General features: G+C 31.9%; 4 protein-coding genes and 1 long non-coding RNA gene across 7 annotated transcripts; 1 reads left to right on the top strand and 4 right to left on the bottom strand.

Moving 5' to 3' along the window:
* Positions 1–7,744: 7,744 nt before the first annotated feature.
* On the top strand, positions 7,745–8,557 carry LOC109175417 (probable carbohydrate esterase At4g34215). Its single transcript, XM_019324679.1, has one exon. The coding sequence runs from the start codon at positions 7,745–7,747 to the stop codon at positions 8,555–8,557; it is 813 nt and encodes a 270-aa protein (XP_019180224.1).
* A 3,059-nt stretch (positions 8,558–11,616) lies between these two features.
* LOC109176250 (2-oxoglutarate dehydrogenase, mitochondrial-like) lies at positions 11,617–15,734 on the bottom strand. The gene is made up of 7 exons (XM_019325710.1): positions 15,626–15,734; positions 13,752–15,370; positions 13,440–13,666; positions 12,765–13,344; positions 12,348–12,692; positions 12,140–12,263; positions 11,617–11,981 (listed from the first exon to the last, which is right to left on the bottom strand). The coding sequence occupies exons 2-7, from the start codon at positions 15,297–15,299 to the stop codon at positions 11,731–11,733; spliced, it is 3,075 nt and encodes a 1,024-aa protein (XP_019181255.1). The 5' UTR covers positions 15,300–15,370; positions 15,626–15,734; the 3' UTR covers positions 11,617–11,730.
* A 4,833-nt stretch (positions 15,735–20,567) lies between these two features.
* LOC109176253 lies at positions 20,568–21,011 on the bottom strand. Its single transcript, XR_002053358.1, has 2 exons — positions 20,911–21,011; positions 20,568–20,790 (listed from the first exon to the last, which is right to left on the bottom strand). It is a non-coding gene; the product is annotated as an uncharacterized LOC109176253 (long non-coding RNA).
* A 16,065-nt stretch (positions 21,012–37,076) lies between these two features.
* Positions 37,077–39,922, bottom strand: LOC109176252 (chlorophyllase-2, chloroplastic). Of its 2 annotated transcripts, XR_002053357.1 has the most exons (3): positions 39,569–39,922; positions 37,242–38,004; positions 37,077–37,207 (listed from the first exon to the last, which is right to left on the bottom strand). XR_002053357.1 is itself a non-coding variant. In XM_019325711.1 (2 exons), the coding sequence occupies exons 1-2, from the start codon at positions 39,833–39,835 to the stop codon at positions 37,321–37,323; spliced, it is 951 nt and encodes a 316-aa protein (XP_019181256.1). In that variant the 5' UTR covers positions 39,836–39,922; the 3' UTR covers positions 37,077–37,320. The 2 variants fall into 2 exon arrangements, 1 of the variants encoding a protein (XP_019181256.1); XM_019325711.1 differs by having other exon boundaries at positions 37,077–38,004.
* A 2,389-nt stretch (positions 39,923–42,311) lies between these two features.
* LOC109176290 (VAN3-binding protein-like) lies at positions 42,312–46,288 on the bottom strand. 2 transcript variants are annotated; one of them, XM_019325759.1, is made up of 7 exons: positions 45,771–46,288; positions 45,155–45,250; positions 43,922–44,348; positions 43,621–43,839; positions 43,409–43,458; positions 43,128–43,185; positions 42,312–42,927 (listed from the first exon to the last, which is right to left on the bottom strand). In XM_019325759.1, the coding sequence occupies exons 1-7, from the start codon at positions 46,083–46,085 to the stop codon at positions 42,692–42,694; spliced, it is 1,401 nt and encodes a 466-aa protein (XP_019181304.1). In that variant the 5' UTR covers positions 46,086–46,288; the 3' UTR covers positions 42,312–42,691. The 2 variants fall into 2 exon arrangements, with proteins under 2 accessions (XP_019181304.1, XP_019181303.1); XM_019325758.1 differs by having other exon boundaries at positions 45,155–45,253; positions 45,771–46,284.
* Positions 46,289–72,089: the final 25,801 nt, after the last annotated feature.

The raw sequence follows: 72,089 nt of genomic DNA, 5'->3' as shown, positions 1-72,089 counted from the left end.
AACTTTCAAATTGATCATCTGTGGTCCTTCAACTTTCAAATTTAACCATTCGCGGTTCAAGTTAACCACACATGGTCTTTCAAGTTTCGAAATTTAACCAGCTATGGTCCTCTTGAAAGGACCATGGTTGGTTAAAATTTAATAGTTTATATATATATATATATATATATATATATATATATATATATAAAATTAAGTTCCAGTGCGGGTGAATGTTTTCCGTGTGGTTGTGCGGCGAGTAATGTGCGTGAGTTTTGTACTTAAGGTGCGTGAGACTTGTGCTTAAGGTGCATGAGGCTTGTATTTAAGGTGTGTGGGTGTGTACTTAATGTCAGTAGTTGTTGAAACTTAAGGTGCATGAGTTTTGTACTTAAGTTGTGTGAGTCTTGTGCTTAAAGTGCGTGAGTCTTGTGCTTAAGGTGCGTGGGTTTGTGTTCTGAAGATATTTTGTTTGTGTGCTTAATGTGCGTGTGTTGTGTACTTGTCAGTTTAATGCTTAATATGAATCCAACCGCACGGGAAGTCCCTCCCTCACCTGATCCGTAAATCCACTCAAAGAACAAATTTTCATTAGAGATTAAGCAATTAAGTGAATCCGATATCCGAAGTTGCGTATACAAGGAAGAAATACGAATAATTATACATTAGGTAGATGAAATGATTATTTTACCCTTTCATTTAAAGTCTACTTTACCGTAATCTAACGAAAGGATCTCAATTGGAAAGAAATTAAAAGTCAAGGGACGTAAAATGTCTAAATTAAAAGTCAAGGACTAATTTTGGAAAATCAATATAGTCGGATGACCATTGCTAGAATTATCTCTTTTTTTTAATCCATGTAGTATGATCTGGCAATTCAACTGATGATGAAATGTAATTCGATTTTCCTTAGGAGAGTACTTGCACAGATAATTATTCTTCGGAAAGCATTGTTTTTAAATTTTCATTTCATTTGTATACCTTTTAAGGTGGCCTATAATTACCGCTTGCGACCAACGAGGAGGGGCATTGTGTATATGAATTATGATGTTATTCTTACACCTATGTAGTAATGCCTATTCGTACTGTGTGGTTTACTATGCCAACTCTTTTTTAAGTAATTGATATTTTGTTATTGTTGTTTTATGCTTGGCTAGTGACTAGCCTGTAAAGACAAAACGTTAATATTTTGGAAAAGAAAGAAAAAAGTACAATCATGGCTGGCGCACTAGTTCCAAAAAATTTTGGTTGGAGCAACTATTTTATTGAAACACAATTCTTGCAAGGATATTGCAATATGGGGTAAATCTTTTTACTCTCGTGACAATAATTTTTTGGCTACAAAATAGCCCCTCATAAATTGTCATTTTATGTTACAAATTCTAACATAATGTTGAGATTAGGTTCGATAACATTGTGTACTGTCTTCTAGAGGTGGACGTTGATTTGGTTCGAGTGATATCTGAATTTTATTTCGAGTATTCAAAAAATGTTGAATGATTTTTTACACTCGATATCCGAATCAATTTTAATTCGAATTTGTTCGGTTCAAATAAATTTATTTCGCGTTAATTTAAATATACTTAAAATTTTATTTTCATCAATTTTAAGTTTTAAAATAATTTATTATTGTACTCTCATATTATATATCTTGATTATAATCATTTTATAGCATATAAATATATTATCTAAATTTGTAATATAGATGCCAATTAATTCGGCCACCTAAATCTTATCCATTCTCATCATGTTTAAACTTTATTTCTTTTACGCATTTTACTATTCTAAGCTCCAACATTATAAAAAGTGGGGAATTAAAAAAAAAGGATAGAATTGTGAACCTTTTTATTTAGGAGAATTAAATGCACTATGTTGATGGGTGGTTAAAGATGCTTGCAAAATATCTATACTCAGATCCTCATCGCCGGCCAAGATCATGTGGTCTAATGGCACGCGGGTTGGACTTTCATATGGGAAGTTGAGTTCGAGTCTTAGTGAAGGTGTTATTGGCTCTTTGTGCCCATCCCATCTCCATCCTCATTGGAGATGAAATTAAAAATCTTTCTCCATCCTATTCGCATTCCTGTAAAATTTTTGGGGACGAGAAATTTCTAGCGTTATTGGCTCTTTGTGCCCATCCCGACCCTATCCTCATTGGAGATGAAATTAAAAATCTTTCTCCATCCTATTTGTATTCCCGTAAAATTTTTGGAGACGAGAAATTTCTAGCGTTATTGGCTCTTTGTGCCCATCCCGTCCCTATCCTCATTGGAGATGAAATTAAAAATCTTTCTCTATCCTATCCGCATTCCCGTAAAATTTTTGGAGACGAGAAATTTCTTTCTCCAGTTAACCTTTAGTCAAATGATTATTTTTTAAAAAAAATAATTAATCATCAAATTAGTATAATTTATAATATTTAAATAATAGTTTTTAAATATTAAATTTTTAATAATAATAATAATAAAATACTATTTCGTAATTAGTATACTCCGTAATTATTATTATTATTACTAGTTTAATAATAATATTGGTAATTGAAATAATAATATAGCTCTTTATGAACAATTAATAATATTTTTTGTTTTTAAAAGAATTGAATAAGGATCAAATACCAGGACTATGTGGTCTAATGGTACCCGGGTTGGACTTCCATTTGGAAGATTATGAGTTCAAGCCTCAGTGGAGGCGTTATTGGTTCTTTGTGTTTCAGTAGGTTGAGAAAGTATATGAACAGATACTACAATGTAATAGAACCAGTAACTTTCAAAAAAAAAAAAAAAAACAAAAAAGGATCAAATTAAACATTCATTTGCTTTTTTACGATCAAATAATTTATGGACAATTAATAATATTTTTTGTTTTTAAAAGAATTGAATACGGATCAAATTAACCATTCAACTATCGAACTACGCAACAAACTGCAATTGAATTATCGAACTAAAAACACTACAATTAAGACTCTAAATAATGCAAAATAACGCAATTCAACCTAAAGAGACCTAATTTAACCAACTATCTAAAGGAAGGCTAACAATCACAATTCAACTTCCAAAAGCTTTACCAAATGTGCATTTATGATGATAAGACAAAGATTACCTTTTTCGGAATCAAATTAAAGAAGACGTACACAAATGTTTGCCATTATTTTGGAATTCAATGCAAAAGTTCGATTGGTGGTTGCTTGTGTATTTAATTTATGGGTAACACTAGTGTGAGTGTGTGAGACGGATCATATATTTAATTAATGGGTAAGAGTTTTGGCCTCTTTAATTAAAGATTCGACTCGTCTCACAAATTGAGAACGTGAGACGGCCTCACACAATTTTTTGCTATTTTTGTTGTCTATAAAAAAAAATAAAATTTCCTCGCACTCGTCTCCCCATACTTTGGTCTAAGATGATAGCGAATGGTAAGTTTCGGTGATCAGCTAGCGGCTCATTAGGTGGGAGGATTAATACCTGATACTATTTTATATTATTTTGTGGTAATGGGCATGTGAGAAAAAGAAAAAAAAATGTAAAAAGAAAAAAAGAAAAAGAGGTGATGTGAGCAGTGGTTTTAAACTCATTATTTGCATCATGTTTATTAAGAATGAATAATACTACATTTACTCTAATTTTCTACTCCCTCGTGAGGTGTCATCTTTTGATTGATTTAAATAACAAAGTAGATTATTATATTATTTTTATTCATCCACTTTTCTTTACCAAACAAATTTTTTACTATGCCATGGGTTTACTCCATGAGAATATATATATATATATATATATATATATATATATATATATATATATATAATTGATTGATTGAGTAGTAATAATTAATTAGGAAACCAGCATGCACATACACTCAATCATTATTGTGTGGATCATGATTGATACAAACTGTGTAAACCATATTTTGTATACTATAAAATAATGTATTTTTAGTATATTAAAAATATACTTTATAGAAAGTAAATTATTTGAATACTAAAAATACATTATTTTATATAATATACATTCAGTACACAAATAATATATTTTGATATTAAAAATGGACTTTTTTTTTATGATTCATACAACACAATATAAACTATGGTCACACAATAATTTGTCCATATCCATCTATAAATACTTGCAAGCAGCAATCCCTCCCCTTCACACAATTTTCTCCACGTATTAACTTTGTTCTTCTCCTATCAACTTTTCTCTCCAACCCAAACTTTGTTGTTTCAACTTTTAATTTCTCCCAGACCAAACATGAATTCTGCACTCATTCTTCTCCTCTTCTTCTTTTTGTAATGATTGTAATACTTGAATTGATGAGCAAACTGGCGCCATGCACATACTCCTATAAATACATGCACAAAATCCCTCCCCTTCACACACAATTCCCATGGAGTATAACTCAGGCTACAGTAAAAATTTTGTTGGGTAAAGAAAAGTGGATGAATAAAAATAGTGATCTACTTTGTTATTTAAATCAATCAAAAAATAACACCTAAGGAGGGAGTAGAAAATTAGAGTCCATGCACTATTAATCATTCTTAATAAACATGATGCAAATAATGAGTTTAAAATCGCTACTCACTTCACCTATTTTTTTTTTTCTCCCACTTGCCTACTATAAGAAAATAATATAAAGGGTATCAGGCACTAGTCCTCCCATCTAATGCACTGCTAGGCCAACAAAACTTACCATTCACTATCATCTTAGACCAGAGTATGGGAACCAGGAGAGAAGAAATTTTACCTTTTGTAGGCAACAAATTGATAGCCTAAAATCTAACTATCTAGTTTAGTGTAAAAAATGTAATTAAAATGACTAATTCAAGTATCTTTACCACCTTCAATAATTCATCCTTTTACATCCGGAAACCAACTATTATCAATACCCAACCTAACTTTTTGAAAAAAAAAAAATATCAAACATTATATATATTTTTTTATTTATAAAAAATCGTATTCTCATTATATTTTAGGTAAAGGAATAATATCTATGGATGGGAATTAAGATCGTCCCATTCAATCATGTTGGTGTAGGTATGCATGTGACAATGAGAATGAGAAAAAAAGAATGTGAAGAAAGAAATAATTAATAGGAATAAGGTTCAAATTGACCACTGAACGTAACCTGAAAATGCAATTAGGTCACTGAACGAAAAAAAAAGTGCAATTAGGCCATTGAACACTCAAAAAATGTGCAATTAGGCCACTGATGAACTCTCCAAAAGTATACAATTTTACTGGATAGCAAGTTACCATCAATTTTAGCAGGTTACCTGCTTACGTGGCAGCTTAGTTGACATTTTTAATAAATTTTAAATAATTTTTAATAATTAATTTTAATAATAAATTTTATAAAAAATTGAAAAAATTAAATAAAAAATAAAATAAAGTCGTTTTTATTTTTTAAAAAAATTTTTAATAAAAAGTTATTATTAAAATTTATTAAAAATTAATTAAAATTTATTAAAAATGCCAACTCAGCTGCCACGTAAACAGATAACCTGCTAAAATTGAGGGTAACCTGCTATCAGGTGAAATTGCACATTTTTGAAGTGTTCAGTGGCCTAATTACACTTTTTTTTTCGTTCAGTGGCCTAATTATATTTTCAGGTTACGTTCAGTGGCCAATTTGAACCTTATTCCTAATTAATATTAAATGCAATTGTTTTAACTTACCAAATTCAACTGCCATCTCGTTTTCTTTTATCGAATTTTTAGATATGAGCTTGTTCTCACTTCAACCCTTAAATAATGTTTTTACTTTTTAAAATTATGATATTTTTACTTTTTTAAAATTATGATGTCAAGTTGTAGAGCACTCTACAAATTTTATTTAATTAATACATATACACAAAGAAAATCACTTTCAAATAGAACGTGAAATGTATACAGAACCTAGGGTCCCTCTCATTAATGCGATTAGAATGGGAGGATATTAAAATCGCAATGGTACACAGATGTTTTTTTTTTTTTTTTTTTTTTTTTTTTGTCAAAACGATCTTGTTAATACGATATAAAATCAATGATGAAAATAAAGCGTTGGAGTTTATCAATGGTTATATAGGTCACTTTTGTTCTAATTGTAGTTTTATTTGAGTTTGATGGACTAATTACAATTTCATTCGTGTGTCATTCGATGACATATTTTACCCTTATTCTTAAAATATAAATGTATACTCGATCTATTAATTTAACCTTTTAGTTCATATATACTTTCACTTCATATCTAATAGTAAGTCATTTTCAAACAAAATTAAATCTTTAAAGATATTTAAAAAAAAAAAAACAAGTTAGCTAGTAAAGTCAGTTATTATTATTATTATTATTATTTATTATTATTATTATTATTACTATTATTATTATTATTATTATTATTATTAATGGATCAACACAAGAGTCAAATAAACCCATAAACTAATTTTACCCTGAAAAGTCAATTAGATCTCTAAACCTTTTAAAAGTGCAATTACTTCCTTTAACATGTTAAATTGAGGCAATGAAGCCCAAAAATCGATAAATGACATATTATTACAAGTCATTTCAGTTCAGGCATATATCTGGCGAAAATCCGATGCCCGATCGCTATATACTAGAGAAGACAACCAATTGGTCGCCTTCTCCGACACAATAATAGACGCATTTAGATAACAAATAGACACATTTATACTAGGAAATGAGTGGTTATGTCTACAAAAGTGGTCATGCCATCATAATACTATCTAGGATAAACCATGAATGTTTAAAAAAAAAAAAAAAAAAGAGACTAAAAGTATAATAACACTTATAAATCTATGACTAAAAATAAAATTAACTTTAAGAATATTTAATAGTGAATTAGAACGGAAAATTAAAATCCATCTTGCTTAAATAAAATAATATAAGAGTTAATAAATTCAACTATTTTTTGATAGATGACCAAAATTGGTCATGTCACAATAATACTAGGACCAATATATATATATATATATATATATATATATATATATATATATATATATATATATATATATATATAAGAATATGCAAAAGGTCAGAGAGTGTAAAATTACTTGTTATTAATTAAAGTAGGGAAAAGAGTGAAATAAGCTCTCAAATTTTTGCTAAAAAGTCAATTAGCCCTTCAACTTTTTAAAGATTTAATTACATTCATGAATAATTATTTGATGCAATAAAGTCTAAATACAAATAATAACATGCTACTCTATGGTCTAATTATTGGTCATGTCACAATAATACAAAACTCGCACGACTTAGCTCAATGGTTTAGTTAGCAGTATTTGGAGAAGAGGCCAAAGTTTAAACCTCGATAGTTATATTCGTGTTTACATTTGGATGCACAGCATAACGATTGGTTGGGAATACATGCTATCACAAATCATTAAAAATTGGGTCACTTTCCAGCCTACTTTTAGGCAAAAAAAAAAGTGACCATCGGATAACGGAGAAAGCAACCTTTAATTATGCCGGCTCTCTCCTCACCTACAATCTCTATAAATTTCAGTTTCCCCCAATCTCTCTCCTCACCTACAACACGACGACCAGCGCACGAACCACAAAGCTCCGCCTGAGCTTCTCAGCTTTTGCTGTCTTCTTCTCCACACATCAACCGCCACAAAGTACATAGCCTATCCACTTAGCTTACCACTGTTTGGTTTTTTGTGTTGTTTTGCTTTACATCGGAAAAGCAAAGTTTGATTGGTTTTGCATTTTTATCTTTTTGGTTTTAAAAATCTCTCAAAGCCTAAACAATTACCTAGTCCAAGCCAAACAGTATGAATTCTGCACTCAATCTTCTCCTCTTCCTCTTTTTGGCATTCACTGGAGCAATAGTGAATGCCGGTAATACAGTCCAAAAATCTATTTTCATTTTGGCCGGTCAGAGCAATATGGCCGGCCGGGGAGGAGTTAAGAGCGCCCGTACCCCAACAAACAAAACCGTCCAAGTATGGGACGGGATTATTCCACCCGAATGCCAACCCAATCCCTCCATCTTTCGGCTAAACGCCAAGTTGGGTTGGGAATTGGCAACTGAACCCCTACACGCAGACATAGATACAACCAAGACATGCGGTGTAGGGCCCGGCATGTGCTTTGCTAGGGAGGTGTTGAACCGGGTATCCTCCTCTAGCCCGCTGGGTGTAATAGGCTTGGTCCCTTGTGCGATAGGGGGGACAAGTATCACCCAGTGGAGCCGCGGCACAACATTATACAACAAGACCTTAGAGCGTGCGGCGGCGGCTCTAAGGGACGGGGGAAAAATCCGGGCTCTCCTGTGGTATCAAGGAGAGACTGAAGCTCAAATAGGTGTAGGCTCGTTCGCTCTAGAGGTCCCGAGGTTTTTCACCTCGATTCGCCAGGATCTCCATATGCCCCAGCTTCCAATAATCCAAGTTGCCTTGCCACCCACTCTTAACCTCACATTTACACAGGTGGTAAGAAACATCCAACTGGAGCTCAAACTTCCCTTTTTGAGTACAGTGGATGCGAAAGGCTTAGAGCTCAAACGTGGTGATCCTCTTCATCTTTCATCTTCGGCTCAAGTCCATCTTGGCAAAAAGATGGCTAGGGCTTTCCTCTTCAGTTAGGTTTTTTTTTTTTTTTTTTTTTTTTTTTTTTTTTTAAAATTTTAATCTAGGGTAGCATTGTAATTAATGATGTTTATAATTAATGAAATGAAGCTATTATATATGTGTGTTTGCTTCTGCTTCAATTATTGTTCCGGAATAGCTAGCTAGGAAAGTTTAATTTGCAGCTTATTACCGATATACAGTACATGTTCTTTCAATTCACCTTTATCTGATTTTTAATAATTTAAACCAAATTAATTTGTACAAGTTGATGATAAATATAGACGCGAATTAACACTTATGTTTACAAATTTATACAAAGTAAAATTATATTATAATTAAGAAACTAAAATTTTAATTAGATATTATATCATCATATAATCATAATAGTAAATGCAATTTATTATAAACTAAAGTTTTCAGTACATTCTATTCGAAATTTTTAGACGAGTTAAACCATTAACCAACTTCCTAGCTAGGCATATGAGGTGACAAGAGGCATTAATGGATTTGGTTCATGCAAAAAACATTATAGTAGGGACAAATAAGTTTGAGATTCAATATAATTCTCATATGATCAAAATTTAATTTTTACGTCAAACCATGAAACTACATAAATATTTTTTTTTTTCCTTTTATGTCATTATTATTGTTTATTGTTCCTGTTAATCTCAACAAATATTATTCATGCATTTTAATTAAATTTATCATACTCTCACGTAGTAAGAGTTTTTGAAACTTTTTTTTTTTTCTTTTAGATGTCAAGGGAACCCGCAATTACTATCTGAGAGGAAACTTATTTTGGGCCTTTTGACATTGCTATCATAATAAGGACTAGTGAATTCCTCCCTTTTTTTTTTTTTTTTTTTTTTTTTTTTTTTTTTTTTACTGTATTTCCTTTCTGAGGCATTGGCACAAATTCTGACAGTGAAGGTTTGGTTGTTGTTTTATGGCTCGTGGCTCGTGGCTAACCTGCAAGGCTGACGGTGACAAAACGTTAATATAATGGAGCTGGGGTAGACATATAAGAAAGGGAAAAGGGAATTTTAGTTTAGTCTACTAGGTTGGACCTAGACTAGGAAATGAAATAATTGTCTTCATCAAATTTCAATCCCATCTATCTATGAAGAATATTGTTTAATTTGTTGTGTTTGATGGCCTTCGTAGAATTACTTGGCATGAATTCTTAATTGTGATTTGGATTGTGTTTGATGGCCTTCGTAGAATTACTTGACATGAATTCTTAATTGTGATTTGAATTGTTTTCCTAAACGAGATTCAAATTTGATATAAAGTCAATTAAATTTTAATTTTTTTTTTTTAGTTTAAATTTGACTCCAATCCTTTGATCTTAAACTCGAACTATTTACTTGATCTAGTTCTAATTTTTTTTATTGATACACAAAATTATAATATAAGCATTTCATAATCAAATCTACTAAATTATACTCTACTAATAAGAGTCAATAAAATTAGGTCAATGTGTATCAAAATATTTGATGAAATGAATGGTTTAAATTATTTTGATTTCAGTATTTTTATTATTCTTCAACTCAATCTTTTATTCTTTCAAAAGCAACTTGCAAGCATTCAATTACGTGTAATTAGATAATCTAAATATCTAAATTACCAAACACGCAAGCAACTTGCAAGCATTCAATTACGTGTAATTAGATAATCTAAATATCTAAATTACCAAACACGTTTATGTACCCAGTTAATACTATTAAGAGCATCATCCACTATAGTGGATAATTTGAAGTTATTTCAGAATACATTCTTTCCAAACAAGGAGCAAAGCTAATGTGGGGAGAGAATAATTAAAAAAAATTTGTCCTGCAAGAGACCAGGAGAATGGGAAAATCAAGAAAAAAAGGAGAAAAAAAAAAAAGACATACGACTTGGCGCACAGCAAGTCCATCGCCGGTTCAGGGTTATATTTTAGGTTATATGAATCAATTTATAATAATGCCCTCAATATATATATATATATATATATATATATATATATATATATATATATATATTGAGGGCATTATTGTAAATTGATCCATATAACCTAAAATATAACCCTGAACCAAACAAGGTAATATTATATTACACAATCCAAACCAAACACACAAGGTAATCTTACATTCTCAAAATCTTACATAGGGAGGTAATCCTATTTCTTGGGGTAATCCAAGATTCCGTGAACCAAATGTCCCCTAAAGGTAAATCCATTCATATCCGAGATGGCAATGAGTCAAATAATATTCGGTACCAGATTCTTTAAAGTCTGATAGGACATACTCAAATGGTTGATAATTGAGTCGGACTGAAACAAGTTGTCATGAGTTATTTTCGAGTTCTAAAATCATATTTGTATTTCTAGGTAGTTTTATATATACTTTGATTTAGATTTTAAAACATGATTAAACGTAACAACAAGTGCCCCACTCGTACTCGAGAACAAATAACCTTGTTACCTTGAGTTGTAATTGTTAATCTAATTTATGTTACATGCCCAAAATTTAGACACATAATAAGTTAAATTACTGAATGAATAATAATTTCCTTAAATTCCGTTATGAAACTCCACCCTCCAAGATTGACTTATAAATTAAAGCTCAAACAAGGATGATTAGATCAAAATTATCATTGTACTTATATATGAACAAGTTAGCACTTAACGTGAAAATCAAACAGAAAAATACCCAAAACTAAAAAAAAACATACAAACATATTTGTATATATGTATAGGGAAAGGCTAAATCATAGAGCCCAAATACTCGTATGTCGATCAAAATCATCGCCCTACTTATAAGAACAAGAAAACGCATGGCAAGAGAAATATACAAATATACATATTCTTACATAAATATTAAGGAAACAATCTCAAAATGTTTTTGCGTAGATTTCATAAGTTTCTTTAGAGGAAATCGAAACGCAAAAACGCTCACCTTTAAAAGCTTATGAGCAGTAAAGTTACAAAACTAAAACTACAAAACTTTATTTGTCAACTTGCATGCATCAATCATTAGCAGTACGAACACAACAACAAAACCTAATTATTATCCAAAAAAAAAAACAACAAAAACAAAAAAAATCAGCATGACAAAATTTTGCAGATGCAAGCAAGCATCACTAGTGACTACAGAGATGAATGATTGAAGGCTTGATTCTGAAAAAAATATTTGATCCAACTTATATTACTGGAGAGTTGAGAATGGATAGTTGATTGGATCTGTCTGCAATGCTTTGTGGACGAGGTCCGTCTGCTCTTTGACATGAACCTGGTGGAAGCCGGTGGCGGTGGCGGCCGAGGGAGCACGGCCGACGTACTTGATGTCATCCATGCTGCCTCGCCCCTGTGCTTTCATGGATGTACACAGCCGCGGGGCGATGAAATGGTATGCCCCCATGTTCATAGCCTCTTCCTGGCACCAAACGACCTCAGCATCTGAAATCGGAGATTTCAAGATTGTGATTTCGAACCCATGACCTTTGGTCTAACTCTTTGATACCAAATTGAAGCATGTGTTCTATTTCAACTAAAAGTCTAAGCTTATAATTGGATTGCACGGTTGCAAGCTGATATAAATGGAGAGAGGAACATACTTGGATATCGCTTTAATTCACGTTGAATGAGGTCATATGGGAAAGGGGAGAGCTGTTCCACCCTGCAAATCGCAACATCTTTCCCTTCAACTTTCTCTCTTTCCTCCTCCAGGTCATAATAAACCTGTAAGCACCCAATTCAAGAACAAGAAAATAACTAAGATGCAAAAGGGAAATAGAACCAAACATGCATAGTTGATTGACACACCTTTCCTGAGCAAAGAATTAGGCGTCTAATACCCTGCTCGAGCTCTGAATGATCATTCTTATCTTTGATGAGTCTCTTAAATCTGGTACCCTGTTTATCAAAGCCTGGGTGGCCTTCAACATCATCAAACTCGGACAGATTTGACTTGCAGTCCTTGTGACGAAGCAAGTTCTTTGGAGACATCACAATAAGTGGTTTACGGAAATCCCTATGGATCTGTCGTCGCAGTACATGGAAATAATTGGCAGGAGTTGTTACATTCACCACCTGCCAATTGCACTCCTGAATCTGTTTCCGTAAGGTTGGTTCCATCTCGGGGATAACATACGGATTATCATCACTCATCTGCCATTAGTACATTTTTATTCATAAAGATTGATGATTTCAGGATATATAAACATATTAATATATATATACCTGGAGAAAGCGTTCGAGACGGGCACTTGAATGCTCGGGGCCTTGGCCATCATAGCCGTGAGGTAAAAGCACAACTAATCCTGTCTGCCGCAACCACTTGGCCTCCCCACTGCTCAAGAATTGGTCGAAGATAACTTCAGCTCCATTTGCGAAGTCTCCGAATTGGGCTTCCCAAAGCACCAAAGAATTTGGATTTTCCATGGAATAACCCAATTCAAATCCCAGTACACCAAATTCAGACAGAGAGCTGTTGCTTACTGTGAACATCTCCTCGTTTTGGTTCATCAGAACGTGATCGAGAGGGCAGTATTTTTCACCCGTCTCCTGGTCGTGAAGAACAGAATGCCTGTGACTAAATGTGCCTCGCTCAACATCCTGACCGCTCAACCTCACATGATTTCCTTCCACAAGTAATGTTGCAAACGCTAGTGCTTCCCCTAGTGCCCAATCAACCCCCTCCCCCGTTTCAATCATCTTTTGGCGCTCAGCAAATATCCTTTTCACCGCCCTGTGAGGCTTAAAGTTTTCTGGAAAGCTGGTGATTGCTTTTCCAACATCCTTCAAGATCTCTGGTTTCACACTGCAAACAAGCATGCATCTAAAATGAGCCTCGAATCTTGAATTATTAAAAACTGGTTGATCAACAACTATTTGACAAGCACAAGCTAATCTTACCCGGTATTCCTTACACGCGAAAGCTGTTCGGGGGACTTGAAACCGAACCAAAAAGCTGAAAGCCAGTCTCGTTTTTTAGTAGCATGGTCTTTGCTAGCTATAAATTCCTCGTTGAGAATTGAATTGATCTTATTATGTATCTTGTCAATGTCTTCTTTTGTCACATCCCCACAATCAAGAAGCTTCTTTTGATAGATCTCTTGTGCCGAAGGATGACTCCTGATAACCTATAAGAAAGCTAAGATTAGGACACACAAAACCAAACCAACCGGGAGTTCTATATCTTCATAGTTATTAAGGAACTAACCATACCGTGTACATTTTGGGCTGGGTAAAAGATGGTTCATCAATTTCATTATGTCCAAATCGACGATAGCACACGATATCAACCACAACATCCGAGTGGAACCCCTGGCGCCACTCGGCAGCGAGTTCACAAACACGAGTTACAGCCTCAACATCATCACCATTGACATGAAAAATGGGGGCATTCAAAGCTTTGGCTACATCAGTACAGTACTGAGAGGATCTCCCCGACCTCGGATCAGTAGTGAACGCCACTTGATTATTCACTACAATGTGTATCGTCCCCCCGGATGTGTAATTCGGAAGAGCACTAAGATGCAATGTCTCATAAACAACACCTTGCCCTGCAAAGCTCCCGTCGCCGTGAATTAAAATGCCCATGTTCTTTGTCCTGTCGGTGTCGTTAGTATAGTATTGTTTTGCTCGAGTTTTTCCAATCACGACGGGATCCACAGCTTCCAAGTGGCTAGGGTTTGCAACTAAGGACAAATGAATCCTCTTCCCGCCCCGCGTTGGGCGGTCGTAGGATGTTCCTAAGTGATACTTGACGTCACCCGTTCCGACATAGCCAGATTCATCAACAGGCTTTGTCCCTCCACTGAATTCGCTAAAGATTTGCCTAAGTGGCTTCCGGACAACGTTGCCCAGAACATTCAATCGTCCTCTATGTGACATCCCAATCACTATGCTCTCTACCCCTAGATCCGCAGCTCGATCAAACATCTCTTTCATTCCAGGAATCAATGTCTCACACCCTTCTAGGCCGAACCTCTTGGCGGCTGTCCATTTGGTAGCCAAGAAGTTCTCAAACTGAGAACTCCATATCAACCTATCAAGAATAACCTCACGTCGTTCCCGGCTATATTCTGGTTTCGTCTGGGTTTCAATCCGTTCCCTCAGCCAATTACATTTCTCCCGGTCGGGAATATGCATGTACTCATACCCAATATTCCCACAATAAGCCTGCTCGAGGCGTGTCACTATTGCCCTCAAGGTTTGCACCGGCCGATTCTCGGACAAGAAACCAGACATCATCCAAACACCGAGGAAGAATTCTCGATCAAGATCAGCTTCGGTGAATCCATAAGAAGCAAGGTCAAGATCATCTGGTATTTGCCGCTCCTCCAAATTCAACGGGTCCAATTTGGCATTCATGTGACCATTAACCTGGTAAGCTCTTGCAAGCAACAACAACCGCATACTTTCTTGAATCGTTTGCCCAGAAACCCCTGCGGATGCACAAGCCTGACCAACAAAGTTCCTGAAGAAGTTGTCCCAGGACTCATCGACGCTATTTGGATCTTGCTCCCAGGCTCTTTGAAGCTCCTCAAGGTACACACTGCTCGTCCCATCTAAGAAGCTATCTGACAACTTAGATAACGGTACAGACCTCGGGACAGAAGAAGATTGAGCCTTCTGCCTATCACCACTCGAATGAAGATCTCGATGCTGCAATGGCAGCAAATGAGGTCTCACACCATATGATCCACCTTGGGATAGAGCCCTCCTAACAGCAAGCCTTGCAACACCACACCCACCTCTTAACCACGCCATTCTAAAACTCAAACCCAACACTTTAACAAACCTCTAATTTAAGCCTTAAACAAATTTCTTCATTATTTCTCCTAACCAAACAGATCAATGTAAACCAAACAAAAAAAAAAAAAAAAAATCAGTAATCGCAACAGGTGAAAAGCCCATTCCTCCACACAACAAACACGAATTAATCCAATCACAGAAATTAAATGTCATCAGCTCAATGCACACAACGTAAATGTCATACGACAAAATGTGAAAAAATTAATAATCAAATGCCAAATGTGAAAATGGTATCATAATCGTGGAATCAAAAGTGGAAAAAGAGAAAATCTAACACGTACCAAGAGTAACATGGATGAGGAGAGAACAAGTGAAGAACGAAATGAAAGAAAGATTGACTGAAGAAGCCATATACGCTGGATGCTTAATTGTGGGTTTTTTGGTGGAAGAAATGAGAGGTGTTTCGTTGGGGGATCGCAGAAGAGAGGGATATGAAGTGTGTGAAATATAATGGTTAATGGGTGAGAGCAGTAATGGGAGGAGCTGAGGCTAATATAGGCGTCTGCAAAATTAAAGCTATAATTGCTGTCAATATATGGATTCCCTGAAAGATCGTTTAATTTGCACAAAGTGGAACGATGGATGGCAACCTTCACCCTTAGCTTAGTGGAGCCCATGCATTGCTTATGCTATAAGAATAATTCTACTTATATAATAATAATAATCAAATTCAAATATTTGAGTTGACAAGAATAATAATGGGAACAAAGGTATATTTTAACTTAATTTTAGATCTACTTATTTTCATTGGTGCGTATCAGAATTTTGTTAGATTAGTCTTAAAAATAGTCTCTTGTTTCATTTTAAATAGTCAATTTACTATTCATTAATCAAATTAATTTTGTGTTCTTTGCTTATTTTTTACATTTTTATAATTTTTAAATTTAACTTTTTTTTTTAGGTTTAATAATACTTTTAATATATTAATACTAAACATAACAATTGATTTATTCAGTAAAGAATGCCTACTAGAAAAATAGTCGGGGATTACGTGTGTGCCCCGGGTGCTTTTGATAAATGGGCTACACTATGAAAACTAAAGGTCTCTCTCAAGTGGAAGACATTTCTATGGAGAGCAATTTGTGATATTCTCCCACTACTACCAATTTGATTATAAAGAGGAGGGTGGAATTGAAGTGAGTCCTACATGCCAAATGTGTGGTTTGGATCATGAAGATGTTATGCATGCTTTAGTGTTTTGTGAATGTTGAGCATATAACCATTAATGTGTAATCCAACTATCAGCTTAGGCTTTTAGTTGGGATGGAGCACATGCTTCAATTTGGTATCCGAGCCCGAACTTTCGTCACACGTGAGGGGGCATGTGAGCATATAACCATTAATGTGCAATCCAACTATCAGCTTAGGCTTTTAGTTGAGATGGAGCACATGCTTCAATTGTGAATATTCTAGACTTGTTTGGAATGTTACACAATTAACTATCACAAATATTGTTACCACTTCCTTTTCAACATGGCTAATGGGTTCTTTGACAGTCTTGACGGAGGAACAATGTGGACTCATATGGTGGCCGTGTTGTACAACATATGGAGCAGCCGAAATTCAGCCGTGTGGAAGGGAGCTCTCCCATGGCCCGACGATGTTTGGAGGAGGGCTGCCAACGCCATGCAGTCGTTCCGGCAGGTGCATCACCGCCCCACACAACCCACGCCAGCGAGCAAAGTGCATGAAGGCCCACGGTGCTACGTGGACGCCAGTTTCTGGCAAGACACCGGGGATGTCACTGCACGTACGGCATTGTGCTACTCTCTTCGGAGGGCTCGTTCGTGGCAGCAAAAAATGGCAAGCTACCGGCCTGTTTCTCACCACTTATGGCGGAGGCTATGGCTTTTAAAGAGGCGCTATCTTGGCTACTGGAAAGGAACGTCACAACGTTCAGTCTTCTCACAGATTGCTCGGTGCTATGAAGTGTTTTACACCAGGAAACAACAACTATCTTGTCCTATGTAGGGGTCATAGTGGACCAATGCAGAACTTCTATGTCTTTATTTAATCATTGTTCGTTAAATTATATCTCTAGGCAGATTAATTTACATGCTTGTATTCTAGCTTCTTTAGCTTTTATTCAGGATCAGTCTATGTATTGGGAGTCTATCCCTCCTGACACTATTACTGCTTTGATTCATTAATACAATTCATCTGATTGGTTTTCAAAAAAAAAAAATCATACTAGAATGTCAAATCTATCACAAAAGGTACTATTGCATAGAAGCGAAATTTATCCAATGCAATATAAAGATAGTTTTAAGTTGGTATAGTAGATGAGATATCTCACTTAAGATTTGTTTTTAGTGGTATAGTAGGTGTTAAGAAAGATTTAGAAGAATTTGTTGTATTATTTCTTTGTAAAGACAACAATCAAGCAAATATATACTGACTAACTGACCCAAAAACAATCCTACGGATACAAACTCTACACAACTCAGCAGACATATTTGTACAGACACAAGTTTTATCGTGAACATTGAAAGTTTGAATTTGGATTATATTAGACTCTTTGTGTATAAAAGTGTACACTTTATTAATTCAATTTACCTCCTCACCAACTTAGATGACAGGTTCATGGATACAGAATATAACTCAACGAATGTGAAAATTTTAGGTTATAAAAAATTAAAAAGATTAAATATGTGATTATTGAGCTATTAAAAAAAATAAAGAAAAGAATTTAAAGTGGATGAAATCAGAAGATCAGAAATTGACTGAAATGGTTAAAGAAATATAAGAAATAAAAATGGATAACTTTTAAAATTTAGACAAAAGAAAGAAAAACTCATTTGAGACTTGGTGTGCTGCACAATTTTACTTCTGTGCTTCAAACCTTGCTACCAAGTTTCTTTCTTGGCTATAAGTTGTGTTGTCAACTTTGTTACAAGTGTGCTACCATCTTTACTCTAATAAAAAATCTTTACTCCTCTAATAAAAAATGAAAGTGACGCTTAACTTTATTATTATTATTTTTTCGCTGAAATTCAACAAACACAAATCTCAAACATGTTTTTCATTCTTTTGTCCAAATTTAAAAATTTACTCATTTTTATTTGTTCCACTTATTCTTTAATCATTTCAGTCAATTTCCAAAGATGGGACATGGTCAAACGTGAACATTAGGGCTGCATCAAGTGATGACCTGTCAAGGCCCACAGCCTGGAACGGGCCCGCGAACTACTACTACGGAGCGTTATGCCATGGAACCGTGTTCACCATTCATGGTGAACACGGTTCCAACGGTGTTAGTACACTGTTATCTTTTTTTTTTTTTTTAATTAATTGCGTGACTTTTCTTCTTCATTTTCACATTTTGCGGTTTCACTTTAATTTGAGGTGAACAATGATAAATTATGAATTCATGCCTGCACATTCACTTTGGAACCGTGCATACACATTCCCGTCCGAAATCACGGACATTCATAAATTATGAATCCATGCATGCACATTCACTTTGGAACCATGCCTACACATTCACTTTGGAACCATGAGATTATGAATTTTCTGTTACAAGATTATGAATTTTCAGTTATGAGATTATGAATTTTCTGTTACGAAATTATGAATTTTCTGTTATGCGATTATGAATTTTCTGTTATGCGATTATGAATTTTATGAAAATTCATAATCTCATAACAGAAAATTCATAATTTAATCAACGCGCGCCGTTAATTCCACATCCGCGAATTCTTATTTTTATTTTTATTTTTGCCTAAAAACAACGTCGTTTGGCCTTATGTTCACCATTCTCGGTGAACACGTTTCCAGGGCATAATTTGCCCTACTAGTACAACAACGTTAATGAGGAAAGGAAAAGATCTTTTGTCGTAAAGAGACCAATTCTTCTGGAAGGAAAGCAAAGTTGAAAGTTGTTGGAAGTGGGGAAAAGAATGGTGGAAAATAAATAATACTTCGTATAAATGTGTAATAAAGGAAAAAAGGTCAAACCAATAAATATTTGGGGAATGCTTTCATTTCAGTTGCATGTTTAATATACGCAATATATATATATATATATATATATATATATATATATATATATAGGTGTTGCTATTTGCACCCCCGTTTGACTAAAATGGGATATAAAGTACATTGAAAATCTAAAAAAGTGAAAAATTATAATAAATACATAGGTGGTGCAAATAGCCTAATGGGTGATCAAAATACTATTTACACCCCCTTATTCAAACCACATTTATTAGATTTAAATATTAATTAATTCAAAATTTAATTCATTAAAAAAAAAAAAAAACTCCTCAGTCACCTTCTCCGGTGAGAAGGCAGGGACGACCTTCTCACCGGAGAAGGTGACGCTAAGTTTTTTTTTTAAATTTTTTAAATTTTTTTATTAATAATTTAATTGTAAAAAATATAAAATAAATATTACTCTTTTGACCACATTAAATAATGTGGTGTAAATAGCATTTTGTAGTTAGCACTACCTATTATGTAGGTGGTGCAAATAGTAAAAAAGGGGGTGTGAATAGAATTTTCCATATATATATATATATATATATATATATATATATATATATATATATATATATATATATATATATAAAACGCTGATTTCCAGGTGTGGTATGAATTTATGGGTATATATATATTGAGTACTGTATGCAATATATTAAAGTTAGAATCAAATATCATACCACACCTGGAAATCAGCGTTTTTCCAACCACCAATGTACTCAAAAAATTAGGCTATTGGAATTTAAATCCAATCTTGATGTCGAATCTAATTTATCGTGGCTCAAAATAATTTATTCAACACTTTTTTCATCGCAAAAATTTTTATGGAGTGAAAATTTGTTATTTTGAATTTTCTTAAAAATTGATTTATAAAATAAATTTTGGGTTGTCACAACACCGGTCCAATTATGAGTGCCAGAACATAGAAGAGATGAAAGTACATAAAGGATTCCATAGTTAAATAAGGATCATTTAATGTAAAAGGAAAAAATAATAATGTATTAAATTGATAGTCATTCTTTTTTTTGGTGTAAATCAAAATGTAGTCAGGACGGTTTAGAAGCTGGCCCAAAGAGAATCGAACCACAGAAGCTGGCCCAATGTGAGAATCGAACCAGGGTTATCCTGGCCAAAATTCTTCCCCACAAAGATAGCTCATTTGCCATTTGAGCTATCCTATTGGGTTAAATTGATAGTCATTCTAGTCATTATTATAAAAGGAAAACAAAATAAAAGACTGCATTAAAATAATAACCATTCTAAAAACCGTTTATTACATTAAAATGATAGTCATTCTAACAAACGATTTGACAAGTACAAAGGCTTTTGCCTGCCCCAGCATCAGCACATACACAACTATGAGGCATAGAGCTTGCTGGCCAATGAAATAATGCCAAATTTCCACAACTAATGCTCCCACATACACCATCTGCGGTAAAACTTCCTGGGCAAAACTTCACTTGACCTTAACATAAAATAAAAAATTATAAAAGGAGGTGAAAAAAAGTTATCAAAAAATCAAAAATAAGGTATTATATTTTATTAATTAATATACATTATATTAAAATTTGAAGAAAAAAAATACCTAGAGAAGGGCTTAGTAGAGTCAAAAAAATCGTCAGGGAAAAAATCACAAACATATTGCTGTTCTTCATGATCTTTGGTGTATGTTGCAACAACAATTTCTTTTTTGAGATGAAGGATTATATTTTTCTTTTCACAAGATATTACTCTTATATAGATCTTGAAAATGAACAATATTATTAAAAAAAAAAATGTACAAATGTAAGTAGGGTAGATTACCAAAAGGATTCACCGAATTAGTGTAATGCAATATTTTTTTTTCCTTTACGTTTATGATTAGAATGGTTATTAAAGCAAAATAATTGTCCCAAAAATTTTCTCTCCAAATGAGAAAATATTTATTGTATTCATATTAATTTATAAATAGATTCATGTAATTCATGTAATTTAACATGTTGAGTGAAAGAAGAATATAATATTAATTACTATTATTATTATTATTATTCCCAACAATTTCCCCTACAAATGTGAAAACATTTATTGTATTCATATTAATTTATAAATAGATTCATGTAATTTAACATGTTGAATAAAAGAAGAATATAATATTAGTTATTATTATTATTATTATTATTATTATTATAGTAAATTATAGTAAATAGTAATCTCTATATAATAATAATAATAATAATAATAATAATAATAATAATAATAATAATAATAATAATAAATACTATAATACTATACTATAATAACGAATTAGTCAATTTATAAATAAATTTATGTAATTCATATAATTTAACATATTGAGTAAAAGAAGAATATAATATTGGTTACTATTATTATTATTATTATTATTATTATTATTATAGTAATTATTATAGTAATAATAATGACATACATGTTGAAAGCTTTCGATCAACTTGGTCCTAACCAAATTAATGCTTTCGAATTATTTGATAATACTTATTTACGGTCCTCATTTCGTTTACTATATATATATATATATATATATATATATATATATATATATATATATATATATATATATATATATATATATATATATATAGTTGTTATTGTTATAATGATAAATCTCTATAGATTTGGATGGTTCTGCTGTCTCGATTGAATCTTTACGTACAATCATAATTAATGGACGGGAGATCAAGTTCATCCACTTTGTTCTTCAGGATTATGAGTAAGTCATGTTACATTAATCAACTTTACACTTAATCATGGATTTTATGTGTTTCCTAATGTGTGTACGTCTTATAACAATCTTTTTTATTTCTCTTTTCAGAGAGAGACGTTTACCTTGCACATTTTGGGAGCAATATGTTGATCAACTATTATAGCATGTCAACTATGACAACCCTAATCCAGTTGTTTTAGTCATTCAATTTTGTCGTGCAAAAATGTACAACAGTAATTATTTACATATCACTCCAATTTCACTTTTTTTTATTTAAAAAAAAATACACATTGACAATGTAACACCCCCGATTTTACCATATTTTCAAAACTTAATTGCAAAAGAAAAGCAATCTAATAAGCCATTAAACAAAAGCGGAAGCATATCTATATGGGGGCATTATGCCACATCAAAAGATGCACATGCGAGAAACTAAAGCATTCAACAAAGTCTACAGAGTTAAGGTACACAAGCCGGTCAAACACAACGTCTAGACAAAGTCTACAGAGTTAAGGAAATTGTGTAGTCCTTCAGGGAGCCAGTTTGTGATTTGGGCTGTGCATTTTATCTCTTCAGTTGCATCTGCCCCTGCTACACTATATAGCTGCATCAAATATTCAAATTAAACCCAACCAACAAACTAATTTAAGTCCTAGCTAACATTCTCAATCTCAACGTAATTATGGCAAAAACTATGAAAGCAATTTGGTTAGTTAAGACTGGACATCAATTGGAGCATAACATTGATCATTGCCCTGCCCTGTCTCTTCATAAATATTTTCCCAACTTCTTCTCTGGCATGGTTTCTTTTAAGGGGTACACAATTCGGTGAAAACACAGTTAACCAATGAAATCGAAAAAATCCAATGAACTATTTTTTAATCGAAATATTTCAATCTAATTAATGGTTAAGGATTTTTAGTAATTTTGGTTAATGATTCATTTGGTTCGAAATTACAATTAATTGAATTACCCAATTGGTTAACCGAATTACCTGTGCATGTATATTTTTAAATTTATTTTAATAACTCATAAATTATATACTGTTACACTAGTTTTGTAATATTTATGTGAAAGTATGAATTGGAAATAATTTGGTTAACTGACTGATTAATCAAAAAATATAAGTTGGGTTAATTTAGAAATTTGAATTTTGATTCAATTAACAGTTAAAGTATTCTGTAAATTCAGTTAATTCGGTTTGGTTATTTATTATCCGAATTAACCGAATGAACACCCCTATTTCTTAAGGAATGATTGTAGACATTGTTGGGTAATATGGTTGAAAATTCCCGAAAACAATAATAATCCTACGGAAAGATTAATATTATATGGGAAAACATAAAATTGGGAAGGAAAAGGTTGAGTGTTTGGGTATAGGTTTAGCACGAGTTCGAACACAAGGTTCTTTTCCTTAAGACCTTATTTGCTACCTCCCACAAGTGCTAGGAGCATTGTAGCCTAGGTTTCCCAGGATAAAACGTGCTACGATTCCTTGTTTAAGCACCTAAACAAGGAACCCGGCAAACAAAGCAAAGTAGAGAACACTAGTTGGTAAAGAAGAGAGTAGAAGCAGAGTTTTGGGAAACTGAAAGCTACTGGAATTCCTTTCGTTTTTGTACTGTGCAAAATGCTACTGCTCTACCTCTCTTTATATAGGGCTGTTGGAAGGGATAGCATTCAACATGGCTTTTAATTGGTATTAAACCAATTGTATAACACCTGTAACGGTCACCCACTAAGTAGGATTAAACTCAGATTTAAAATTGGAATTAAAACAGTATTAATTCCGTAACAGATGAGTTTAATCTGTACAACAGGCTGAACTTTCGGGTTTCAGACTGTTGGGGTGCAGGTTCACACGAGAGCACACGGACCAGCAACACGAGAGTACATCTCTCGTGTGCACTGTGGTGCAACCCGAGAGTGCACCACTCTCGTGGTCACAGAATGCACGAGAGTTGTGCTCTCGGTGCACCACAGCCTCTCTTGCTCCTCTGTAGCACGAGAGTAGGTGCTCTCGGTTCGGTTCCGGCCGAACCAAGTGACTATATCAGTTGGAAAATGATACCGAAGTTAGGCATAACTTAGCCCATTTCCGGACGACATTCGTGCCCGCAGGTGCCGGCGCACGCGAGCTCGGGCTTGATTTCAAGCCTTTTTGATGTCCTCTAGTTGGATTTTGATTTGCACCCCCCCCCCCCCCCTCCCCCGCGCGAGAGAGCCTCTATGCTATACAATTCTACAAGTTTAAAAAGAGCTCATGTATATAAGGGGGGCAAATCTTGTTTCCAAACCAATGTGGGACAAAGTCCTACATTTTCCCTTCATTTCCCAACTTAAATGGGTCTACTTTGAGAATCAATATTTCATTCACCCATTATCCGTTTTGAGCGTACAATATATCAATCTCTTCGTCTTACTACGAAGAATCCGAATCCACTTTGACCCGACCCAAATCGGTAGTGGACTCCACTGATAATTGTACCACAAAATAGCCACTTAATATGCCATTTTATGTCATTTTAAGCTAATTTTTCCAACAGACATAAAATCTAATATGGTGCTTGAAGCCTAACATCTTGTAGATAATGCAACTGTAACACACAGTACAGAACTACTTGGAATCAAGCTTTTCTTATTACGTGAGGTTGTGTCGGTTTCGATACATTGTAATTTCAGTTGATAATTAATACATCAAAAAATGCGTGCTCCGTTAATAGTAACGACGCACCGTTTCTTTACTTAATGAAACGGCGCTGTTTTGACCGGTCCACAGTATAACAACTGAGGGAAAGGTTAGCCAATATTTATGAATTTAATGGATTTTAGTATTGGGCTGCAACAATGAATTAGCTTTGGGCCAGAAATAAAAAAAAAATGTAACAATGTATTGGCCCAGCATTTATTATATTAAAAATTCTATTATATTATATTATAAAAAATGTTAATTGATTAAATAAGTTTTAAAATAAGTTTTATATATATATATATATATATATATATATATATATATATATATATATATATAAGAGCGCTCATATGTGGTCATGTCATTAGGTGTGGCGGTGTGGTCGTATCTGTGTCGTTGAATCAGTTTAATCTAACGGCAGTGACTAATTCTGATGATTTGAGGATTTTCGCGCATGGGGGTGTTATGGTAATTACAGTGGCCATTTATAGCGGCCGGGCTCCAGAATACACCAACAATGTTGACAACATGCACCAATAGTGTAATAAAACACACCACAGTGAAACACACCAATACTGTATTCCCGAACACTGTACGGTGTATTTATTCATATCTAATGGCGCATTTTTTGTGATGCGTACCTAATTTGTGTATGCTTTTTGTTATGCATTTCATAACATGGATTGTGTATATTTGTATAACAATTGGTGTGGCCGCACTGACCACATGGGAAGGTGTTGCCGCACCTGAACTTGGCACCAATGGGAATCTACAAATACACCACAGTAAGGCTAATAATGCACCAATTACACAAATAAAACACACAACAATGTAATTTTTCCTATTTCGGTGCCATATGATGAGTTTACCCTTGCAGTTCGCTGGTTAGGAGAATGTGCGCGAAAATACTGGAAGAATCTTGATTAATGTGATTCATTGGATCTATCTAATCTAATGGCCTATAATTGACCATATGACCACACCTAACAACATGGCCATATGTGATCGCCCCTATATATATATATATATATATATATATATATATATATATATATATGTATATATATATATATATATATATATATATATATATATATATATATATATGTATGTATGTATATATATATATATATATATATATATATATGTATGTGAAAAGATTGTTGGGTTTATACAACACATAAGATACAAGCAAAAAAAAAAAATATGTACAAAGTTATAAATTCATTAAATAGTAAAATTAGATGAAACCTTTAAAAGATCGATAATATTACACGTATAAAGAGATCTTGATTTGTATTTAATATTAATAATAATTGAACCACACCTCAATTATAATTGGACTCCACATATGTAAAAAATGAGAAACCTCTATATAAAATTAATATAGTTCTTACATAGATAAACTTTTTTAAATAAATAAGTCTTACATTTTATAGTTAAATTTAAAAAAAAAATTAAATATTACATTATAGAGTTATATTTATATTTTAATAAAATTATATCTACTTAATATCATAACATTAACAAAATATTTCTAAAGTTTTGTCTATGCATCGCACGGGAAAAATACAAGTGTAAACAATAAACAATTTGAATTGATAATTGCCAAACTTTTACAACGGGTTTGATTAATGGAAAATAATTGAAGAAGAATAAATTTTAAATTTCTTGGAAAAAATCACTAGGGAAGTTTGACTCTGTTGTTTTATCGGTAGAAAATAAATTATTAGAAATACTTATTCTAATGTTTGGTTGAGTTTAAAATTGTTAGAGGAGTAACTCATATAATCCTCGACAAGCTAAGTCATGTTACTTTGACCGGCCAAAATAAATATAGATTTTTTTTTTTTGTTGAAACACTACCATACACCAGTTCAATTATGAGTGCCAAAACATAAAAGAGATGAAAGTATGTAAAAGGAAAAAGAAAATAATGTATTAATTAATAGTCATTCTAGTCATTATTATAAAAGGAAAACAAAATAAAAGACTGCATTAAAATAATAACCATTCTAACCGTTTATTACATTAAAATGATAGTCATTTTAACAAACGATTTGACAAGTACAAAGGCTTTTGCCTGCCCCAGCACCAGCACATACACAACCATGAGGCATCGAGCTTGCTGGCCAATGAAATAATGCCAAATTTCCACAACTAATGCTCCCACATACACCATCTGCGGTAAAAGTTCCTGGGCAAAACTTCACTTGACCTTAACATAAAACAAAAAATTTTAAAAGGAGGTGAAATAAAGTTTTTAAAAAATCAAACATAAGGCATTATATTTTATTTATTAAAATACATTATATTAAAACTTGAAAATAAAAAATATCTAGAGAAGGGCTTAATATAGTCAAAAAAATGGTCAAGGAAAAAATCACAAACATATTGTTGTTCTTCATGATCTTTGGTGTATGTTGCAACAACAATTTCTTTTTTGAGATGAAGGATTATATTTTTCTTTTCACAAGATATTACTCTTATATAGATCTTGAAAATGAACAATATTGTTAAAAAAAAAATATGTACAAATGTAAGTAGGGTAGATTATCATAAGGATTCACCGAATTAGTGTAATGCAATATTTTTTTTTTCCTTTACGTTTATGATTAGAATGGTTATTAATTTAATGCAGTATATATTTCTTTTAATATCAATGACCAAAATGGTTATCAATTTAATGAGTAGAGTGGTTGCTAATTTAATGCAATAATTTTTTTGCTTTTACGATAATATATATGACTTCTAGTGAGAAAAATTATTTCCACAATCTCTATGTCTATCGCTATATATATTAAATTAAAATAATTGTCCATAAAATTTTTTCTCCAAATGTGAAAGCATTTATTGTATTCATATTAATTTATAAATAGATTCATGTAATTTAACATGTTGAGTAAAAGAATAATAATAATAATAATAATAATAATAATAATAATAATAATAATAATATAATAATAATAATAATAATAATAATAATAATAATAATAATAATAATAATAATAATAATATACTATACTATAAAAACGAATTAGCCAATTTATAAATAAATTCATGTAATTTAACATGTTGAGTAAAAGAAGAATATAATATTGGTTACTATTATTATTATTATAGTAATAATAATGACATACATGTTGAAAGCTTTCGATCAATTTGGTCCTACCCAAATTAATGCTTTCGAACTATTTGATAATACTTATTTACGGTCCTCATTTCATTTACTATTTCAAGTATTATATATATATATATATATATATATATATATATATATATATATATATATATATATATATATATATATATATATATATTAAAGCAAAATAATTGTCCGAAAAATTTTCCCTCCAAATGTGAAAACATTTATTGTATTCATATTAATTTATAAATAAATTCATGTAATTTAACATGTTGAGTAAAAGAAGAATATAATAATAATAATAATAATAATAATAATAATAATAATAATAATAATAATAATAATAATAATAATAATAATAATAATAATAATAATAATAATAATAATATAACCCTATAATACTATACTATAATAACGAATTAGCCAAATTATAAATAAATTGATGTAATTCATGTAATATAACATGTTGAGTAAAAGAAGAATAAAAGAAGAATATAATATTGGTTATTATTATTATTATTATTATTATTATTATTATTATTATTATTATTATTATTATTATTATAGTAATAATAATGACATACATGTTGAAAACTTTCGATCAACTTGGTCCTACCCAAATTAATGCTTTCGAACTATTTGGTAATACTTATTTACGGTCCTCATTTCGTTTACCATTTCAAGTATAATATATATATATATATATATCCTTTATATAATAAAGCTATATGGTTTGGGAAATAATTAATGTTACAATTAATGCCACAACATCCTTTATTATATATATATATATATATATATATATATATATATATATATATATATATATATATATATATATATAAAACACAACATTTAAAAAATAAAATAGCTATATATTATATAATCATATAAAAAATATACTTTTGAAAAATAAAATAGCTATATATTATATAATCATATAAAAAATGTGTTCAATTAGAGTTTAAATTTACACATACAAAATTTGAAATTTGCTTTCCAAATGTAATTATCTTAGTTATTATTCGTATTGTGATTAAAAAAATGCACAACATTTAAAAAATAAAATAGTTATATATTATATAATCATATAAAAAATATACTTTTGAAAAATAAAATACCTATATATTATATCATCATATAAAAAATGTGTTCAATTAGAGTTTAAATTTACACATACAAAATTTGAAATTTGCTTTCCAAATGTAATTATCTTAGTTATTATTCATATTGTGAAAATTATAATATAGATGAAATACAATTAAGAATAAATCAATGTGCATTCAAAAAAAAAAAGAATAAATCAATGTAATTATGTAAATTCTCTCTATAAGTTTATTTGAATATGCACATAATTAGAGATTATATTAACCATATAAAATTATAATTATAATTTTAATTGTAATTTTGTATTTTATAAAAATAATAAATACTTGACGAATAGAAGCTCAAAAATATTATTATATTAAATAATTTAAAATATTTTAGTTTTTCATTTTTTATTTATATTTATAATAACATAATTTTTTCCCGTGCATCGCGCGAGTGAATTACTAGTATATATATATATATATATATATATATATATATATATATATATATATATATTAGTTATTGTTATGATGATAAATCTCTATAGATTTGGTTTGTTCTATTGTCTCGATTGAATCTTCACGTACAACCATAATTAATGGACGGGAGACCAAGTTCACCCACTTTGTTCTTCAGGATCATGAGTAAGTCATGTTATATTAATCAACTTTACACTTAATCATGGATTATATGTGTTTCATAATGTGTGTACGCCTTATAACAATCTTTTTTTTTTCTCTTTTCAGAGAGAGACGTTTACCTTGCACATTTTGGGAGCAATATGTTGATCAACTATGACAACCCTAATCCACTTATTTTACTCATTCAGTTTTGTCGTGCAAAAATGTACAACAGTAATTATTTACATATTTGAAACTCCAATTTCATTTTTTAAAAAAAAAAAATACACATTGACAATTTCAATCATAATTAATTACACAAGAATCAGATATTTATTCAAAATTACATAACAGGCAAGACAGCCACATAGAGGTAATATTCCCCATGATTAATTTAGTAATCACTATATTTATGTTTATTTGTTTAATTTTAATCATATTTAATTTGTGTTTGTTAATATTGTTTTCAAGGATTTGTCTTCTGGAGATGAAGTCACTGCACCCATAAAGGAAAAATTCAAGAATGACGGTGAAATTGATGCTGATGAAGTTGAACCACTTAAACGCTCAGTGAAACGTTCTTTGAATGATTAGTATTCTACTAATGTTGTGGGAAAGAAGATGAAGACGATTGTGAAAGAAGAGAAGCTTTGGTCACAAATAGTATAACCAATGCATCCTACTTCTTTAATTTCATTGTAATTTCATTTTCAGTATTGCTTACATTTTATTTTCAAACAGACTTTTGAATCTGCTACTATGTCACTTATGTGTGAACATTTCGTTTCCAATTTTCGACTATACAAATAATTGGCCTTTTAAATTTCATTCCAATTATGCAATATATGTTTTTGTGTAATTTTATAATTTCATTTATTATTATTATTATTATTATTATTATTATTATTATTATTTATTTTTTTTTTGAAAACTTACAGTTTCATTTTAGTTACATAGAAAGTAATAATTATTAAACAAAATAATGATTGCATTATATCTCTAATTTGATTGCAAAATCAAACAAAATATGTAATAATTATTAGTTACAGTAGCTTGCAATATTTTCAAATTTAGTTTGTTAAACTTAATTCATTTACCGAACAAAAATTACAGTAGCTTGCATTATATATATATATATATATATATATATATATATATATATATATATATATATATATATATATATATATATATTGATTGCCAAGAACTCTAGTTCCTCTGATCTATTACATCATCAATCAACGTGGTATACCACGTAGTTTTCAATAATTTGTAATTTTGTCACTCTTATTTTTTTATATTGTATGTTAAAGTAATTTCTTTATTGTTTATATTTTTCATTTTATATTTTTGTTCCAACTTTTTATATATTACATAATCTCTTAAATTTTTCACACAATTACACAATAAAATGAACAATATTCATCTCGTGCATCGCACGGGTATCATACTAGTTACAATTACAGAGCGTTTGGTTGGAGGGGAATTTAAATTCTATTCTCACTTAATTCCCACCTATTAACGACCTATTCCATTCTTACAATTACACACACAAAGAAAGTCATTTTTGTTGTAATTAAATATTAATGGTGACCATTATTTTGTAACGTTTGTAACAGACATATTAATGTCTCATTATGTATGCCATTATTATTCTATATTATATATGTGTGTAATCCTTTTGTAAGAGGAAGCCATGGAAATGAAATCATATCACTCCCTTCTCTTTGTCTATTACTTCTTATTGTTGATTCAATCCTGAAACTCACCGGTTAGAAGCTATAGGTCAACGGACACAAACAACAACATTACAACACGTTATCAACCGCTCAATCCCGGTGAACGGTACTTTTATGAGTTTTCTAAGCCTTATTAGAGATGCCTCAAAAATTGCATATATTTGCATAATTATATTCCATTTATATGCTTTTGGATATTATTTGATATGGAATATGTTTATGCCTAATATATATTCAAATTCTACCAGTTTTATATATATAAGGGGATGCACCATATATGTTTTCTGTATGCATTCCAGAGATAAATTCATGATTTTTTTTGCAAACATTCTCTTCAAGACTTGTATTATACAGTTCAGTTTTTCTGTAATACCTCAAGGCTTTGACCAAAAACAAAACAAAGATTGTTTTTGTCGTTTCATCTGATGGCTTAAAACCTTTGGCCATTATTCACCGTGGCCATGGCGCAACTGAGCTATCGCTGGAATCTGGTAGATTCTCGGTGGAGCACCCCATCGAAACAAATAATCAAGGGCTTTGATCAGAACTGATCTTGATAGCTTTGAAAATCAGAACAATTGTATTTAAACTCGCAAAAATATTTTTGGACTACGTCTAATGATCGAAAATTTTCAAAAATTGCGACTAGTATACAATAATATTTTTATGTTTTTCGAACAAAAATCAAAATCAAAAACCTGTTTTGGCCGTCGATCTACGTCCGGTAGTAGACGGCAACGGCGGCCCGCGATCGCACGGCGCTCCGGCAGAGGGCTGGTGGAGATTGCGGCTCTGGTTTGAGCCGGAGTTTTCTTCTCGCTTCCTATGGCGCTGTGGTGGCGAGCTTTCTGGGTCTTTGAGATGAGAGCTCTGCTATTTCAGATGTGTAGAAGCCAGGGATGTGGGTTCGGTAATGATTGATGTGTGTCTCGGGCGATGGCGGCAAGAGGCGCTGCTTCCCCTCGGCCGACGACCTTCCTCTCTCCATGCGGTTTGCTTTCTCTCTCCCTCTCTCTCCCTCTACATCCCTTGCGTTTGGATGTAGATTAAAAATATTTGATAAGGGATGAACAATTTGATTGTGTTTTTGACAGAATGAATCCCTAATTTTTAGGGTAAAGGGATAACTGATGATAAGGCTACGTTTTCCTCTTTCTCTTCCCATTTGCCATTTACATTTTTCTTAATTTTGGCAAATTGTTTCTTTAAGGGAAAAGTTTTACGGAGTATTTTATTTTATTTTAATAAAGAAGATTGGATCCATAAATAGAATCCGCTGGAAGTCAAATTGACTATTATCACTAGGACAATATGATAATAGCACTAGGACAATATATATGACTAATGTCAAATTGACTTAATTTTGATTTGGAAGTCAATAATTTATTTGTCAAAATTCGTGCATATTGATGGTGCTAATTTTATCATAAAATTATATGGCATGAGTCTTGAATCTTGAATATCTCAAATCTGAGTATCAAAACAAAATAATGGTGTATATTTTTAATAAAATTTTGCCAGAGGTAAACACTTACATCACTAATTTTTTTTGACACCTTTTGGTCTAAACCATCAGTTATGAATATTTGATCTAAAAGGATCTATAGACCCTAAGTAAATCCCTGATGGATATTTGGTGTATGCATATCTCATTGTCAACTATGATGGTCATATTATTGCCCATATTATTTACGACATTTTTTTTATATATTGGCTATTCATGTCAATTTTGAAATTTGTGGGAAGGCAATATTACTCTACTTGTTTCTCTCAATGTCATGAAACAATTATTTAAGATAGACAATATCATTTTTTATAATCAAAATCTCAAAACAACTTTGTCCGGAAAGCAAATTAAGCAATTTTGGAGGAAATATTTTGTTAGGGACCTTCAAAATTGAAAAACCAATATGCTGATCCACTACATATCGCATACGCTAGTACAAGATGCATTTTCCTATCTGCGTTAATTTTTTTTAGTATGCAACCCTTCTAGCTATATCTCATCATGAGAAATCAACAGTGATGTTGGTTGCATTATAAGATCTTTTCTCGGCATTAGGGGGAGGTTTGAAATTTCTAATTAATTAAATGCCGAGAAATTGATAAAAATCTTCAAACCCATGTACTAGCCTTATAGAACCAGAAGTTCAGACATTGAACAAATTATCTGCTAGAAATCTCAAAGAGTGACTAAGTCCATAAAAAATATTTCATATATATTAAGAGTTGAAATCCCCAACTAGGACTAAATATTTCTACCATTATGCAGGAAGCATATATTGGTTTAAGAATTTACAAAACTAGATCTAGTATAGAAATTTCGTCACTCCAAAAATATAAAAATTTTATCCTGAAGATATTCGTCTAGAAGGCGAAAACCCCCAGTGAAATTGTAGGTGCACCAAACAACTAAAATACTGGGGAAGCGGAACAACCAAATTCAAATAATCTTGGGAAATGCCATATATTTGGTTGATACAAAATTGCCATGTGTATAAAAGATATCTACAAAGCTGTTACAGTTGTCGACAACATATTTTGCCTCTATTGCTCATAAATACTTAAGTCTGGATCCAGAAATGAAAATAGTAGTATAACGCCTGCAGCGTGCTAACTGTTTTCATAGAAAATAGCAATTAAGGCATACAAATCAAAATTCGCTAATAAAAGGCGAGTGGAGGGTTTTCGCAGAGACCCAATATTAGTCATGGCTTTATATTCCGCTATTCAATAAAACTAGCAGTAAATAAATTAGATATGTAGCTAATAGTTATAGTTATCACATATTTATATGGGTAACTTGTTACTTATATTTAAAATCCTTGATGGATTTTCTCAAAATGTGATGAATGAAAATCACAAAATAAGAAGTATAAAAGTTAGTAAGTTACTAACTATGATCTTTTAAATGTATTTTCTCCCCCATAACAAAGTATGAAAATATATTATCATAAACATGCCTAGTAATGTTATATGTGATTGGAAAACTCAAATATTGTTTCCTCTTGAAAATATCCTAAACATATCCTCTAGTTTATCTTGAAAAATCCCTAATGGATTTATAATTCCCGAAATAAGGATTTATTTAAGTGTCATTATTTACTTTTTAGAGAGTTGCGAATGAGGTTATTATCCTCATATAGAAGGAATAATATGTACCATTATGTGCTCAATAAAGAGTTGATAATGGACTTATTTATTATCTCAGTCAATATTTATGGTGTAAACATCAGTGAAATATATAAAGAGTTTGATGATGTTAAGTTATGAGATAAGATAACGAATAGCAAAATCAAGGTAAAAATACCCGTATTGATGCTTTTTGGCATGAAGTCATCATACTTGTTACATATAAAAACGTATATAGTTTTTCATGATATAAAATACCTTGATCCACATGAACTCCAGAAGAGTGATAAAATATTTGTACAGAAGGTTTGCTCCAGTGACAAGTTAGCAAATGTATACCTACAAAATATCCATAAGATTGATATGTGTAGGTAAAGAAAAATTATTATATTTAGGGGAGCAATAAAATATAAACTATAAATAATTTTATTGGTCCAGATGATCATGAGAAAATATGATAAATTCTAATGACAATCTTGAAAATTGTACCATATCCCTTCTCTACACCCTTTAGAAACAATGATTTTACAGGCAATGTAGAATTTGAAGATTGTTATCTTCAGGGGGAGACAGGAAGTACATTCACTCGAGTCAATCCCGTAGATTGGGTTTTAAAATGACTAATAGTTATACCTTTTGCAGCATATACATACCATGTGGTTTTTTTTTTTTTTAATGAGGTATGAGTATGATATATTAATGGGGAAGTTGTATATAAAGACTTAAGTAAACAAACCCCAAATATCCTGAAGATTATGCCTTGAAGGCTTATAATTGTGCTCTTTTTTCCCTTAACTAAGCTTTTCCCACGAGGTTTTCTTAAGTTAAGGTTTTTAACGAGGCAATCAGTACAATATATGAGTTTACAAATATCATGTACTCTTTTCTTCAAATTAGGTTTTTCCCATGTGATTTTCCTAGTGAAGTTTTTAACGAGGCATGAATATATTTAAATATACTATACCTTGTACTCTTTTCTTGTATAGGTTTTTCCCACAGGGTTTTCCTAGCAAGTTTTTAACGAGGCAAGATTATGGACAAATAATGTCCAAGGGGGAGTGTTGTAATTAAATATTAATGGTGGCCATTATTTTGTAACGTTTGTAACAGACATATTAATGTCTCATTATGTATGCCATTATTATTCTATATTATATATGTGTGTAATCCTTTTGTAAGAGGAAGCCATGTAAATGAAATCATATCACTCCCTTCTCTTTGTCTATTACTTCTTATTGTTGATTCAATCCTGAAACTCACCGATTAGGAGCTATAGGCTAACGGGCACAAACAACAACATTACAACAATTTTCAAATAAAATGTAAAATTTTGTATAGAACCTACCTAGGATCCCTCTCATTAATGGTAATTAATACCGATCCTTGCATGTGTTGCTTCACTTTGACATTTTCAATCCAAAACACAAAATTTTACATCATAGTAAATATTCTTATACAAAATATTATTTTTTAATTCAATTACATCAAATTTTATTTATACATTCAATGGTGGAGCCACAATGAAAAGAGAGTGGGAGCAACTGCCTCCACTCCCCTCATCCCATTATCCTATTTATATATATTGTATGTATATGTTCCTTGTATATAAATAATTAACTAATAATAATAAATTTACATAAATTTAACTGAAAAATGAGTTAGCTTAGATGGTAATATATTTAATTTTTTTTTTTAAATGTTAGGGATTCAAATCTTACAACATGAATTTATATCGAGATTATTTCTAGTTGAATTTTTTTATTTGTAACATTTTGTTTTTAATCTCATTTGTAATATTAATAATGATATTAGTGATTTATAATATATTTGCTATTATTCGAACTATTTTATTTAATTATTATATTTCATATTTTGTGGAATTTTTATTTGTAACATTGTGTTCTTTTCTCGGTTTTTAAATATTAATAGTGATATGAGTGTTTTTATTATATAGTTTATATTCAAATTATTTTATCTAATGAATTATATTTCATATTTTGTTTTTAATATTTTTTTTTATCTCATTTTGATGTATTTTAATTTTGTTAGTTGTGTGGATCTTAATAAAGGGAAGAAGAAGAAATGATCCAAAATGGGATGAAGGATGAGAAATTATCATTAGGACTCTATATCTAACCGTCAACTAACACAATTTTTGATAAATGATTAAATTATGAAAAATCATCAAAGTCGAAAACTAAATTAAGCACAAAAAGTTATTTAAGACTAAATTGAGTAAAACTATAATAATCGAAGATTATATTGAGTATTAACTTAGACCAATTATGTGCCAACTGCAAAGTGAATAGCGCATGCAGTGCCATATTTGGTGTTGCATGTTCACATGCACCAAACTAACTCATCTATTTAACACTTCAATACCAATCAATATAATAACTCTTTATACCAAATATCATCACAAAGACATTGAGCTTAATTTATGCCCGTACAAATTCAATGTGTTTTGAAAACTTCCAATTTATTTGGTCTTGTAATTGTAAACATAAAATGTGTGGGTGGCATGCAAGGCTGCCGGCCCAAAAATTATTCCATATTGAGTTAAATAATTATTTTTAGAGAAAATACAATTTTAGTACTTCAATTGTTTCTTGAAACATTAATTCAGCTATTCATTGTGGCAATACACACACATAACTCTCCATTGATTTGCAACAAATTAAACCTTCCCTTTCTCCTCAATAAGCAAGTTTACTTTACTGGTTTTCTTGGAACATTAATTCAGCTATTCATTGTGGTAATACATACACATTACTCACCATTGATTTGCAACAAATTTTCCCTTTCTCCTCCATATGTATAAGTATTATAAGCAACCAACCATATATGTTTAGTGGTTTAATTTTCTTGGAAAGCTACTGTCTGGAGCTCAACTGGTGCAATTTCTTCATGCCTGTCTCTAATGGCTGCCAGTGAGCTGAAATCTCCTTCCAAATAACCTCTCAAGAAAGCCACCACAGCGCCCCCAACAAACGCCCTCATCGCCGCCCTCTCCTTCCCATTCTTGCACAAACAATAAGTAGCCTTCCCGCGAACCCCTCCAGTCTCATCATCAAGCATGTCAACATGCCCATAGTCTTTAGCCACAAAGTAACAAGCCGGTCCACGACACTCCTGGTAGAAATCCCGGTGGTTCACCCCCTTGGGGGCGCAAGGAGGGAATAGAGGGTTCCTCTTCACCTCCCCGAGGCCTGACCCGATCACCATCACAGCCATGCCAAGATCAAAGGACTGGGGAATGTAGGTTAGGACAGGAGGGGGAGTCTGTTTCCCTTTGTCCATTCCATCAACAGGGTCCACGCCTATCAAGGCCGAGAGTTTGAGATCAGTCCTGGCTATCTTGCCTAGAGCTAGCCCGAATGCAACTTTCCCCCCGCGGCTATGGCCTCCCAAAGCTATCTTTTGTGTGTTTGGGTGGACATGGGGAGGAAGGAAATTGTGTAGTCCTTCAGGGAGCCAGTTTGTGATTTGGGCTGTGCATTTTATCTCTTCAGTTGCATCTGCCCCTGCTACACTATATAGCTGCATCAAATATTCAAATTAAACCTAACCAACAAACTAATTTAAGTCCTAGCTAACAATCTAACATTGTCAATCTCAACATAATTATGCCCAATGTTGCAAAAATCCTGCCTAGGCACCGATTAATCCCCGCCAAGGCGCTAGGCACTAGCCGGCCGCCTAGCGTATCACCATAATCGGTGATCTAGGCAGTTGGCCGGCTAGGCGGCCGACTAGGCCGCCTAGGTCGCGTAGGTGCTGTCCGCCTAGACTTCCTAGGCACCAACTTGGCCTCCTAGGCACCGACTAGGCCGCCTAGTCGACCCATTAGCTACTGTTTCCTTCTTTTTTAAATAGGTTATTTAACTCAAAACGATGTGTCATTTTGAGCGAAATAACCCTAAATTGTTCAAACTCTATGTTTTTTAGTTAATATTTAATATTTTAGTATTAAATTAAATATTAAAATATTAAATAGTTTATAATTATCCAGTCTTAAAAAATTTTAAAAATTTAAACAATTTTTTTAAAAATAAAAAATATTCGGGCGCCTAGACACTGATTAATCCCCGCCTAGGTACCCCGAGCGCCCGAGGAGCGTCTAACGATTTTTTCAACCATGATTATGCCAAAAACTATGAAAGCAATTAGGTTAGTTAGCACTTGACAGAGTTTTTTGCACTTTTAGTCCCACGACTATAGTGGCACTGGCAGAATTGATCCACGACTTTTGAACCTTGCAATTTTAGTCCACAACTATTGATTTTTTTGCAAAAATGGTCCTTCCGACCACTTTTCCGTCAAAATTTCACCGGAAAAAAAAAATCTTCATTTTTAACTGGGTTAAAATTGACATTTTACTTATCTCAAAAAATTAAAAGAAAAAAATTGATATTTGACTACATACAATATTACTGGGCTACATACTACTGTCCTAGGCAGCGGAGTACATGTACCACTCCAATGCTTCTGCCGGATAACCCAACTAGTCCGGAGAACGTCACGGCCGCTCCGCCGCTTACTGAGAGCCCTGCCTGCTCCAGCCGTCGCCTAGGGCAGTAGTATGTAGCCCAGTAATATTGTATGTAGTCAAATATCAATTTTTTTCTTTTAATTTTTTGAGATAAGTAAAATGTCAATTTTAACCCGGCTAAAAATAGAGAACTTTTTTTTTTCGGTGAAATTTTGACGAAAAAGTGACCGGAAAGACCATTTTTACAAAAAAAATCAATAGTCATGGACTAAAATTACAAGGTTCAAAAGTCGTGGATCAATTCTGCCAGTGCCACTATAGTCGTGGCACTTGACATCAATTGGAGCATAACATTGATCATTGCCCTGTCTCTTCCTAAATATTTTCCCAACTTCTTCTCTGGCATGGTTTCTTTTAAGGGGCACACAATTCGGTGAATAAATAAACAATCCGGGTGTTAATTAGCCACATATATATACTTAAAAAAGATATATATAATTATATAAACCGCAAGAATTAGGAAATAATAATGATTCAGGTGTGAACAAGAGAAGATAAGATAAGGCAGGCAGGTAGGTAAAGTGAAGTTGAAACCACGAAACAAATACATACCTGGGGAGCAACAACAATGAAGCCATGAGAAGCGATGTGTTGAATGAGCTGAGAGTAGAAAGAGTTGTAGAAAAGATAGCCATGAAGAAACAAGAAGATTGGGAAAGCCCCTGCAGAAGCTTCTGAAGGGGTGGCAATCAAGAGTGGCTTTGGAGGGGGGTGTGAAGTGCATTTATGGGGTTCAACACTCACCAACTCAACTGTGTATTTGCCAACATCAAAGATGTTAGTAGCAGTAGAAGAAGATGATGAGAAAGTCACTGCCATGGCTAGCTGATGAGAGTCCAAGTCTAAAGTCTATGCTGTTTGCTTGGGAGTTGGGATAAAGTAATTTTGTGTGGCCCTTATAACCCCCACCTCTTTGTACTATTCACTCCACAGGGGCTTCCAGTTTGGGCTTTATTCAAAACATTCTCAGTGAGTGCAGTGATGTTGGTCCATAATTCCACAGACCAACTAGGGTTCACAATACAATATAGACCTTGGTCCATAGTATAACAATTATCATGAAGCGTTATGCTGTGCAACTGTGGTGCACACGGTTGTAAAAACGATGTCGTTTTGATGTTCAACTTTAAAAAAAATACAGTTTCGATTGTCGTTAACAGCATTATGTTGTGCATAATTTGAACTATATAGTTCATTCATTCTGGATATATAGTTCATTCATTCTGGATATATAGTTCATAAATTCTGGATATATAGTTTAAATTATGCACAACATAACGACGTTAACAGTAATCGAAACTGTTTTTTTTTTAAGTCGGACGCATCGTTTTTAATCAAAACGACGCCGTTTTTGCAACCATGTGCACGGCATAATTTGCGCAATTGTCATTTACTGGCAAATTATATCATGGACCATGCCCTTGGTAGACCCTGATCCAAAACGATATTCAAATTATGGAGCTAGAGACTACAATTACATATTAAGTACTTATTGTCTGCTATTAATAAAGGGTGAACGTAACCAACTTAGGCTGCTTAATTGACAGAGTGGCCGTACACTCTCATCCTTTAAAAGATCAGAGACTCGTTTGACAAAATCAATATAATCAACACTTTGCTCTCCAGTGTGGATAGAGATTAGTCTAAATATAGTACATGCCAGACTTAAAGGTGTCTCCTATATAATTAGGGCCTAAAGTTAAACCGGCAAGGGATCAAAGTGAATTATTATTCAAATGTAAATAAATTATCAAAATTTCCTATCCAAAAAACCTCTTTGTATTCTCTGCCATGATCTTCTCAGCACTCCCTCAGTCCCTCTCTATAATCTGAAATCAAGAACCCGAACATACTATTCATAAAGGTATTACTCTAAAAAATTGTCAAACTAGAATTGGTTGAAACCTTACACTGTGAATTTTGCTTCTTAAACTCCTTATTTTCTGAAAGGGATTATTTTCACTTTTACTATAAGCTCATTTTCACCTTTGATCTCCAAGTATTATTATTTTACACATTTGATAACAATTTCTAATATTTTTTTTGTCACATTAGTATTGATATGTCCAAGCATTTTTGGGCCTAGAATACTGAGCAATTGGACCAGCGAAAGGAGTTGGGTCAATAGACCAGTACTAAATCAGACTAGGAACATATAAAGCCCAATATAATTATAATAAGTTTTTATTTTTTTTTATTTATTTTTATTAAAAATAATTTATTATGTAATTAATTTGTGAATATATTTATTAAAATAAACTGACCTACAAACTCACATGTATATTTTGTTCTACATTATTTGTGAAACACAATAGCTTTGTGTGCAATAGTTATGTTGTGCACCATGCATGGTGCACACGGTTGCAAAACGATGTTGTTTTGACTAAAAACGCGCATCCCATTTAAAAAAAAAAAAAATCAATTTCGATTCTCCTCAACAGCATTATGTTGTTCACTCATTGTGGATATTTAGTTCATTCATTCTGGATTTTGTGTTATTCATTCACTGTGGATATATAGTTATGAATTTGTGGATACATAATTCAAATTATGCACAAAAAAATGCTATGCCGGGAATCGAACCTGTTTTTTTTTTTTTTTTTTTAAGTGGGACGCGCGTTTTTAGTCAAAACGACGTCGTTTTTGCAACCGTGTGCACCATACATGGTGCACATGGTTGCACAGCATAATTTGCGCTTTGTGTGGCTCATCCTATCCGCCCATCCCACTAAATTTCAATTTAGCCTGTTTGGGTGATCGGATTTATCAATTTTTTTATCAGACTATTTTTCCTTTTGCCCTAACTCTAAAATTCTTTTGTTTTATCTCACCAACCTGTCAATTTCAGGCTAAAATTAACATTCCTACAATAGAAAATATTTCTCACCTCCGCTCCATTGTCATCTCTATGAGTATGTCATAAATTAACAATAAATTACAATTTTTCACGTCGTATTATCAAGATAGGTAACACCTAAACATCAACAGGAAATGTAAAGTAAGTAAAAGAAAAATGACAAACCTTATATGCTTAGCATGGTATCACATGATCAATAGTTTTCTAATTAAATGTGGGCAAGTAAAAGTCACTAAAAGTTAAAACTCACTAATTAGTAATTAGTACCATTACAACTCATAAAACTTTTTATGTTTGTACATATTCCCTAATCTTTTAGTCTGTAATTATGTACTAAAAGACAATCCAAGCTATATATCACAGCTCACAAGAACAGTTCCCAGTTAGATCACAAGTCCTAATCCTATGAACGTTAAACATAAACAAAAACACAAAGGATGATTAAGTGCATGTCTTTATCTTCAAGAATATTATAGCCAGCCAGCAAGAACAGGATCCTTAGCCTTCTTTTTGACTGAAGCAGTCAGTCCAAGATCCTCCTTTTCTTACACCACAAATATTAAAAACACAGACATACTTCACATGGTTTTCTTGCTTTACTTAGGATCTTCACTTTACTTTAGCAGATCAAAAAAACAAAAACAAAAGCCAAAAACTACAATCTCCAAAGCAAAGCTGACCCTTTTGTGATAAACCTTACATCCCTTTATACATTAACAACACCTGGAAATCAAAAGTAGAAAACAACCCCAACCCAATTTTCAATATTATGTTAATTCTGCTAATACCATAATCATCTAAGTAGTATTTTTGATTGTTCAATATACGTTGTTCCTGTTGTTGTTGTTGTTGTTGTTGTTCCTCTCTGCTGCAATTGCCAACAGCCTCGACACGCCTTGAGTCCAAACGTCGTGCTCCCTTTGATCCCGGCACTCGAATTCGACTACTCCCCGCGTGACGGTCTTCAGAGCGAAGTACCGGAAGTTGTCACCGCCCTCCACCAGGTGCCGCCCCGGCCAGGCCGGGAGGTTTTTCATGACCTCTATCACCACATCTACACCAAACATGCATTCAAGTAAGGATATGAAAGTTAAAGGGGGCGGGGCGGGGCGCCTTTTGTCATCTTTTATTCAATCAATTGCATTCTGCTTTTCTCAAATCCCCAGGCAGAAGGGGAAGGGGACCCATATCTAATTGTGTTCGACATCATTAGAGAGACAAAACAAAAGTAGAGCAAGTAAGAACACTACTTACTCTTTTTCTTTTTCGTTATGGTCCCAGCGACATGTCTGCTCTTCATTTTTAGCATCACCTATAGAAAAGAAACGTCAAAGTTTATATTGCATTTTAAGGATAAAAAGATTAAAATAAAAGCAGATTCTTTTGATTGTATCAAGCAGAGCTTTAGCTTTTATAGTTGCAAATTTTGTTAAAGAAGTTTCTAATTATTGTAACTTCAAGCATTTGAAACCACTGTTTTTTTCACCTAAAGACACATCAACAGTTAAACGAGAAAAAATAACAAAAAAGCTCACCTGACCCATTCTGTTGATATACACAGATACTATCTTCCAATGAAGATCACCTGCAATGAGCAATGGAATCGTTTAAATTGAATTTAATCGTTCCCCCGTTTCAACCTATTGCTAGAATTCCAACTTTGTAGATTCGAAGTTTATGGCCTAACTGTTTAACTAATTCCTTTTCCAAAATCTTTGATCAGTTAAGAAAATGAACAACTAACAACCTTTACGAGTGCGCTTTAGTAGCTCAGAACCTCTGGAAAGCAATTCCCGGCTGCAAATCCCGAGAAAGTTCTCTTCAGGCGCAAGCTCGCCACTTGAACTGCCATTACTACCATTGCTCCCATTGCTACCACCGGTTCTTTTATCGACTGGAATTACCGCAGCTATATTCCACACTTCCTTTAGTGCTCGAGCCTTTAGTGTAGCCGCACCTCGAAGAGCTGCAAAATTTGACACGATAAATTTAAGGCAAAATTTAACATAAATTGAAGCATCATAAGAGGCAACGGGAAATTAAAGCACCTGTAGCTGCAGCAGCAGTGAGTGTCATGATATCCCCGGGTGATCGAACATTTACAGCTGAACTAACCACGGATGCCAGGTGCTCCCGCTCAGCTCCCATCGATTCAGCCGCTTCAACGCACTGAGCCGCCACGAGGGTGGCGGCAGAGGCTACAGCCATATTAGTTTTAGCCACGTGCTCGTCTTTGCCCGCTCCCGACGAGGCAGCAGTGGCGGCAGCCATAGCAGCCACAGCAGCCGCAACACCAGCAACCGAAATGGCTGCGTGTAATTGTGCATTGTGGGCCCTCGTCTCCTCTTTCTTCTTCTCCTTCCTGTCCTTCAACCACCTCCCTACCGTCTTCCCACCCCCAGTTGCAGCTACAGCCACCGTAGCACTGCCGCCCTTGTATTGGTTGTTCACTGGCGGGTTGCTTATGCGACAAAACTACACACAAAACAAGCATTAGTAGTCAGCTACTAGCAGAATTTTATGCAGAAACTTTGTTAAACCCTTTGGTTTATGCAATTTGCAGAACACTGCCCCCTGTTGAGCATATAACCATTAATGTGCAATCCAACTATCAGCTTAGGCTTTTAGTTGAGATGGAGCACACGCCGGTATATCTACCCTGTTTCAGCATTAATTTTGGAATTAATAATCCCACTAGATTATTTGGACCATTTTTTTCTTTGGTGAATGAAAAAAGGACCAAATTTCAGAGACCACATTGAACCAATGGCAACCTCAAGAAATTTTTTATCTTCCCAATAAGCTTGGCCATCATATCAAGAACTTATGAGAATCATTCTTATACCATAGAAATGCTCTAATTCTGTATTGTAACTCAGCAATTATCCTCCCCCACCCTATTACAGTAAAATTTCACTTTTTACTAAACCAACAAAACCATGCAAATTAAAATGAGAATCAGAAACACATTAACAGTCTAGAAATCACACTAAATTCTGAGAAAAGCTAAGTATGAGACCGACCATGGAAAGGAAAGGAATGGGGTTATGGGGAATGGGAATAGAAATGAGAAAGCATCTGCTTTATTTAATTTCCACACTGTGGGCTTTGTGGGTTAAAGAGAAAGCTGATGAACAGAGAGACATAAACATGTTTCAGCCTGCAACTTCAGAACTCGTGCTTTGTATACCAGACAAGTTTTTAACACAACCCTTTCATAATTTGCAATTATATGCGTCTACATACAAATATATAAACACACAGAGAGAGAGATTAGAAACCTTTGAGTCATCCATTTCGGAAGGGGAGACGGGTGGGCTGTCAGTGAGAGGCCCACTGCTGTGAGAGAGCCGGCCAGATGTGCGTGGTGATACATCCTGCTGTTAAACAAACACAACATTAATTTTAGTATTTGAAATAACAAACAAAACCTTAAAAGAAAGGTAGAAATACCATGATTCAAGATTTCAAGACTTGCAGGTTAGTAAGAAAGAGAATTTCCAGAGTAATTTAAAATGGCCTCGAAGAATGATTTTTGAATAAAATATAAAATAGAAAGAACCCAGAGAGGAAGAGTGCTACACTGCTATATATGTGATTAGAATTTTTCTTTTTGTTTTCCCCATAAAACAAGAAACTACTGTTGTCGCACATTACTGCTTCCGAGACCTTTTGATTTTGTAAGAAATTCATTAAGGTATTAAAAAAATGGATAATAAGAGATAGGGAATAAACAGAGGAAAAAACAAAGCAGATAATTCCAACCCAGAAGAAGCAGATAGAGACAAAGCATAGATACAGTTCTATTTACAAGTCAAATTGTTTTCATTTTTCAATCTCTCTGTCTCATTATATTATATAGATATATACACATGTATGTGGGCAATGGATGCTTACAGACTGAGACATAATGCATTCCATGATAAGCTGAGAAGTCTCGGAGGAAGCGAAGGAAAAAGGGTTGCCGGAAACAGTGGCGGCGACATCTTCGAACTCGCCGATGATGTCCTCCGGGATGGTGGCTCCACCTCCCCCGCCGGCGGAGGAAGTGCTTCCGGCAAAGCTCTTACCGAGAAGCTGAGGAGGAGGAGGAAGAGGAGGAGCTAGAGCTTTGGAGATTTCAAGAGCAGAGACGCTCCAAGAACGTGACAGAAATTCCATGGGCTCCCTCGGCGTCTCCGGCGGCCGGAACATGGACTGAAGCTGGTCCATTTTGTATACGGGTCGGGTCTGTTTAACGTGAGGAAAATGTGTATTTCGGTAGAAGAGGAGTAGAGGTTTGGGGAGAGGGGAGAGGGGTGGATGCTTTATAGATCAAAGAGTGAGAGAGACAGAATGTGCAGCCACAACAGTCTTGTGTGTGCAGAGAGAGAGAAGGAGAGAGAGACAAAAAGCGCAGCTAAATTTGTCAGAAAATTTCAGAGCTTAAATATAGTACTAATCTGGATTTAGTTATTTCTACAAAATATGTTAATTGCTAAGATGTTCATTTCCTCGTGATCATAGTGGACAAAGAATATACATTAGTTATAAGTGATTGATTCAAATTAAGAATATTCAAATCTTATGGTCGTTTAATTAATGTGACTAGAATTGTCATCATAGAACTTTTTTTTATAAATAATCTACTCATTGCGAGATGCATATGTAAATACATTTATTAAATTTAAATAGAGAGTATTTAGTTTGCAATAGCATACATGTAATACTTTTTCTTCTTTTTTTTTTTTTTGTAAAACATTGATTACATATGCATTTAGTGCATGTAATATGTTAAAAGATCTTCTATTATTTAAGAAAGTGTAATATGTTTTTGTATGATTTTTATAATTTTTTTTTATCATATCTTATCCAATCTCTTTCACAAGTTAATGTAAACTTTTTGACAATATAAATGTAGGGTACGGTGAGTTTGGTTCACAAAAAAATAAGTTAATGGGAGAAATTATTTCTCAAATGTAACCAAAAATAAAAAATAAAAAAATAGAGATACTTTATCTTTGCTTGGTTGATAGAAAATTTATTCTAATAGAAAACGTATCTCTAAAATTTGAGGAAAATAATTTCCTTGGTCTCTTTAGCTATTTTATTCTTCGGTACGTTTTTGAAAAAAAAAATGCAAAAACATGAATTTATATATTATCCACACGTATCTTTATTGTGTAGAGATATTTATGCCTTTATACTAATTATTCTCAACAACTTATTTTCACCAATCAAATAATGAATTCAATATTTTAGGGTGTGTTTGAAAAGTAGGAAAATGACTTCTGCAAAATGTTTTTTGAAAAATGAATCATTTTTCAGAAAACATTTTCCTTTTCAGTGTTTGGTTGCATTCCAACAAATTGTCTTGGTGTGTTTGATTCATTTTATGAAAAATGAGCATAATATCATTTTACGGGTTTCCAAATGCACCTAGCTTGAAGTAATTACTTTATCATGAAATTTAAATTTAATACAATTATCAATTCCTTTTTTTACAAAATCAAACCGACCATAATTTTTTTTTTTTTAAATTTCTTGTTGAGTTATACTTTGATGTCTACATGTAACACATGTCAATTGTCTAAATATAAACTTTCTCAGTTACCATTTCAAATTGAAGGTTGTTCGAATCTCATCTCAATCAAGGATGTTGTCATAATTATGTTGAATCAATACTACAGATATTTTAAATTGTAATAAAAAGAAAAATGTAAACTTTCTCATATCCAAAAATTATATTCTTCACATAAGGATGGACAATTCTTTATGAAGGAGTATTAATTAATCTAATAAAATTATATTAGATAATGCAAAGCTTATTATTACAAAAAAAAAAAAAAATTATATTTATTTTGGCTCTAAAAATAATAATATAGTTGGTTGAATCTTACAAAGTATTTTCGTTGGACCGCTAATATTATGACCCATATAGTTATCTAGGAGACATATATATTCAATTACATGAATTGACCACATACCTTCCGGCAAATTATACCGTGGATCATGGTCCAAAATGGTGCTGTTTCTTTTAATGAAAAGAAACGGTACCCGTTTTACCGTTTGCGCGGTTCCGCATAAAGTAGCTTTGTATAATATATTCAATTTCATTTGATATGCATTGCAGTTTCATTTCAACACAACTACAGTTTCATTTCGATATAACTACAGTTTCATTCGACATTATACACCTAAGTATGTGAAATTGTTATTCAGTTTCATTTTATATACAATATAGTTTCATTACAACACAACTACAGTATCATTTCGATATAACTACAGTTCCATTCGACATTATACACTCAAATATGTGAAATTTTTATCCAATTTCATTTTATATACACTATAGTTTCATTACAACACAACTACAATATCATTTCGATATAACTACAGTTTCATTGGACAATATACACTCAAATATGTGAAACTGTTATTCAATTTCATTTTATGTATACTGCAGTTTCATTTCAATTCAATTACAGTTTTATTTAATAATATAAAAATAATATGTGATACAGTTTCATTTTAGATACACTGTAATTTCATTTTGTAATTAACACACAAAAAATATGGACTCCATTAAGACGTAACGGCGCCATTTTTGAACCATGGTCCACGATATAACGAGTGCATACCTTCCCTTCTCTTTCTCTTTTTTTTTTTTTTCAATATTCTAAATTATTTATTTGTGGAGTATATAAGAATAATATTTTGTCAATAAGCCTTGACCAAGTTAGTTGATAGTGAAGTTTATTAGGTCAATCCTCTTCAAAAATTATTTTATGTTTTTTTTTTTTTAATCCTGTTAAAGTTCAAGTTTTATTATTGGTTGGTTGTTAATGTTTTAAAATCTATTTTTGGGTTTATTCTAATCACTTATTTTCTGAATAGATGTATTAATTATTAAACATCAATTATTTTTTATGGGTTCAACAAAAATAAATAAATAATAGTACTCTTATTTATAGCAAAAAATAGTATTTCATTTTTTTATTAGACCAATATAATTTGGAATTTTTTTAAACTTGTAACATCATTAAAAGAAATCTAATTCATCATCTCTTAAACTCAACAAGAATCGTTATATAGTGGATCATGATCCTCACAACTATATAGACCATGATCTAAAGTAATATCATTTCTTTTAATAAAAAGAAACAATAGTCATTACGTTTTGCGGTGCGCCTAATTTTTTATTTTTTAGTAATGTTATAATGAAACTACAATGTGTATAAAATTAAACTGAATAACAAATCTCACATATTGAGTGTATATTGTAAAATGAAATTGTAGTTGAAAAAGATTGATACTTTAGTGGTGTTGTAATGAAACTATAATGTTGTGTATAAAATAAAAATGCATAACATGTCTCACATATTAAATGTGTATACTGTCAAGTGAAATTGTATAGTAGTTGAATAAGAATGATACTTTAGTGGTGTCGTAATAAAACTATATTATGTATAAAATAAAACTGAATTGCAAGTCTCACATATTGAGAGTATATTGTATATCATGTCTTACATATTGAGTGTATATTGATTTTTTTTTATTCAAGAAAAAATAGAATGATACTTTAGTGGTGTTGTAATGAAATTACCTTCTGTATAAATTAAAATGAAGTTGAATAACAAATCACTAGCTGAGGGTGTACACTGGGTAAACACGACATTGTGAACCCAGCCGGTAAATTACTATAAGGAGATAAACCGACTTAGTTTGTCCATAGGTGAAGATCAACTCAAACCAAGAAAGTCAATAGGTCGCTTTTACTAGGAATCGAATTATAATTTTATGATTATTAAGTTAATAACCTGATCAACTTGGATGTAGTCTTCTGGAATTGTTTAATTTTGAAATGTCAAGATCATAGAGCACTGAATTAGTAAATTTAGAAGAATGACGAAGACTACACAATATATAAAAATGTAACTAGGCACACAGCATTGGCATTATATATGGGAGGTTAAGTCTCCCAATCATTCATGGAACACTCCTTTTCTTGGACGCTACCTCTCTTCCTTATCAATATATATGACAAACCATATGGATGACCTATATTGTGTCAGTGTTTGTGTTTGTGGTTTATTTATTTATTGATTTTATCTATAATGTCTCAATCTTATATAATAAATTCATGTATATCACTCCACATTGATTATAATTTAGCCAAACAAATTAATTCGCACCATTATATATATTTTTTTCTTGAAATAGTAAGTATATATTGTATTATATCAACCATCGAATGGACCTGAGATAGGTATATTCGAAATTTAGAAGTTCAATCGAATGCAAGGAACATTGTCATCTGGATACAGAAACAGTCAGACCAAAGAGGGCCTATCCAAAGGCACCTCGAGGAGATTAAGAAGTTGACGAACATGAATTGGAGAGTTTTCATTCAGGGCATCTATCGAGAACAAAACAAAATTGCCGATACTTTGGCAACTTTGGATGTGAATAAGAGAAATCACAGGAAAGTTCTAACCTCCCTAACTGGAATCGAAAAGCTTATTCAAGAGAATAGAACTCGAGTCTCTAGAGTGCAATTTATGAGAGAAAGAAGCTAGGCTATCTTTCTTGTTAGGGTATCCCCTGCCCCCCTAGATCTAAAAAAACAATCAAATAATTAATGAATATTGCTATTATAATCATTGAGAGTATATTCGTTGCAGTAAATAACAACATATCCATTATACGGAACTGATAGCTTTACAAAAAGAGACATACAAAAGAGTGAAAAGACTATATTACATAACAATCTTAAAACTAAAATATTAAAATATACATATTTTTGTTAGAGTCCTACTACATCGTCTTATTCAAATTATGACATTATTGAATTAAATATTTTTTGAATTTAATTACCGTATAGTATTAACTGATTATAGAAATATGTTTAGTAAATTAGTTGTTTACTTTTAAGTGATACATTTAAAATGATCTCTATATAAATGCATAAATATATTGTGTTATTTATTTAACTTTTAAATTACTTGTACAATTTATTATTGTTGTTGTTATTAATTATTTTTATTATTAAAAAAAATACTTTGTAGTTAATAATAATTTAACATAACAGGTTAACAAAATTATATATATATATATATATATATATATATATATGTGTGTGTGTGTGTGTGTGTGTGTGTGTGTGTGTGCGCGCGCGCGCGCGCGCGCGAGAACCTATATTAACCTGTGAACCTGAGAACCAATCTGGACACCTTATCTATATTAGTGGACGGTGCATGTTATCTATAACACAATGCACACACGTTGTGCACCGCGTTCTGGTACACACAATGCACAACTCTGCCGCACTGCATGCGGACACAACTTGACCATTGGATTTGCTCAGATCAACAGTTGAAACTCAATGAAGATCGGAAAAAATACGATGACATTTTGATAATTTATTGCATCATGTATGATACAGTATATACGAAGGTATATACTTTACGGTCCTAAGTCGGTTCTGATCTCATATCCTATACCTAGTTCATTTTTTGTGAAAGTAATTGAGCTTGGGATCCTCAGACAGTAGGTCGGTAATCTCTGAGCATATAGTACTGATGTGAAGTAGGTGAAAAGTCCTCATCTCAGTAATAAATGCGATATTTATACGGGAGGCGATGTGACAAATTCAAAGCCCTCGGCATGGAGGGAACGTGGTGCTCATGCACAGGCCTAGGCGGGGGCCAAAAGGGTTGAAGATACATAATGTGATATTCCTGACAAGATAAGACCACTATGGGGTTCAATTGCCTGGACCGACCTAGCTAGGTCGGTCATCTCATCGGCCCCTAAGCGACTTGCAGGCTCACTCTCCAGTAAGATCGGGAAAGAGGAAGTGGTCGGGAGACTGTGGAACATGGTCGGGTCATAGTCCCCGAGGGTAGAGGGTTCGTAACCGACCATCGGGTATACGGTCTGGTAATAACCCTATCAATGTATATTTCGGTGGTACACTAAGTGCTGCGTGTGATGCACTTTGTGAGTGCTCTATGGTGCACTTTTGAGTGAACTATGGTGTACCACAAAGTTCTGGTCTATGGTGCACTAATGAAAAATGCGATGGCATTTTGATAATTTCATGTACAATGTATATTTCGGTGGTGCACTAAGTGCTACGGTGTAGTGCACTTTTGCGTGAACTATAGTGTACCACAAAGTGCTGGCTTGTGGTGCACCAATGAAAAAACGCGATAATATTTTGATAACTTTCTGCCTCATGTATATTTCGGTGACGCACTTAGCGCTGGGAATTGGTACACTTATGAGTGATTTGTGGAGCACCTATGAGTGTCCTGTGGTGCACTAGGAGTGAATACACCACTGAGTAATGTAAATGAACCAGGCTGCATAACCGCACATGAAGAGTTGACTGCACACACACACACACACACACACACATATATATATATATATTGTCTTTGGCCAATATTCAATTTAGATGTCGGGTCCTATGTGAGTTATAATCGATATTAAAAATATAATTGTAAATAACAACAGAATAAATAAAAAAAATACAATAACCAAGAACTCTTAATGGTAAATTATATTTTTAAAATAAAAATGTAATAAACTGATATCAATAAACTAGTCAAATTGATTATTTTTTTTCTATTTTCAACTTATTGACATCAATAAATCAAGATAAAAGTTTACCAAACATTCATTTTAAATGTTTGATTAAGCTAAATAATTAAAATTGATCAACAAAGAAATTTAAATATAACTAATAAGTCATTTTTCAAATACTCTTAATATTTTTTTCTTATTATTTATATTAGTAATTGGGTCTATAAAATAAGTGTAAGTTTTGCTGAGTCATGAGTTAATAGCTTAGCCTACAAACGGACCCATTTCATTTAATGAGAACAGACCATAGAATGTGGTGAAATGCGTGTGGGGTTTCGTAACGAGCTTCTATCAATTTGTTATTTAATACGGAATTCCAAATTGTTTGCTTAAATTATTTTTATTCAATTATTGTTGTTGACAACTTTTTAAATTATAACCAACATGATTGACGTGGTGGCTCAGCACCTCACCTCATCTCATCTCTTAAGTATGAGGTTGAGGATACAATCCCCACGGAGAATTAATTTCTCGAACTCACAATCTTCTAAATGGAAGTCCAACCCGGGTACCATTGGACCACATAGTCCGGGTCAACTCTTTAAGTTATTAAATAGGAGGTTATGAATTTTACCATAATTTTATAATGTTGATAATATTCCCTACCAATTAATATAATATTATTCTATCTATTTCATTTTATGTGTTTAATTCGATTAACGTGATTTGACTAAAGTTATTTTTAATTTAATTTGCATAATATTAAGTTTATTATTAGTGTATCAAATTAATAATTATTAAATAGGAGGTTATGAATTTTACCATAATTTTATAATGTTGATAATATTCCCTACCAATTCATATAATATTATTCCATCAGTTTTATTTTATGTATTTAATTTGGTTAACGAGACTTGACTAAAGTTATTTTTAATTTAATTTGCATAATATTAAGTTTATTATTAGTGTATCAAATTAATACATTGTGTGTGTGTGTGTGTGTGGATTCAACGACTCTTCTCATGATTTATCTTATACCGGTATTGTTATTAGAGATAGTCGTTGCCTCTTATCTAATTTTTAGGCTTGTGCCATTAGATATGTTAGTAGATTAGTGAATATGCTAGCTTACACTATAGCACAGACTATACATTCGAGCACTGGTTTATGTAGCTAGGAGGATATTCCCCCGCATGTATTCATTCTTTAATTAATTGAGTTTGGTTTCTTAAAAAAATATATATAGTAGATATTTTAATTAGAAGTAAATACTCCGTAATATATTATTATACAAAAGAAGTTACCAAAATTGAAGTAACTTAATTGGTATATGTATTTTACTACTTAATAAGATATATGTATTTTAATTCGTTCCTTATGAGACACCACGATGGCAGGACATGGAAGCAAGTATGGGTCAACTGGTCTTCGCGAGCTCTCGGCTTTCACAAACTCAACACTAATGGGGCGCGCAAAGCCAGCTCTGGCCTGGCTAGTGCGGGTGGCTTAATTAGCGATCACAATGGGTCTTAAGTTGTAGGTTTTATCACTAAAATTGGGTGTACGAGCAATTTCATAATCGAGTTCTGGGACATGTGGGAAGGTCTCAGTCTTGTTAAAAGTCATGGCTTGAATAAAGTTGTTATTAAGACGGACTCCGATGCAATGATCAATGCGGTCAAGAACGAGGACGGATCCAGATCGTAAGCGGATACTTTGATTCGTGATTGCAAGTACATCCTAGGACAAATTCAGGAATGAGATTTCCTTCACATTCTTCAGAAAGATAACAAGTGTGCAGATTTTCTTGCTAACTTGGGGCAGCATGGCGAGTGGGGTACCCACCTTTTGGAAGATCCTCCTGATGGCATCACTGTCCTTATGGAGAGTGACGCGAGAAGCGTGACTCCTAGACGCATTTATTAATTTCTTGGGACTATGGTCTCTCTATGGCACCCAAAAAAAAAAAAAAAAAAAAAAGAGCGGGATATAGTAGATATTTTAATTAGAAGTAAATAATTATATATATATATATATATATATATATATATATATATATATATATATATATATATTATACGGAGTATAAGTTACCAAAAATTGAAGTAACTTAATTGGTTATAAGTATTTTACTACATTGACAGATGTATGAATCAAATCTTGTTCACTATACTCGAATTGGAATTATTTTTTTTTATTCATTATGAGATTTATAATGTGTAAGTGTGGTATTTATTATTTAAATTGATTAATTAATTGATATGAAATATATTTTGTAATTTAATTATAAAAAAATATTTTTTTTAAAAAAAAAAATCTACTTTTTAGAATTATGTAGTTAATATGTAGTCTATAAGTTTAAATTGTGTGTCATTGTATTCAAATTAATTTTAAAATACATGGAGTTGATCTAATTAAAATAAAAAAATATTTATAAATATCATATATTAATAGAGATAATATACAATTTATTTCAATTATAAATATTTTTATCGCGTTATGAATCTGCCCATGTCTGCACTTCTGCGAAAGGCATATATACATTACTTTAAACAAATAAAATAATATAAGAAACTTTCGAGAACTTGGCTTAGCTTAAATTATGTTCATGAGGCATCATCATTGTGAAGCTTTTGAGCAAGGCTTATATGGGTAATGATGGCAATGCCATTATTAGTGCAATAATAATCATTCATAGGAGATAATTAATTCTATGGCCATGGGTCTAGTATAGTTCAATTCGTGTGATGATTAAATTAGTTTTGTTTTAGCTTACTAATAATCCCATCATTGGATTATCATTTTATGAATATTACTTTTTAATGGAGCCATGTAAAAACCATGTATATAAAAATGGCTATGGATCATATAGTGCATAAAGTTTAGCTTTTCTTTCATCATAGTTATAATGAATTCTGCCCTTTTCTTAAGAGGGGAGCAAGCTACAATTTGCTAATTCCTTAAAATTCGGAAAACTTTTTATTTTTGACTTAATAGTGGAAAAGAATCTTTCCTCCATTTTTTGTCGTTTGTGAGACTTTCACAACCAAAAAAAAATGAAAAATTAATTAAATATATGCCCCTATTTTTAGTGAAAGTGTAATTAAATATCTTAATTAAAAGTACAATTAAGGTTTTGAAATTTAGTTTTGTGTATTAGAAAGTTTTGTACCCTGTCCCATTTCGTTATTTTATATGACCTACTTATACAATGAAGGTTAACTGAATTGTTTAAAATTTAATACTTCATAACACTTAATTTAGTAGTATTTAACAAAATTTATATATTTAAAAATTATATTAAAAGTAGTATTAAAATAAAAAAATAATTATTTTAAAATTAAATAAAATAACTGGCAAAGTACCTATGAAGTCCATGTACTATAGTGGTTTGTTCAATTTAGTCCTTATATATTTATTCTGTTCAATTTAATCCATCTACTTTAAAAAGAGGTTAAATTAAGGGCAATTGTCCACATCTCATTAGGAACATGGTTGTAATTATTTATTTTGGACATACTAATTTAATATATTAGTGATAAAAATAATTAATTTTAAATATTTATAAAGTAATATATGAGTAGGAATATAAATATCGTCAACGCCACATAACTTAAGTTAACGTTAATATTAACACCGTTAACTATTGTCCTTAATTGCACCACTTTTGAAAGTACAAGGACTAAATTGAACAAAACGCTATAATACAGAAACCTCGTAAGTACTTTGACCTAAAATAATTGAAAAATGGAGATTGTATTTACCTATTAGATATAGTGGATATATTATATAAAATGAGAATTACGTTTAATTTTTTTAAACAATAATGATAACAATTCATTTAATTACAAACTTGGTAGGCCTTAGCTCTAGAAGACCTATCCTTCTCTATAAATGATAACTAGTTTTCTAGATAGCAATTGAATAAAAATTGTTATTGATAACTATTACCTATGCACCTTTAAAATAAAGACGTGAAGTAGATAATTAAGTTATATATTTTACAATTTGATATTTAAAAACAAAACAAAAAACGATTACATAGGTTTTACATCTTTATAGTTTTGACCCGGGTTGGACTATGTGGTCTAATGGTACCCGGGTTGGACTTTCATTTGAAAGATTATGAGTTCAAGCCTCAGTAGAGGCGTTATTGGTTCTTTGCGTTTCAGTAGGTTGAGAAAGTATATGAACAGATACTACAATGTAATAGAGCCAGTAACTTTCAAAAAAAAAAAAAAGAATTATTATACGAATATAAATTAGTTGCTGTAATTTTTTTGACTAACTAGTAGATAATGTGATCTCTTAAACAAAATAAATATAATATATTAACCTAAAACATTATTATTTTTAGTATTTTGAATTTTAACAAATTAATCAATAGATTATTTATCAAAACACTTCACTGTATTTTGGGTGTTTGGTAAATAGTAAATGATTGTTAGCTTATTGACTTAGTAGGTTTGACAAGTTGATAACATTAGCTGATTGTAGAAAATTGTTTGGTAAATTAACTATTAGTTGATAGCTAATTACATACAAAATGACTTTCTCAAAAACTTGATCGAAAAAGATATTTTGAGCCGCTTTTTTAATTTTAACATTTTGAAACAATAAATTATTACAAAAAGTTAATTAATTAAACACTCATATTGATTGTTTAATCAAGTTAAATAGTTAATACTGATTAAATTAATCAAAATTGATGGATAAATTAACTATTTTACTAAAGATGCCCAAGATGTGTGTGGGTGGCATGCAAGACTACCGATCGATATCATCGTACTAAAGTTTCTGTATAAAATATTGCCCGCCATAAAATAGGGCCGGGAACCATATATCAACCATTGCAATTATGGAAAACTCTGCAATATAATAAGAGATTCTATCTACACACCTTACATATTATGATTCATTTATAAAACAAAAACTTTATATGTCCTGGCTTTAAAACTATTTGATATGATGAAACGTGTACCACTATACTAAATGTTATAGTTTACAGTGAAATCATAATTTTATTTGTTTATATACAATCACCACATTTTCAAAAGGTAGAGTGTTAAACTTAGCCCTTAATTCCTCTAGCCACCAATTGCTAGACTTAGCTTGGCCATTAACTGGTCTCCACCCAACATTATCTCTTATCAATCAATGATCTCGATGCATCAAATATTTTTTTACTAATATTTTATTTAATAATATAATACCACTCATGACTAACATGACATGTTAACATAACACGAAATTGAATACGAAAATAATCGATTAGTATTTATATTTTGCATGCATGTCGCTGGGTCGTTTGGTTCACAGAATATTAGATTATCTTAGGGAATGTTAGATTCCCATATTTGGTTAAAATTGATGTATGTAATATAAATGTTTAGTTTAGGGTTATATATATATATATATATATATATATATATATATATATATATATATATATATATATATATATATATATATATATATATATATATTAGCGCTTATATGCTGCGGTGCGGCGGGGTTCCAGAAATACACCAATAGTGTTAACAACATGCACCAACAGTATAAGAAAAACACACCAAAAAAAAAAAACACCAAAAAAAGACACCATATAACTCACAACCCCTAATGGTGTATTTCCGAACATTGTATGATGCTTTTACTCACACCTAATGGTGTGTTTTTGGTGATGCGTATCTAATTTGTGTGTACTTTTTGTGGTGTATTTCCTAACATTGATGGTGTATAATCGCTCAACTATTGGTGACGCCGCACCTGAACTTATCTCTCTCTCTCTCTCTCTCTCTCTCTCTCTCTCTATATATATATATATATATATATATATATATATATATATATATATATATATATATATATATAAAATTAGAATTAGAATGACAAAATTTGTCAATATCAAAGGTAATTTTAGATAATCTAAGAAAAATAAGGAAATCACATTCCCTTCAAAATCCTATGCGCAGGTATGTTGAATTCTTTAGTATATACACATTTGATATCTTGGAATTTTGATACTAATACTATTACATGGTGTTTGGTTGGAGGGATTTTAAATTTCCTTCCCACTTAATTCCCACATAATTCCAAAGATCATTAAATTCTGTAGTTTGGTTGGAGGGAATTGCAATTCCATGGAATTGCAATTCCCCCATTTTCATGGAATTAAAATCCCAGGTCCCCCCTTGGTATTTTAATTCCTGGGAAAAAAAAGATAGTGATGAGTCAAAATTACCCCTTCCTTTTTTAACCTAAAATTAATGTCTAACAACAATAATGGACATTTTTGACTTTATACTACTTATTCCCTTTCAATTCCCATGTATACCAAACATTGGAATTAAAATTCCCAGTAATTTTATTCCTGTCAACCAAACACTGGAATTTAAATTCTCACTTTATTCCCAGTAATTCAACTCCCATGGAATTACAATTCTTTTCCCACATAATTCCCTCCCTCCAACCAAACGCCCTGTTACTGTTTATGTGGTTATGTTATTACATTATTTGAAGTCAAATTAAAATAGCATAACTTTGTATTACATAGGAGCAAACACGTGCACAGTGTGACTGTAAAATTTTCTCATTACCAAAAAAAAAAAAAAAAATTAACTTCGATATGGTATATATTACTATATTTAAATAATTACAATTTTATAATCAATATCCTTACTAAAATTATTTCACATTAATTACATATATAACAACGCATGATAGCAAGAAAGTGTATGTTTCCCCGGGCTTAGCATAGTCATTCTTGTTTGATTTGATGCCATGACTCCTGCCTTCGGTCATGGTACCAAGATGATGGAAGATGTGAATTTGATACCTTGTGAACGCATGAAGATCATGGTCTAACCGGTGGACTGATCGAATGACTCACGATTTACTTTTGCAGTGGCTCTAAGGACTAAGTCCTATGAATTTAGAATTAATCCGGTGAAGTTGGATCATCTAAGTATTTTTTTTATTATTATTTTTTTAAAGTGTACGTTTACATTGGGCATCCATTGCACCATAAATGAAAAAGACTTGGTAGAAGAGCATATTATAGTATATAAGTTGAAACGAGTGTATCAATGGTGGGTCTAACATCTAATATATCCAGCAGATAAGAATAGATATGGGCAAAGAAGAAACATGGTAAGTGATAAAAATGAAAGATGGGGACGCAGGTGCAATTCCTTTGGGAAGTAGTATTAATTGGAGACGTAAACCTTCCACCAACTTCAATTCATAGGCGTTGGAGGTGTTGTGTTGAGAACCACTGATTTTCTTCCACACAAAACAGATGAGTTTTGAGACAAATGGAACAACAGGGTGGGGGACAGATACGAAATAATAATAATGGTATTTTTCTGAAGAGTTCTATCCTAAATTCTACTCCCTCACTTGTACTTGACATGACAAACAAAGATGGGCTATTTTCATCATGTGGGTCCCACATAATATGCCTACATCAAGAATATGGGCAAATTATATTATGCACCGCGCGTCTTTTTTTTTTTTAAAGGGAAAATGACACTTTTTACCCCTGAGTTATATACTTATAGCACTTTTTCCCCCTCAATTATTTAAGTAAGCACATTAGCCCCCTCAGTTATTCTAAAAGTGGTGCTTTTTCCCCCCCTGATACATTCAATTGACATTTATACCCTTAAAGTAAATATTTTATTTATTTTACTTCTCCAACAAATTATTGCGTATACGTAGGGATGACCACGGTTCGGTTTGAATTGAACCGGATACTATAGCAATCGAATTAATAGTTTTCGGTTATAATTCAGATCTAGAATCCAATATTTAAATGTCAATTTATTAAAATTATGTATCAAAAAAATTGAATCTTGAACCGTGAACCGGCGGTTCTGGATCCGATTCGCGATTTTGAACCGTCTTTATTTTAAAATTTTATTTTTTATTTTAAAATAGTATAAATTCAACAATATATGTATTTTATTTTTTCAGTTCGGAACATGAACCGTCCGTTCTGGTTCACGATTTTAATAAACTCTAAATATCGGATTTCGATTCTAAATTGTAATTGGAATATTTCAGTTTGGTTGCTATAGTGTTTGTTTGGTTTGAACCAAATTATGGTCATAATTTGTTGGAAAAAAAATAAATTAAATATTTAGTTGAAGGGTAAATATGTCCATTTAACATTTCAGGGGGAAAACAGCCACTTCAATAATTTAGGGGGCAAAAATGCTATAGGTATATAACTCAGGGGAAAAAAGTGTCATTTTCCCTTTTTTAAATGAAAATTAACAGTGTTTATTTCTGCCGTTTCGCACCCTTTTGCAAAAAGTAACTCTGTTATTCAGTGTCATTTTGTATACACTGTAGTTTCAGTTGAACACAACTACAGTTTCATTTCGATATAACTATAGTTTCATTCGATATTTATAGACTCAAATATGTGAAAATGTTATTTAATTTTATTTTATATACACTATAGTTTTATTAAAACACAACTACATGATCATTTTGATATAATTACAGCTTCATTGTACAATATACACTCAAATATGTGAAATGTTATTCAGTTTCAGTTTATATACACTGCAGTTTCATTTCACTATAACTACAGTATCATTTTGATATAACTGCAGTGTCGGTTTGGATATACTGTAGTGTCAGTTGGTGTTTAATACACCAAACAAACAGACTCCGTTAACTCTAACGACGAGCCGTTTCTTTACTTAAAGAAACGGCGCCGTATATGGACCGCGGTGCATAATCGATTATGCACCGCGGTCTATAATATAACAACTGAAGAATATGTGTGAGTGAGTAAAAGTTGGGAGTGCATGTAGTATTTTCCTTTTCTGAATACTCAAAATTAGCAGACAGCGAATAATAATGACGGATAAAAGTTTTTTTTTTTTGAGTATTACTGACTCTGTTACAATGTAATATCCGAGTTAATACGCTCAGAGACTTGAACCCGTAACCTCTCATTTGAAATATCCACTTCATGCCACACTGAGGCTTCAAGATAATAGATTGTGTTAGCTGATAATTTTGGATGATAATATAGAAAATAATTTATAAAGACAATATATATATATATATATATATATATATATATATATATATATATATATATATATATATATATATATTATAATTTCATTTTGGAAATTGTTGTTGTCATTGTGGAATTGATCAACTAACAACTCAATGAGAAACTTGTGCACTTTCGAATAGGTTTTAAATTTTATATTTTTAATTATATTCAAATTCAAATATAAAAGTAACCGTAATATATTTAATATAAATATACATTAATTGCATTTATTATTATTATAATATAAATATAAACTGGTATAATATAAATTAATAGAATAAATTAGTGAAAACAATATTTTTTTTAACTAAATAATTACAATATGCTATAAAAAAACTGCCTCATAGTATTTTATCAGGTTCTGTTTGAATTGGCACGCCAAGATGAAAGCTGAAGGTTGAAAAGTTAGTAGCTAATAAGCTAACTAATTGATATTAAAGTGTTTAGTAATAGATATGAAAATGTTTGGTAAAATTAATTGTTGAATTAACTGATAAGTGTAAAAAGACATAAAAAGATAAACTAAGATATTAAGATTTTGAATAATGAATGATAGGTGGTGTCATGAGTAGCGTTTCAAAATAAGTTATTATTTTAATAAACTCTTCATGTTTTATCAAACAGATGTTATAGTTTATTTGTATCTTAAAATAAATTATAAGTTTTAAATTTTTTTTTTTGATGCATTATAAGTTTTAAAATAATTTCTACCAAACAGAGTCTTATGCCATATTTGGTTCGCGGAAAATATTTGAGGGGAAATGAAATTGAATTTTATTGAAAAGAATTTACCAAGAATATTGATTCCATTGCTTGATTTGTGAAAAATAAATTACTAAGAATATTGATTCCATTGTTTGGTTGGGATTGAAATAATAAAGAATAATCAATATGTTGGAAAAATAGCATTAAAATGACATTTTTAGTGATTATTTTGTGGTACAAATATATGTGGGATCCACTTCCGATTTGGGGGTCAATGTGGATTCGGGTTCTTCATAGTGAGACGAAAATTTTGATATAATGTACGCTCAAAATAGGTAATAGGTGAATGAGAAATTGATTCTCAAAGTGAACCTATTTGAGAGAAGTCAACTTAAGTTTAGATGCTAATTAAAATTAGCATTCTAATATGCATTGCACGAAAGTTGCAAATGTAATTAAGCATTGAATGAAAATGGCCGAAAGTTCCAATTAGCTTTTGAAGTGGCATTGCATGGACGAAAGTTGCAAATGTAACTTAAACATTGAAAACTTAATTAGTGAATTAAGCTTTTGAGCTCCTTTCGTGCAATGGATTTGGTGAGCACGAGTCAATGCTTTATGCATTGATTCGTGCTGCACAGTTTCGGTGTTTGCGGACCACTTGGGTGTGGTTTCCGGTCTCAATTCGTTAAACTTTCGGGTTTGTACGAACTTCTCGGTCACTCAGATATTTTGAACCAGGTCGTTATGGTCGGTACGAATTAATCGGATATTAAGTTCGTGACCGTTGATATTATTTCGATAATAAGTACGACCGTTTCAAACGTTATAATTGAATTTTTAAATTGAATTTATGTTGGTTAATGTGTCATGATGATGCTATTGAAAGAAAGTTAGAAAACAGGAACACACAAGAAAATAATTTTTTCCAAGCCTCAAAATACTTCTGCTTCTACTCCATTCTTGAAGCTGTGTTTTGCCCGCGCTCTTGTTCGCCGGGTTCGTTCGTTTGGGTGCTCAAACGTCGAACCGTTGTACGTTTTATCCTGGGAGACCTAGCCCACAACGCTCCTAGCACTTTCTGGAGGTGGCAAATAAGGTTTTAAGGAAAGAAAGGCACTCGCTTAACTCGTACATTTCTTTCTTCCTTCTCTTCTTTCTTGTTTGGATTATGCTTTTAAGCAAAAAATCCGTTCTCTCTCTTTTGATATATTTTTTTTGGATTGGACTCATAATCTGAGCATTATTAGTTTCAATTTTGGTTGATATATATTGGTGTATCTTTTTCGTAGATATACATGTATATATAACCTTTAGATCCGTTTTATATATATTTCGTAGGTATATATAGATTTCAGATAAATATCCAATAATATTTTATATACTAGTGTGTGTATATATAAATATTATTTTTGGGATATTAAATCGATTGTGGTTCATTATCACCAACACAATATAAAGATTAAAATGCCACTAGACAATGATAATGATAATAAAAGTAATAACGGTAAAATTCTCCAACCATGTGATATTTTTTTTTCCAACTCCCATGAAAAACAAAATACCATACCATCCCCAAAGAAAACTTTTTCCTAAAAACTAAGGAAACCATTCTCTTGTGAAAAAAGTTTTCGATGAATCAAATAGAAGAAAATGTACCAGGACTATGTGGTCTAATGGTATTCGGGTTGGACTTCCATTTGGAAGGTTGTAAGTTTGAGCCTCAGTGGAGGCGTTATTGGCTCTTTGTGTTTCAGTAGGTTGAGAAAGTATATGAACAGATACTACAATGTAATAGAGCTAGTAGCATTCAAAAAAAAAAAAAAATAGAACAAAATGTAAGCAATTTTTTTTTTTTCTCCATCCAATTAAACATGCTCGTGTTTTAACCTACTCCCTACTACCTCCAAGGGGAAAAAAAAGTTTAAGCAATTTTCAATGTTTTGAATTATATTAGAATTTTAGCCAAATCCATTATATTATTAATCAAACACAAAAATTTACCAAACACCATCTTTGGCCTGGAGATTTAAGGCTGCTCCATATATACCAAGTCAATGTTGAAACTCTTACCTTTGGTTAAAAATGGATGAGTCCATTCCACTCAACCACACCCCAGGTTGCGTTCAATGTATTGATTAGGTGTAAAATGATAATACGTGTAATATAATTCAGATTTGATATAGATAAGAGCATGGGGTTAGTATATGGGGTTTATTTACATTGTGATGATGATGTATGGTACTGGGAATCCCATATATATTACTAGTAATAATCCCACTTTGGCACACGCTTGATACATAGTTGATAACTCTATGATTTAATTTCTAAATCATTATCATTGGGATCTTTGATTATTGCCACCATCCTATTAAGGTATTTTGGTCAATAGTGGTAGCTCCATTATCTTCCTCATCACCATTACTGTATCTTTCAATTCCCTATTGGGTGTGAATTCTGTTTTTAATTTCTTATCTTATCACAACATTTATGTATGTTGGTGATATGAGTACACGGTCTATATCTAGAGGCCCAATGAAGGACCTCAAGGAAGGGCCCAACAAGGAAAGGCCTCGGTGATCGTGAGCGTAGCTCGAGGCCGAGAGTACACTGTCAATCGGGTAAATCCTATCTTATAATCCTAACTGATAAAGAATCACAAGAAGATAAACTAATTTAGATGGTCGTAATTGATAGGCTCAAATCAAGGAGGTGAATACGCTTATCTCTATCATTAGTGGATGCTTAACTCTAGAACCTCTTACCCAACAACAAAGTTAAGGGTGTGTTTGGTTAGGTACTTTTATATATGTGTTTTGTTATTTCTTGATTCACACATGGGAATCGGAATTTTGGAGATCAAAGTCCCTCTAATATTTTCCTCAGTAAAGAAGCTAAGTGAAATTCTATTTGGAGTCCAATTATGCCCGACAGGATTTAGACAACTTGGGAAGAAGGATTTAGACAACTTCACTCACCGAAAATGAAACGAAGTCCTGAAACATGCTTGCCTGCGTACTATTTTGTGCATTAAATTGGCTTGGTAAGAGTTAAAATATACGACCAAAATGAAAGGGATTAATTGAATTCCATTAATTATATGATTACGTCATTTTTGTTTACAAAATAAAATAATAATTTAGTTCATAAGATTATTTTTTAAAAGAAAAAAGGATAAGAGTAAATATAATTCGTTGATGTAGTAATATAATATAATGTCGCCATTGATGGGATGAATGAATTGAAAGCTAAGTGTGCGAATTTTCTCCAGTTTCATTAATTCAGTGCAAGTTGTATATTTTTCAATGCATCTCAATTTTCATATTGACAATGGAGATTGGAGAAAATCTGGAATGCATGTGGTGGTGGTTGTTAATGTTGGAGGGAAATGAAACTTTATTATGATGATTATGATTTATAATTTTTTTTTTAATTAATTGTTAGTTGGATAGGTTTAGATCCTACAGTTTTAGTGAACTATGAATTTGATTTGTCATGGAATTCTAACCTCAATAACCAAAACAATTACTTCGTTAAAATTTTAGGGAATAAATATACACCAAAAATAATTAAGAGAATAAAATCAGTTACAAATAAGGAACTAGATATAATATGTCATTTATTTTTCTCTCTTATGTTGTTTGGTTCAATAAATGTTTTTAGATTATGTAATATTTATAGAAATTTCACATAATTTAAAAATTTGAGGGGACTTAAGACTCTTATGAATGTAGAAAAAATGAACTAAAAATCAAATGTGAGAATAGGACGTTTTTTAATTTTTGGTTCACCGAATAGATTGAAAATAAAATAATATTCTATAGAATAGACATATTCTATTGTTTAATAAATTATTTTATCATTGAGAATAAGTTATTCTTTTTATATGGATATATAATACGGAGTAACTATTATGGGGGTTCTAATGTAGTCTAAGATTATTTTTAAAATGCTTAATTTATCCTTACCTATTAATCACACACACACACACACACACACACACACACACACACACACACACACACACACACACACACACACACACACACACACACACACACACACACACACACACACACACACACACACACACACACACACACACACACACACACACACACACACACACACACACACACATATATATATATATATATATATATGATCGCATTCAGGTGCGAACTGTTCGCTCAGGAGAGAACTGAGAACCATCCAGCGTGCGTCATGTGTCCAGATCTATGTGCATTTGACGTTATAACTAGGTGGCCTAGGTACATGAATGTTTGCGGGTGGTTTTCACGGGTACTAACTATCCGCTGAACTCCTCCGCAAGAACAAAAGTGATACCAAACAGAACGAACTCAGATCAATGAATGCTAACAAGGCAAAATTACATGCACTTATAGGTGAAAGTAGGTGGTGCACTTGTAAGTGATTTTATCTGCACTTTTTACTTGCAATGATGCATCAACTACTTGCACATATAACATATTTACATGCACCAAAGGACACGTGGCGCACGCTGTATGGTTCTCAGTTCTCTCCTGGGCAACCGTTCGCATGAGAGTGCGCCCCTATAGATGTGTGTGTGTGAACACCTTCCCTTATAAAAAGTGTGGACAGATCTACACCCTTCATTTTGAAAAATCAAAGACTGATCTTATCATTACTAAATTTTTAAGTTTGCAATAATTACAAAATGAGTCTCACTCTTAAAAGTTTTTAGTAATTATAAAATTAATCCTGTATTGTTTTTACTAAAATCCTCTAATATTGATGAACCCTGATGAATGGTTGAGATCAATCTTATTTTTTACAGAAGGATCATATACTCCATATTTATTTATTTATTTAACATCCCTAATTAAAGCTGCCAAGTGATGATGTCTCCTGTCCGCAAATTTGGATCATGAATTAGTCCTACTACTACTACAAATAGACGGTGGGCGTATGTTCTCAGGTCATTTGCTAGCTCGGCTTTATGGACTTCAAGTCTAATCCCAGCTTCAATTCCTGATTGACATTCCAAATGTCATTTTAATTTTCAATCTATAAATCATTAAAAAAAATAAATATCAATGACTCTTTCTCACTTTGCTATCAAAATGTTGTCAGCTCCTCTCAAGTTTAAGTTAAAAAAAAAAAAAAAAAAAAAAAAGAATCTAACCAATGTGGCCATAAACTTAAGTGCTCGTTTGGTTCAAGTAACTAGAGTAACACATTTACTCAAAGTAAAGTTTAAAATAAAATCATCAAATTGTACTCTTTTCATCATATTTTATATTTCTTGTTAAGTTCACCACATTTGACTCAAACTATTTCCGATTTAATTTTTAATAATATTTAGTTCAATAGTAATATATAAAATTTTTATATTTAAAAGCTGCATTAAAAAAAATATTATTAAACGACAAATTTGAATTTAAAAATTACAAGAAAACATTAGAGTGTTTGACCAAGAAATTAGGAGTATCAATACAAGTTGACCCGTCCCACAACAGGCTTCTATTACTAGATAATGTATTTTATGAGTTAGAATAATGTACGTTATGTATTAAAAATAATGTATTTTATTAGTTAGAACAATATACTTTATGTGTTTTTGGACCGTGGGTGGTCCAGCAATAATGATTGCTAGATAGGCAGCCTAAACGCTAATTTTTAAAGAATAAAAATTATATAAAAAATGGTAATGTTTTATTACACACTATATCAATTAATCAATTATATATAATTAGGATAAATATAAAAATTTTAATTTATAAGTATTATATTTTAACTAATAGATCAAGGAAGCCCAAGTGAGAGGCCAGCACGAGACATCAAAGGAGTTGGCATATTATGCTGTACATCCGTGTGCACCCTGGTGCACACGGATGCAAAAAGGACATTGTTTTGACGTTGACTTAAAACTTATTATTCCTAATTCTTATTGTATCAAGGATTAAGCCTATTTATATTGGGCCCATCACTTTTAATATTATTAAGACTCCCAATGAGACAGTCTAGGATTTATATTTCTTATAGGGCTTCTAGCCCAAAACATGTATAAATAGACTCACATACATAAGGAGGGGGCAATTTATATCGTGCACCACTGCGCACATAGCAATGTGTGCCCAGGCACAAAATGCGTGTGTTTCATGCTGATGTCATACTGACGTTACACCGTCCATCCGAACAGACCACATCCCATTATGTGTATTCAGTTAAAAATTTATGTTATTGTGTTATGAGTTTATGTGTATTCAGTTAAGAATTTATGTGTATTATGTTAACCAAACCCCATTATGTGTATTCAGTCAAAAGTTTATGTGTATTGTGTAATGAGTTTATGTGTACTATATTAACCAAACCCCATTATGTGTATTCGGTTAAAAGTTTATGTGCATTATGTATTATGTAGATTATGTGTATTCTGTTATGAGTTTATGTGCATTCGAAACAGAGATTTTTTAACAACTTAACAAAACAACGTCGTTTTGGGGGGCGCGGGACGCACAGTGCTATGTGCGCCCTGGTGCACAGTATAGTATAACGATTGTGAGGAGTGGACAAACAATTCTGAGCAATACAATACCTATATTCTCTCTATATTTTTTGATGTTATATATATTTGTTATTTTAACAATTGTGTTGGACCGGGACAGTCGTTGACTGCTCAAAAATTGTAAAATCAACATTAATAAATAATGAATTTTTACTCATATTCATAATTTGTAATTATTTTTATAAAAAAAGTCTTTTAATTTATATTTTATACAGTAAATTATAATACATGATATGATTTTAAAATATAAATATTTTAAAAGAATTAATATAATTAAAAATGGGTTTTGCACCATATTTTTTCTATTAAAAATCAATTAAAATATTTTAACTGCTTATTACAGACCAAGTTTTTGGTTAACTTTAACGCCTTATAATAAATGGTAAATAAGACATGTAAACTGAGACAAAAATATAACTTTCTTATAGTAATACAAAAATTAATGTTAAATTATACAATTTTTTTTTTTAAATATATCTATATTTCACCCAAAAAAAAAAAAAAAAAAGATTTCAAAAAGCTTGGAATTAAAACTGTTAAGAAAAAGATAAATAATATTTTATCGACTCTAAGTACTTTTAGCAATTGATTAAAAAATAATAAGTTATCGGCAAAACAACATTATTGATGTGGTAGTAGTTAAAGAGTAGTTGTGTAATTACAATAAATAAAGAGTAGTTGTATAATTAGTTTTGTGATATGTTGCGATCATTAAAGCCATAAAAATCAATCTCATCATACATCAATCACTCTTGTCACTTGTTTTAGGATTAATGTACTGTCCGACACATCTCCTCAAAACCTCCTAGCTCCCATTTGCTCATCCACATCATTAACCTAACGTTCTCTTCTCGAAATGATACAAAATTTTATTGCTACATGAATACTTAGAGCATCTATAGTAATTGAATCCTGGTATGGTATTTGAAATTTTTTTTATAAGTGTGATTAGAAAAGAGAAAAAAATATGTGTAAAAAAGAAAGAGTAAAAATAGAATAAATTCTGACTTTAAAAGAAAAAAACAGTCAAAAGTTATTAAATGTCAAAGTGGCCGCACGTCTGACACGCCCCAGCAGGCGCAAAGTGCACGCCAAGCATGCAAGCACGCACCTCCATTTTTTTTTTTAGTTGCAGAACAAATAACTTGAGTATAAACCACCTACCACATTAGTAATAACTCAGATTGAAGTTTTTTTTTTTGGCACATTAACCCCATATTATCCACTGATAAGGTTGTTCTTACAAGATACAATTATCTCCATAAATATATATATAATAAATTTAATACTTGAAATTAAAAAAATATAAATCTCACAACCTAATACAATAATAAAAATGTATATAAATAAGCTCAAATACATAATAAGCAATACAAAATAGTCCATATTGAAAAAAATATAATTTTGAAACACTAACTTGTTACATTAGATTTAGACCGGCGATCGTTATTATCACTGCTATCACCATTGTTGTCCTTGTCCTTAGTGTTACTTTTGCCTCTATTGCCATCATCACCATCTTCATGACTATCATCAATTTTTCAATATTTACACAACCACAACCACAATCACAACCACAAAAAATACCGTAGACCCACCATTGTCACCCTCGGTGCTATTGCCAACCATCTCCTTCAACCTCCATCAATTTATGTTGAAAACCCTCAAGATCTCCAATGCCATCCCCTTAAGCATTGTACTCAGCCCTCCAGCTAGCTACCTTCATCTCCATTTAAAAAATTATGCTCCCACCATCAAACCATTTTGACATGGTCAAAACCCTTCATCATCATCCTTTAACAAGCTCATTCCATGATTCCATCCCTTGCCTCACAAAAACCTCCATGAAACTATTATATGTACTCTCATTATCTTTTTTTTTTTTTTGAATGCTACTAGCTCTATTACATTGTAGTATCTGTTCATATACTTTCTCAACCTACTGAAACACAAAGAGCTAATAACGCCTCCACTGAGGCTCGAACTTACCACCTACCAAATGGAAGTTCAACCCGAGTAGCATTAGACCACATAATCCTGGTGTACTCCCATTATCTACTCTCATACATACTTAAAATTTTGATGTAGACACATTAATTATAGGGACTCCCATGAAGAAAATAGCTTAAGCATCCGCTACATCATGAAGTAAATTTAAGAGAGTAAGATTTGGAGTATGTACATCATTACATGTAGTAAAACTTTCCTTTTTTCACACTTTCCCTCTATCAACTCTCATCTCAAAACTCCAAATTATCCAACCCCTACCTTTTTCCATTAACGGGAACTTGCACCTTCACTAATGCCACCAGAACTCTTGGTAGCAAGCCCTAGGGGGACAAAACTTCAAAATGAAAGGATCGAATTGAAGGTGAAATTTTATCAAAATTGAACACTATGAATGTGAATACAACCATGAGAAATTAAGAGTATAAATAAATTTCTCACTCACTTATACTCATTTTATATATATATTTTTTATTTAATTACATTGAGCGCACACACATAAATTTAAATAATATTAAAAATATTAAAGAAAATAGAAGAATAAAAAAATTGATTGGACCTATAAATACAAAATATTACAAATGAAATAAAGAAGCGCTATAATTATTTGATTTTTTTTAATGTCACGAACTTTGCATTTGCTAGTTTTTCTATTATTATTATTATTATTATTATTATTATTATTATTATTATTATTATTATTATTATTATTATTATTATTATTATTATTATTATTATTTGTATATATATAACTATATATAACTATAATAATAACTATATAAGGCTAAAGAACATAAACAAACTTTTGGGCCTTTCAATATAATGTTCTGGACTAAAATGAGACTCCATAGAGTTTTACAAATTTTGCTTCTTCATTATATTACGGAGTACATTATTACGGGTTTACCTATATATTTTTTAAATTTTAATTTCATTTTTAAGGTCTGTTTGTAATCTAGAAAATGACTACTGAAAGTAATTTTCTCATATTTAAATATTCAAAGAAAATAAAGTCATAAATTTTTAGTCTAGTTTCTAAATTATTTTTGCCACCACCACTCCAATTAAACCCAACAGTTATGCCATGCATGGATACGGGTCCACCTTGCAAGGCGGACCCAGATCAAAATACACGATTATATACTGAATGTTCACAATTTGAATTGTGAACATTCAGTATGTAAATTGTGAACATTTAATATATAAAATTGTGAACATTTAATATGTAAATTGTGAATATTTAGTATGTAAATTGTGAATATTTAGTGTTTAAATTGTGAGTATTTAGTATGTAAATTGTGAA

Source organism: Ipomoea nil, unplaced genomic scaffold, assembly GCF_001879475.1.
Source record: "Ipomoea nil cultivar Tokyo-kokei standard unplaced genomic scaffold, Asagao_1.1 scaffold0688, whole genome shotgun sequence".
NCBI lineage: Eukaryota > Viridiplantae > Streptophyta > Magnoliopsida > Solanales > Convolvulaceae > Ipomoea > Ipomoea nil.
The sequence above is the reverse complement of the archived record's forward strand: the minus strand, read 5'-3'. Positions and strand labels throughout refer to the sequence as shown.

What these genes read in the sequence shown, in the direction of transcription:
- LOC109176290 (XM_019325758.1), bottom strand. Translation starts at nt 46,085, where the DNA reads ATGGACCAGCTTCAGTCCATGTTCCGGCCGCCGGAGACGCCGAGGGAG. An exon ending in CACTGCTGCTGCAGCTACAG is followed by an intron (nt 43,840 to 43,921) that starts GTGCTTTAATTT and finishes CAAATTTTGCAG; the next exon opens with CTCTTCGAGGTGCGGCTACA. An exon ending in ATATCAACAGAATGGGTCAG is followed by an intron (nt 43,186 to 43,408) that starts GTGAGCTTTTTT and finishes TCTTTTCTATAG; the next exon opens with GTGATGCTAAAAATGAAGAG.
- LOC109176250 (XM_019325710.1), bottom strand. Translation starts at nt 15,299, where the DNA reads ATGGCGTGGTTAAGAGGTGGGTGTGGTGTTGCAAGGCTTGCTGTTAGG. An exon ending in CCCAGCCCAAAATGTACACG is followed by an intron (nt 13,667 to 13,751) that starts GTATGGTTAGTT and finishes GCTTTCTTATAG; the next exon opens with GTTATCAGGAGTCATCCTTC. An exon ending in TAATTCTTTGCTCAGGAAAG is followed by an intron (nt 12,264 to 12,347) that starts GTGTGTCAATCA and finishes GGGTGCTTACAG; the next exon opens with GTTTATTATGACCTGGAGGA.
- LOC109175417 (XM_019324679.1), top strand. Translation starts at nt 7,745, where the DNA reads ATGAATTCTGCACTCAATCTTCTCCTCTTCCTCTTTTTGGCATTCACT.
- LOC109176252 (XM_019325711.1), bottom strand. Translation starts at nt 39,835, where the DNA reads ATGGCAGTGACTTTCTCATCATCTTCTTCTACTGCTACTAACATCTTT. An exon ending in TCATTGTTGTTGCTCCCCAG is followed by an intron (nt 38,005 to 39,568) that starts GTATGTATTTGT and finishes TATTTGATGCAG; the next exon opens with CTATATAGTGTAGCAGGGGC.